The sequence below is a fragment of the Misgurnus anguillicaudatus genome, chromosome 18 (genome assembly GCF_027580225.2).
Source record: "Misgurnus anguillicaudatus chromosome 18, ASM2758022v2, whole genome shotgun sequence".
Taxonomy (NCBI): Eukaryota; Metazoa; Chordata; class Actinopteri; order Cypriniformes; family Cobitidae; genus Misgurnus; species Misgurnus anguillicaudatus.
In genome coordinates this window covers 9448926-9521014 of record NC_073354.2, presented here as the reverse complement: position 1 = coordinate 9521014, position 72089 = coordinate 9448926, and the positions used below count along the sequence as shown (strand labels likewise).

At 39.4% G+C, this 72089-nt stretch overlaps 2 protein-coding genes across 2 annotated transcripts; both read left to right on the top strand.

The window, feature by feature from the left end:
- Nucleotides 1–26720: 26720 nt before the first annotated feature.
- On the top strand, nt 26721–40247 carry LOC129429661 (G-protein coupled receptor family C group 6 member A-like). The gene is made up of 6 exons (XM_055186508.2): nt 26721–26955; nt 27067–27355; nt 34438–35193; nt 35365–35562; nt 35638–35764; nt 38929–40247. Exons 1-6 carry the CDS (start codon nt 26747–26749, stop codon nt 40074–40076), a joined length of 2727 nt encoding a protein of 908 aa, XP_055042483.2. The 5' UTR covers nt 26721–26746; the 3' UTR covers nt 40077–40247.
- A 19638-nt stretch (nt 40248–59885) lies between these two features.
- Nucleotides 59886–71798, top strand: LOC129428924 (G-protein coupled receptor family C group 6 member A-like). Its single transcript, XM_055185292.2, has 6 exons — nt 59886–61865; nt 61956–62247; nt 65051–65806; nt 66932–67129; nt 67205–67331; nt 70554–71798. The coding sequence occupies exons 1-6, from the start codon at nt 61663–61665 to the stop codon at nt 71657–71659; spliced, it is 2682 nt and encodes an 893-aa protein (XP_055041267.2). The 5' UTR covers nt 59886–61662; the 3' UTR covers nt 71660–71798.
- Nucleotides 71799–72089: the final 291 nt, after the last annotated feature.

Sequence of the window (72089 nt, the reverse complement as noted above, 5' to 3'; positions counted from 1 at the left end):
ACTGATAAGAACTTTGACTACTTAAATATTTGTTAATAAAATGTCATATTATTGATCTTGTTTTGTTGTAAATTATAATTTTGTGAAGTCACCGTTCTGGTGATTAGTGTTTCTTTACATGAACCCTTTTCGGAACATTATATTGTATTTCTCTTTACAGTGCTGAAAATGGATGTCTAAAATGCAGTTTGTGTGCGTTTCTGTTCAGAATCAAGTTTATTAAATGACTGACATATAGTCAGTAATGAATTTTGTGTTATAAGGCCATTTATAACACTCAAAACAAAGTCTATAGAACTATGTTAAAGAAAATAACAAACAGTAAATACGATTTATTTAATATTTTTAGGACAGCAATGCTTCAATTAAAAAAAAAAAACGAATAGACTTTACCTAAACAATTAAAATAAACTTCTAAAAAAATAATGAAGTAACATTCTTAAGTAACATAACATATAGTAACATATAGTTTACTTAATTATTTAACATATGTTTTTCATGCATTATTAAGTAGATTTTATTTGATTTTAGTAGGTAAGTTATACTTAAAAAGCAGTACATTTTACTTAAAAAAGTTTGTGCAAATTGTTACGAGGATTTAAGTAAATTTTACAAGTTGTTTTTTTTTCAGTGTAAAAGGTAACATATGGTATAGTGCAGCGAGATGGTGCTAGGGGGCCATGGTTTTATGACATTTTATACATTAATTTATCATAAATTTTGTGTAATTAAAATTCAGAAAACCAAGGCTATACTAACCAACACCCCAACTTGTATCATTAAATATGTTCCGTTTATTTTAAATTTTAAGTTTTAGATGTTTTATGTCATACATTTTCTTTGGGGGGCACAAAGGGGCCGCACACCGAAAAAGTTTGAGACCACTGGTGTAGGGTGTATTTCTTTTTGGAAAAGACTGAATGTCTCTTGTTATTTTTAGTGTATGATGAAAAGCAAATGTTTTACCAACTTAGGATCCCATAACATCTAATGAAGTTAACAGAGAAACATTGCTCAAAAGCTTTCTTAAAAAGAAAATCTTCAGGGGGCCTCCGAGACAATTCTATTTTGAGTTTTTAAAAACATTTTGATTGACGTAATTATGCGTAAGTGCTTCCTAGAGCAGAGGCCCCCAACCACTGGGTCGCAAGAATGTTCTGAAAAAAATTGTATAATAGCTACGTTATAGCTTATGGGATATTTTGTCCTTTAAGAGCCGACTTCAAATAACATCGATCATTTCCACTCTTGAACAAGGCCGCGGTCTCTCTCGCTCTCTCTCAGCGCATCGGCAATCACATTGCTGTCTTTAGAGTTTGAGTAAACAGTACTTCTAAAATACAGAGGTATTATTTATGAATCATTTGCAAATGTACCTCGCAAATCATGTATACGTGAAGACGTTCAACCTTGTAACATCGCAAATGACTGAAAAGTAATTTCAGAATTATCCAGATCAAACCATGATCAAAATAAACTCTTTAACTGCAGTAATAATATTTTAATGGGTACACTTTTAACGTAGCTTTAGGAACCTACACAGTCCTGTGTCAATCATCATTAAAATCATATCGTAAACGGGAGTATGTGCCTCCACGCCCAGCGGCAATTCTTCTGGCATCTCTCCTCATCATCTCCTCCTTTATTTAAACTTGGGACTCGAAGCCAAACTCGAGCTGCCTTCAAAAACAGCAAGCCAAGTTCGTTTACTGTTAATTATTATGACTAAATAGGCAGGGAATCTCGTGAAACAATGAAGGAAAACAATCCGTCAAAATATGATTTAACTTGATTTTGATGATTTAGTCGAGGAATTCTCTTTAAAGAAGAGCAGAAAGAAGCACTTTAAGTTGCTTAATACATGTTATTTTCTGTGCTGTTCTGATTGTAAAATTATTACTTGATAATATTGTTTAATTTGTTTAAATAATGTTAGCCTACACTGTAAAAAATGCCTGTGAAATCTACAGTACTTAACTGTGTTCACGCACAGCAAATAACTGTAATAAAGTTCACAGTGGATTACAGTGCATTCAGTGTGAAATCACAGTAGTGTTTTAAAACTGTAAAAATCACAGTAAAAAGGTATGTGCTGTAGAAAGTCACAGTGAATAAAATATCCTGCAAAGATTCACAGTAACCAGCAATGTACTGTAGAGACTCACAGTAACCAACATTGTACTGTAGAGACTCACAGTAACCAACATTGTACTGTAGAGACTCACAGGAGGGGTGAGCAGGGGCGAAAGTACAATTTTTCAGAAAAAAAATTTTTATTTTAAAAGATATATTTTAGACAGATATATTTTTGCTGTGATCGGTACTCAAGTGTGGACTATGAATTCCAGGTGAAATTTTGGCATTGTGGCCTTAGACTCTGTCAGCAGGGACGAAAGTAACACAGGTGGCTCAAAAGTAACAAAACAGAACAAGATAGATTTTTGTGTTACACTTGTTTTTAGTAAATAAACATGACTATGATCTTGTTTATATGTATTTTCGGTAAAATTTTGGTTTCATCAAATGTTTCTAAAGCAACCTGACAGTACAAACTTGAATTGTTGAAAAAAACAAAAAATTTTAACAGTTGAACACAATAAAATTAAATTAAAAAATATACATTTTCAATATAATGCAACAGTATTGGCAGTGGGAGAAGAGTAACAAGTGTTCATCCTGACAGGAACTCCTGACATTTAAACCCAATTGACTTTTATTTTGAAAAACTCTGAGAAATCAAACTTCATGATGTGTTACAGCACATTTTACATTCTGCAAACTCATAAATGTATTTAAGTCCAGTCAACAACAATTTTTGTTAGCAACATGGTGATGTCTAATCTTATTCAGGAGACACAAAATAAATTGAAGAAAATAATTTCTTCAATAATCTTTGTTGGGAAAACATTTTAAAGTATATTTGATTTTGTATTATTTTAAGTATTATGCTAGTAATGACAAATTAGATTAATTTTCTATTTCTTTAAAGGAGAAAGTTCACTATGATTATTGTTTTGTCTACAGTATGGTACACACAACATTCCATTTAATATGCTACCACACTGAAATAAATTGTAGGTTACACTTAATACTTATACAACTATAAATAACTTTTTAACTATGTCAACCAACTTTCACTAATTTGCAACTATATTTCAACTAACTGTCCTTAGAGTATTAGTAGACTGTTAGGGTTAGGGAAGAGGTTGGGTTAGTGGAATAAGTTGACATGCACCTGCAAAGATACTTATAGTCAGTTGAATGTCTGTTGAGGGATCATCACAATAAAGTGTGAATAGATATTAAGCAGACAGTCTACTAATACTGTAAAGATTGGTAGGATAAGTAGTTGCAAAGTTACTTATAATTTGTAAAATGTCTAAAGTGGACTATCGAAATAAAGTGTTACCAAATTGTATAGGCTGACTCGTCATGTTGCTTTGAGTATGATTGGTTAATATGACTGTCATTCAGTAAACTGGCCAATGACTGCTGTGTGAGCATTGGTTTAGTTTGAACAAAATGAGGGTGCATCCCAATTCAGGGTCTGGATCCTTTTAAGGCCGCGGACTTTGAAGGCAAGGCTCAATATTTAAAGGCAGCAGCCTCTAAATGCCACGAAGTGAACTGAAATGAGACGGTAGCCTACGGGGGCATCACTTGCTTTTCCCGCCCACTACGATTGTCACCGGGACACAAAAGCTGAGACCTATCAGACTTTTAAAAATAAATATGGTGGCAGATTTTTTTATTTTAGAAAATACTATAACACATTGATGCAGTTTAAACTATCCAACAGTTTGTAAAATTCACCAACCTTAGAAATATACAAAAGCAAAATGCAACACACAACATTGCAGCAATAATATTAATTTACATCACTAAAACATCATTTATAATAGTAAAACAGACACAAGGACCTTTAATTAGCAAAATATACACTTCATATTGAATTTTGGGATAGCCAAGGCTGTGAAGGATACATCTATGGATCCTCGGTAGGGCTGTAACGATTTATCATGCAAATGCGTGTTTTCTCAATTAATTAATTTGCATGAATTATGGTGAAATGCCGCCACATCCAAAGCCAGCGGGCGCTCTCGTGCAGAAACCTCCTTTGTGCCACAGAAGAAGTAGGCTAGCATAGCAAACGCTATTCCAGGAAATGTCTACAGGAATATTTATATTGCTGTTCTTCAAATTGTTTCAGGTATTTTCATGATAATAAAGAATATTTCAATGATTTTGTTTAACGAGCGTTGCTTTTTAAAATGCACGTTATAAACGACTCCGATTCATAATGATTTTAGATTGATAAGGACTTCTTACTGACCAAAACGCCATAGTACACACACAAGCTGTGCATGAAACACAGAATGGCGATGCAGCAATGCATAATCAGGCAGGTCTTTTTAATGGGACAAGCTATATATCGTTACAGCCCTAACTCGGTTTCAGGGGGGAAAAGGCCACAGTAAGAGGCTTTTATATGAAGGAGCCTTCGAATTGTGACAGCCTTTGATGTCATTTGCCTTCAGATACGGCCTTAGAAGGCCACATGCCCTGAATTGGGATGCACCCAGTATGTCTGTTTAAGTGCCACACACAAGTACAGTTTTAATAGTGTTGATTGTAGCTGTTTTTTTATCTGTCTTTTCTTGTACGAACCTAACATAAGTGTTTATGTTCTTAATTATGAGAAACAATCTTAAATATTTAATTTTAGAGAAAATACACATGGTAGGCTAATAGATACTTTAAACAGTATTACACTGAAATCATCTTACTGGCCATATGCTGGTGAGACATGAAAACACATAAGCCCTTTGAATGGAGAGCAGTCATGCCCATTAGAGTTTTACCAGTGGCTAAACCTGCATACAGAAAATAAAATTGCACAGTTTCATCAAAGTGAAGTGTGTATAAATAACGTAATAAATAACTTTGTTCACATATATGATACATATAATATAGGAAAAGGTCCATTGTTTGGATAACTAGTCCACTCAAAGCTGATATTGTTTCGTACTTAAAAGTCAATACAGGCATGTTTAATGTAAATTAAACAATAATGTGTTTAAGCATGTTGAATAGAATTAAAACATAAATTCTAACTTTTAGTAAATCTTGTAAATATGTTTTTTCATACTGTAGGATCCAGTAGATTACTAGCAATTTAAATGAAAATAACTTTTCAATCTCTTAACATTGTCTGTTGTGGTATGGTTTCACTGACCTTTTTGGGCATGTTTTAATGTTACTTATACACTGTAAAATTAGGATTCTGAATTAAGAATCATTTTTAGAATCAATGGTTGTGTTGTGCACTGTCTAGAACTATTCATTTTGGAGTGAAAATATTGTAGACATAAATTTGTTTTGCATTTCAGTTATTATACTTCACAGTAATATTGTGTTTAATAAGAATTGGAGGAAACTTACAGTTTACTTGCAGTGTACTTTTGATTGATAATTAATTATTTTGTTTTATTTACAGATTGTCCTGTATATCTACAAACTGAATTATATTTAGTTATTTTTAGATTGTAACAAAAGTTTAAGATGTTTTAAGATGCATTTCTTGGGAATTCATCCTTTTTCATCCAAATTAAAATGTTATTTTACAAATGTTAGCATGCATTTATTGAATGTATTTGACTGTAAAAAAAAATAAATTTAGTAAATATCTGTGAAACAGTAGCATTTTCCCTCAAATCAGAAAAGTATTGAATTGTTTTGTAATTTAGCATATTTAAATTAGATTATTAACGTTGTGACGTGATCACACAAGATACATGTTTTACCACTCATTATATTGTGACTTATGTATATTTCACTTTAAATTAGTTTTACATGTTTTCTTAGCCATTTTATCCTTTTCCTATTTTATGTGTGTATGTCTTTTATTTTGCCTCGTCTGGCTGTCATGTGAGGGGTCACATGACATGGAACTTTGTATAAAAGGAAGGAGCAGGAGCACATGGTTAGCTGACGCTATAGCTAAAACAAGCAGTTGCTGGTGTGTGGAGTTTGTGTATTTGGGCTTACCTTTCCAGTTATGTTTTATGGACTTTGGATATCATTTTCTTGGATTTTATATACACCGTGGAAACTTTGCACATTTGGACTTTTAACACGCTTGGACTTTTATATTGTTTTAGATTTGTTTTTTGTATTTCCTTCATTTAACAGTCTTGAGTTTTTAAATAATTGTAACTAAACCTTTAAGGCTGACCATTACAACTTTATTTTAACATTGATGAATGTTTACAGAAAATAACTTACCAATCAAATGCTGTAGGGAAAATATATAATCTCTGCTTAGTTACTTGTCAATGACTGCCAGTAAATTACTGTGGAAAAAAATCACAGTAGTACCTGGCAGCCATTGACAATAGTAACTTACTGTAGAAAAGAAATCACAGTAGTTAACTGTCAGCCATTGACAAGTAACTTACTGTGGAAAAGAAATCACAGTATTTAACTGGCAGCCATTGACAAGTAACTTACTGTACGGAAAAATCACAGTAGTTAACTGGCAGCCATTGACAAGTAACTTACAGTACGGCAAAATCACAGTATTTAACTGGCAGCAATTGACAAGTAACTTACTATAGAAAAAAACACAGTAGTTAACTGGCAGCAATTGACAAGTAACTTACTATAGAAAAAAACACAGTAGTTAACTGGCAGCAATTGACAAGTAACTTACTATAGAAAAAAACACAGTAGTTAACTGGCAGCAATTGACAAGTAACTTACTATAGAAAAAAACACAGTAGATAACTGGCAGCAATTGACAAGTAACTTACTGTGCTTTTTCTAAAGTAAGTTACTTGTCAATTGCTGCCAGTTAATTACTGTGAATTTCACAATATGTTTTTTACAGTGTATTTTTTAGAGCCCTGTATTTCAGCCCGACGGGCCCGACCTGTTTACGCCCTTCAGGTCGGGTTTCGGGCCAATTTTAACGTCACAGCAGATACGCGGGCCGGACCTCGAGCTTATTTAGGCTTCTCCATCTTTTTATATTTTTCAATTTAATTAAAGAACCTTTTGACAGACATTGATGATTGCAAAACAAACATAGGAAAACGTTTAACCTATCGCATGAGTCCGCTACGCACAGCCACACATTTACAATGCAGCTGTTGCGTATTTAACAGCAGGACCTTCAGCCCACCAGGAAAAATTATAAATGGAGTACTAGATTAAAACCTTGGATACTGTACATAATCTATGCAGACAACATCCAAGACATAATCTTTTAAAGACTTCTCCCTGTATTAATTTCGTGTAAGAAGGCTGTGTCTTTATTTCTTGTTTGTGTATGGATCGACTTTTTTCTTAGTTTAACTGTTGGATGGATACATAAATAGCCATCTTCTGTGAAGTACATTAAAAAATGTATATGCAAAAGCGAAGTTGTAATATAAGGCAACATGCATGTTTATTCTGTTTCATGTTTATTTTGTTTCGTTTTGTAGCCCTTTTTATTTTTTTATTTCTGCATCCGTTGCAACTGCGAGCAGCAGAACAACCTGCCTTCGCTTTTTAAAAATAGTATGTGTTGATAATAAACGTTTAAACTAACATTGTGATATGCTGAAAATATTTATTTTATATAGTTGTTATTATAGGCAAGTGAAGTGTTGATTTGAGAGGCTCAATTCATCAAACATGTCATCAACTTGCTGTTGGCCACTAACCACTAGTTATCATAAAAAAAAAAATATAACTATTTTGCAATTTAAAACAAAACTGAACTGCTTTAATTGCTGCAAGAGTACAGCTGTACACGCTGTGTAAGCAGTTATTTTTTTGCTATTTCTGCGGATTTCTTTTGCAAAATCTATGCAGAATTTTGCAGAATGATTTAAAATGTTTTAAAACAATCAGAAAGAATGTGCGCTGTGAATATTACAAAAAATAAATTATTTTATAACATATTATACATTTTATTAAAGGATTACCCTGAATTAAACTAGACCAACATGAACCAACAGATAATGGATAATGTGCTTTCACCATATAGTTTTATATAATATACATATTGTAATGACTTGTAAGAGACGGAAGCAAACGCAGGTGAAAAATATAACAATGTTTATTAAATGTAAACAAAGAGAGAGTATTCAGTGTCAATGCGGAAGTAATCCAGTCCGGTGTTGTTGAAGGCAATGGTGACGATGACTACGGTGGAAGTTGGTGTTTTGAGTGCGACGTTGGTGGAGTGGTGAGCAGTGGTGAAATCCAAGCTGACACGGAACATCCACACGAAGACGACAATACACATCCAAACTGAAACACGTAATCCAATGCACACGGAACAACCAAGCAACACGGAGACTGAGCAAACAATAGAATCTGGCAGGGAACAGAAAGTCAGGTGAGTATTTATGGAGATGATGTAATGATGAACAGCTGGAGCGAGACAATCAACACACAGGTGAAAGGGATTGCTCTAACGAGCACATGGCAGGGGTAAGTGAACAACACACACACACAAACATGACACGGAGGAAAACAATGGATCTTCCTACCGTGACAGTACCCCCTCCCCTAGGAACGCCCCTCGGCGTTCCCAGCCTGCTTTACCTGTTGATTGAATTCATCAATAAGGCGGTGATCCAGTATGTCCCGAGCAGGAACCCACCTTCTCTCCTCCGGACCGTAACCTTCCCAATCCACCAAGTACTGAAATCCGCGTCCCCTCCGTCTGGAGTCCAGAATACGGTTAACCGAATATGTGGTTTCCCCATTAACGATACGAGGCGGAGGGGGAACCGGGGCAGGCGGATTAAGACGGGAAAAAATCACCGGTTTAATTTTGGAAACGTGAAAGACGGGGTGAACCCTCCTGTACGCAGGAGGAAGGCTAAGACGCACTGTTACCGGATTAATGATTTTGGTAACAGAAAACGGGCCAATAAATTTGGGAGCAAGTTTATTCGAGACGGAACGCATCGGAATATTCTGGGTTGAAAGCCACACTCTTTGACCGACGACGTATCGGGGAGGCTTCGACCGGTGGCGATCGGCCTTGGCCTTGGTGCGTGACCTTGCCTGGAGCAGAGCTCTACGAGCTCTGGTCCAGGTGCGGTGGCACCTCTGGACTAGTGCGTTTGCGGAGGGAACCGACACCTCGGATTCAGTACTGACAAAATTAGGTGGTTGGTACCCTAAACTACACTTAAATGGCGACATGCCCGTAGATGACACCGGCAGAGAATTGTGTGCGTACATCACAATTGAGAGTTGCTGACACCAGGACGAAGGATTCTTGGAAACCAGACATCGCAACACCCTTTCGACGTCCTGATTGGCTCGCTCGGTTTGACCGTTGCTCTGGGGATGAAACCCGGACGAAAGACTAACAGTCGCCCCTAGCAATTTGCAGAACTCTCGCCAAAATTTGGACACAAACTGGGGACCCCTGTCAGAGACCACGTCTGTCGGGAGGCCATGTATTCGGAAGACGTGGTCAATGACAGCTACCGCTGTTTCCTTGGCTGATGGTAATTTGGGCAAGGGAATGAAATGGGTCGCCTTCGAGAACTGGTCCACTACGGTCAAAATCACCGTATTACCCTTAGAGGGTGGGAGGGCGGTAATAAAATCTAGCGAAATGTGGGACCAGGGTCTCGAAGGGACAGACAGCGGTAAAAGTAACCCATCTGGAGGACGATTGGAAGTCTTACCAACGGCACAAACCGAACAAGCCAAGACGAAGTCGTGGACGTCACGAGGCATACCAGGCCACCAAAATCGTTGCTTGACTAGAAACCTAGTTCTACTAACCCCTGGGTGACAAGCAACACTGGAACCATGACCCCACTGGAGGACGTCTGACCGTAACCCTTCCGGCACAAATAAACGGTTCGGTGGGCAGCGAGCCGGGGGCGTTACCCCTTCTAAGGCTGTCAAAACCTTCGATTCGACCTCCCATCTGAGCGCGGAGATAATGATTTTCTCCGGTAAAATGGGCTCGGGAGTAGCAGTACGATCGGAACGCTCAAAAAGATGGGATAAAGCATCGGGTTTGATGTTTTTGGAACCCGGCCGGTAAGAAAGTGTAAAATCGAAACGACCGAAAAACAATGCCCACCGAGCCTGCCTGGAGTTAAGTCTTTTGGCAGTTCTAATGTATTCGAGATTCTTATGGTCCGTCCATACAATGAAAGGTACACCCGACCCTTCAAGCCAGTGACGCCATTCTTCCAGTGCTAGCTTGACCGCCAACAACTCTCGATTGCCAATGTCATAGTTAACTTCCGCAGGCGATAAACAATGGGAATAATACGCGCAAGGATGAACCTTTCCGTCTGAGGATGCGCGCTGGGACAACACTGCTCCTACCCCCACCTCTGACGCGTCGAGCTCCACTATGAATTGACGTGAACGATCAGGGGTAACGAGAATGGGAGCTGAAACAAAGCAGCTTTTCAGTTTGGCAAACGCAGCCTCAGCTGCGTCTGACCACCTGAACGTCAAACCAGGGGAAGTCAAAGCGGTCAGAGGTGTGGCTAGTTGGCTGAAATTGCGAATGAAACGCCGGTAAAAATTGGCGAACCCCAGAAATCTCTGCAGGGCCTTGCGAGACTCTGGGGATGGCCAATCTACCACAGCCTTAACTTTCTCAGGATCCATGCGAACACCCTCAGTCGAAATGATGTGTCCTAAAAAAGAAACAGACTGTGCATGAAAAACGCATTTTTCCGCCTTGACAAAAAGCCCATTCTCTAACAACCGCAGAAGCACTCGTCGTACGTGTTGCAAATGTTCCTGGAGAGACGAAGAAAAAATCAATATGTCATCCAGGTAAACATATATGAACTGGTCTACCATGTCTCGCAACACGTTATTAACGAGTGCTTGGAAGACTGCCGGCGAGTTCGTGAGACCGAAAGGCATCACGCAGTACTCAAAATGGCCACGAGGGGTGTTAAACGCAGTCTTCCATTCATCCCCCTTCCTGATGCGAACCAAATGATATGCATTACGTAAGTCCAATTTAGTGAAAACGGACGCTCCCTGCAACCTCTCGAAAGCTGAAGACATCAACGGCAAAGGATAAGTATTCTTTACCGTGATGTTGTTCAACCCTCGGTAGTCAATACAAGGTCGCAAGGATCCGTCCTTCTTCCCCACAAAAAAGAACCCCGCCCCCGCTGGAGATGAGGAAGGGCGAATGAACCCCGTTGCCAGAGAATCAGAAATATATTTCTCCATGGCCTCCATCTCCGGAACGGACAGAGAGTATAACTTGCCCTTAGGCAGAAACGTACCTGGCAATAAGTCTATCGCACAGTCATAGGGACGATGAGGAGGAAGAGAATTAGCCCGCGACTTACTGAACACCTCCTTCAGGTCGTGGTACTCCGCGGGCACGGTAGACAAATCCACTGCTTTCCCCTGAAACACAGACTCAGAAACAGAAACACAAGCAGAGACAAGACAGGACTTATGACACTCCTCGCTCCAGCTGGTAACAGAACCCAGTTTCCAGTCAATTCTTGGGTTATGGGAATGAAGCCACGGGTGTCCAAGAACTATGGGGGAGAGAGCAGTGTCAGTAATAAAAAATGAAATAGTCTCTGTGTGGTTTCCGGAAGTGATGAGTGTGATAGGTGCTGTGGTGTACTTGATGGTGGGTAACTGATGTCCATTGAGGGCGAAGGGCGCAATCTGGTGGGTGAGTGAAGTGAAAGGTAACTTGAGCTTACGTGCTAGTGAGCTGTCGATGAAGTTGCCCTCCGCCCCCGAATCCAGAAGTGCGTGCCCTGAGTGCGACATAGTGGACCACCGTAGTCTCACCGGAAGGAGAGTGGATGTAGTAGAGGTCTTCTGTGCGGAGATCCTGCCCGATAGTAGCCTCTGTTTTACTATCGGGCTTGGTCTTTTACCGGGCACCTATGGCATTGGTGACCCGACTCGCAACAGTACATACAAAGACCCAGGGATCTCCGCCGCTTCCTCTCCTCCCGGGGTAACCGAGCTCGACCCACCTGCATGGGTTCCGGATCTGAGAGACCACCGGCGGAGACTTCAATGGGTGGATTCGTGGACTCCGCTTGACGTAGGGACGGACCTTGAGTCTTCCATCTGGCAGCGGTGGAAAGGCGTGCGTCAACCCGGATCGCCAAGTCCACCAACCCGTTGAGCGACTTCGGTAATTCCGCCGTGATGATCTCTCGATGGATCCGATCCGCCAACCCATGCAGGAAATGGTCCCACTGCGCTTCCTCGTTCCACCTGCACTCCGCCACCAGGGTACGGAACTCGATGGCGTAGTCCGAGACCGACCGCTCCCCCTGCTGGAGATCCGTGAGGAGACGGGCGGCCTCCCTCCCGGCGACGGAGCGGTCGAAAACCCTCTTCATCTCCTCTGCAAGCGAGGCGAACGAGGAACAACAGCTGTCCTTGTTTTCCCATACCGCCGTCCCCCAGAGGGCAGCCTTGCCTTTGAGAAGCGAGAGCGTAAACGCCACCTTCGTCTCCTCGAGGAAGAAAGACCGGGGCTGTTGGGCGAAGTGTAAAGAGCAATGAGAGAGAAAAGTACGGCAATAGTTGGGCTCACCGGCGTATTTCTCCGGGATAGGAAGTCTCGGTTCCTGGATGAAACTACCCTCTGGAGGTGAAGATGGTGCGGGCGGCATGGGTGGCGCAGTGGGAGGCGTGATGTCCGGAGATCGCTGAGAGAGCTCGGAAACCTTCGCCACCATTACCTGGACGGCCTTCCGCATATCTTCGATGGTTTGATCCTGATGATCCATACGAGCCAGAGATCGCTGGAGAAACTCCTCCAGCGCGGAGATTGGCTGACCACCTGCTGCTTCCATGTTGGCCAGATTCTTCTGTAATGACTTGTAAGAGACGGAAGCAAACGCAGGTGAAAAATATAACAATGTTTATTAAATGTAAACAAAGAGAGAGTATTCAGTGTCAATGCGGAAGTAATCCAGTCCGGTGTTGTTGAAGGCAATGGTGACGATGACTACGGTGGAAGTTGGTGTTTTGAGTGCGACGTTGGTGGAGTGGTGAGCAGTGGTGAAATCCAAGCTGACACGGAACATCCACACGAAGACGACGACGACAATACACATCCAAACTGAAACACGTAATCCAATGCACACGGAACAACCAAGCAACACGGAGACTGAGCAAACAATAGAATCTGGCAGGGAACAGAAAGTCAGGTGAGTATTTATGGAGATGATGTAATGATGAACAGCTGGAGCGAGACAATCAACACACAGGTGAAAGGGATTGCTCTAACGAGCACATGGCAGGGGTAAGTGAACAACACACACACACACAAACATGACACGGAGGAAAACAATGGATTTTCCTACCGTGACACATATATTACTGTCTACAGTGTAACAGTAAAAAGAAAAGGCTTCTCATAATGAATGTAGCGTATATAGCAAGATAATTTCATCAGTTTAACAACACAATGTATATATATTTATCTTGTAAACGGATTTGAAATAATAAATAATTGTCGCGTCACGTAGCAAGAGAGACGATAGAGATCTCATTAACTTCTCCGCAGTAAGTTTTATTTCAAATTCAAGTTTAACATATTAAATAGACTATTAAAAAGTTTGTGGTGCTCTCATAAAAACCTCACTGCGGACAGCACAGACTTCTACATACGCGATGCAGTAACTATATCTGCGGAAACAGATTCCTAATGGGGAAAATTAAAAAGTTCGGACTCGTGTCGGACTCGGGCTGAGAATTCTGGGCTCTATTGCGTCAACTTGATTTTAGTAATTTAATTGAGGAATTATATTTAAAGAAGAACAGACAGAAGCACTTTTAGTTGTGAGTTGCATTTAATAAATGTTATTTTCTGGGCTGTTTCTGATTGTAAAATTATTACTTGATAATATTGTTTAATTTATTTAAATAATTTCAGCCTACTTTTGCGTCAACTTGATTTTAATAATTTAATTGAGGAATTATATTTAAAGAACAGACAGAAGCACTTTTAGTTGTGAGTTGCATTTAATAAATGTTATTTTCTGGGCTGTTTCTGATTGTAAAATTATTACTTGATAATATTGTTTAATTTATTTAAATAATTTCAGCCTACTTTTGCGTCATTAATGATTTAATTGAAGAATTCTCTTTAAAGAAGAGCAGAAAGAAGCACTTTTGTTGTAAGTTTTATTAAATAGCCTAAGTGTTATTTTCTGGGCTATTTCTGATTGTAAAATTATTTGATAATATTGTTTAATTTATATAAAAAATTTTAGCCATTTAATGTTGCACATACGCTGTAAAAAACACTGGATTTACTAAAAAATATAGACAGTGCATCGTTTTTGCATCCCCTTTTTTTAGTAAGTTTTACTAAAAAAATTTACGCAATGAGGCACTTAGTAAATCCAGCCTTTATATTTTCAGTGTATATTGGGGGGGCCTCAAACCAGCGTTAGCCCAGGGCCTCACAAAGGCTTAACCCGGCACTGGTGCAGTGCCAGTCATGTGGGTGAGTAGGAGTGGCTTATACCTGACACAAGCTTCAATGGGTAACCGGTGAAGAGAGATGATATATATATATATATATATATATATATATATATATATATATATATATATATATATATATATATATAACATTATTATTCCAGATAAATAGTCGTGGGGAGAGAAATTATGTTTATAAATAAATGACCAAGATAATAGATAATTGCTGATTTTGCTCTTGCTCTGTTTCTCATGTATCCCACAACAGCTTTCGATATGGGAAAAACCTACAGAGAAAAATAAAAAGAGTTTAAGGACACATCAAAATCATTTCAGTTAACTAATATCAGAGAAATCAACCATGTGCAAACAGATTTAACATATTTTGTTTAACTTTTCAAATATATATTTCATCAATAAAGCAAATAGTCGGGTCACATTATTACTAAAGACATTACCTACAATTCATTCAGAACACTAAATTTAATGTAAACAAATTAAAATGTTTAAAATCATTACACAATAAAACAGCCACATTTAATTCCATATAATAGAACCAAAGACCACAATAAAACTTTAGAGATCAAAATAAACAGAACAAACCAAATAAACCTGAAGAATAAGCAAAGTTAGCATTCACAGTATATCAGAAACATTGTCCACACACAGAACAAGATCATGATCATACATATGGGATCTCCTCCTATAAACCTAACCCTAAAAGTGTGATAAAAACGATTAGTTTGTTTTGAAAGCCTTTTGGTTTATTTATGTCCTCATAACCCACATATTCAAACACAGACAAATAATTTATTTAGACGAAGATCAATAAATTTGATTGTATTTCTAGTGAAATCATCTGCAGTTTGTGAGGCAGTCAGACATTTCTTCTACTATTGGTTTTTTAGCAGGCAAGCCACTAGAGGACGCAATTCCACTAAATGCAAAGAATCATGAAGAACAGGTTAGTTAGTAGCAGCACTTTTCTTTCTTTCTTTGGTATCTGGTGAATTTTAAGAAAATAAGAAATTACTAATGTGTGTTTGTAGGCTACTTTAACCCCTTAATTGGCGAAAATCCATTTTGAGTGGGGGGGGGGGTGTGATGTACACCTTCAAATTAATATAACTGTAATGTTTTGTTTAGAAGCCTAATCTTGGTCGTGTTTTTAAAAGTGTTTTTCACAGAAGTGTCTGGAGGTGAAAATATTCAATAAAAAATATAGCAGTTGAAATTTATTTAATAAATAAAAACAATTCAATAACATATTAATTCTATAAATAAAATGATAAAAATTTAAATGTTTCACAAAAGTAATAATGTAAACAAAGTCCAAGTAGTTGTGATCCAAATTTCAAGTTAAAATCACAAAAAATGAGGTTTGTTTGACACTTTCAGTGGTTTTTACAACAACGGCCACTAGGAGTCAACGGTTTACAGGGTATTAATGTTACAAATATATAATAACAAAGAAGTCCCACCTGTGGACCTGTGGCATTTTAGAAAATGACTCTCACACAACTCCTTTACCAAAATGGTGATGATAAATAAAAACTACACTCTTAGAGCTTTCAAATTATATATTAATAGGATAGCATCTTGCAGTTGATGGAGATTTGTGGGATGCACATCAAGGACACGAAGCTCCCGTTCCACCACATCCCAAAGATGCTCTATTGGGTTGAGATCTGGTGACTGTGGGGGCCATTTTAGTACAGTGAACTCATTGTCATGTTCAAGAAACCAATTTGAAATTATTCAAGCTTATTGTGCATTATCCTGCTGGAAGTAGGCATCAGAGGATGGGTACATGGTGGTCATAAATGGATGGACATGGTCAGAAACAATGCTCGGGTAGGCCGTGGCATTTAAACAATGCCTAATTGGCACTGAGGGGCCTAAAGTGTGCCAAGAAAACATCCCACACACCATTACTCCACCACCACCAGCCTGCACAGTGGTAACAAGGCATGATGGATCCTTGTTCTCATTCAGTTTTACGCCAAATTCTGACTCTACCATCTGAATGTCTTAACAGAAATTGAGACTCATCAGACCAGGCAACATTTTTCCATTCTTCAACTGTCCAATTTTGGTGAGCTTGTGCAAATTGAAGCCTCTTTTTCCTATTTGTAGTGGAGATGAGTGGTACCCGGTGGGATCTTTTGCTGTTGTAGCCCATCCGCCTCAAGGTTGTGCGTGTTGTGGCTTCACAAATGCTTATGTCTGGCACCAACAACCAGACCTTCACACTCCCTGAGTCAGAGCGCACCCACTCCAGTGACACTCCAGTCCGAACACAAAGGTGGGTAATCAATGGGTGTCAAGTTTCTTGTGAAGACAAGAAAGTGGGTCTCTGCCTACGTAGCCAGCGATACCTTGCGTCTCCTTTAGTCTAAAAACAGAGATGATCGTGCCATCTCTCTAAATTCATTGTCATCATTATTTAACATTTTCAGAAGGAGGGAAATCCACATGCTAGTGTAGATCCAAATCACGTTTGGTACTCCAAACCTCCTTCCCATTGGGGATGAAAAATAATGTTACAAATAGATCGTGTGTTAAGTCCAAACCACTTCTGCACTAAGCCTACTGCTTTGTCATTCATTTCGCTTACTTTGTGTTGGATATGTACATTAGTGAATAGATGTTGTACTTTGGACAGTGCCACCTGTCTAACAGGCTTTAACTTCATAGTCAGTGGCAAGGGGCATGGAGCAACCAAGTCCTCCAACCTAGATGTAAACTCTGAAAAGATAATATTTACTTGCTCTTTCCACTCTCCTGCAATATTGCTTTTATGTCCAACACTTTAAAAACAAACGGCGCTAACTAGCTCCAAAATGGTTCACTGGCTCGTAATTGTAATGAAGCACAATGAGGCTGAGGATCCATATGCAGGCTTTTATTTACTCTCAGAGTCAGACAGAACAGGGTCAACACCAGCAAACACAACAACGTGGAATAGGCAAATCTCGTGGTCAAATAAACAGGCAAAATAATCAGGGCAGGCAGCAAACAATCGTAGAGTCCAGATAAACAGATCAAAAGTAACTAACCAGGAATAAACAGACAAGGTAAACGCTCAGAAATGATGCTGGGGCAAATCAAGACTTCGCGCTGGAGTAGTGCATGAGTGTTGCTTAAATAGGCAGTCTGAGATGAACAACAGGTGGCAGAGCAATCAGTCCCGGTATGAGGTTCAGGTGCAGGTGCAATCAGTCTAGGTATTGGGCTCATGGGAAATGCAGTCCGAATGAAACTAAAAGTCAGGGGATGGCTCCCTCTGGTGGCGATCGGGAGGCAGAGCAAGTGCCTCATTCACAACAGAGCCCCCCCCCCTGCGAGCGGCTCCCGAAGCGAGGATGCGTTTGACGCCGAGGTCTTCCACGAGGTCGAGGGGCCAGCTTGTCTGGATGGTTCTGATGGAACTCGGCGGTGAGTGAAGGGTCAAGGATGTCCCTCGCCCTTACCCAAGAGCGTTCCTCTGGGCCGTACCCCTCCCAATCAACCAAATACTCAAGGTTAGCTCCTCGGCGTCTGGAATCGAGAATTTCGTTGACCTGGTATGCTTCCTCGCCGCCGACCAGCAGGGGCAGTGGACCCGATGACGTGGCTACCTCCTCTCGCTCCCGTCTCGGACCACCAGCGGGTTTTAACAGGGAAACATGGAAGGTAGGGGAAATACGGTAAGTGGAAGGTAATGCCAAACGAAATGATACAGGGTTAATTTGTCTGATTATTTTGAAAGGACCCACATACCTGGGACTGAGTTTTCTGCAGGGGAGTCGAAGGCGGATGTCTCGGGTGGATAGCCAGACCCATTGCCCGGGTTGATATTCAGGGTGAGCTCTGCGATGTCGATCTGCCTGAATCTTTTGTCTCCTGATGGCCCTTTGCAGATGATGGTGTGCTTCCTCCCAGGTCGCCTCACTCCGTTGAAACCATTCGTTTACCGCAGGCAGGTCAGAGGGTTCACTGGACCATGGGAAGAGTGATGGCTGGAATCCCAGTATGCATTTGAATGGTGTTATACCAGTGGCGGGTTTGATGAGTGAATTTTGGGCATATTCTGCCTACATGAGATACCTTATCCAGTCTGCCTGATTCCGGTGACAGTATGAGAGCAGAAAGCGGGTGATTTCTTGGTTTAACCGTTCTGTTTGGCCATTGGCTTGTGGATGATAACCGGAGGTTAAACTGACGTTAATGTTGAGCTGTTTGAAAAAGGCAGACCAGACTCTGGAAGTGAATTGCGGACCCCTGTCGGAAACGATGTCCTCGGGCAGACCATAGAGCCGGAATACATAGTTGCACAGGGTTTTGGCAGTTTCAAATGCTGTGGGTAGTTTAGGTAGGGGAATGAGACGGCATGCCTTGGAGAATCGATCAATTACTGTGAGAATAACTGTGTTGTTGTTGGATTTAGGTAAATCTGTAACAAAGTCGATGGCTATATGAGACCACGGACGTTGAGGAATGGGAAGTGGTTGTAAGAGACCGGCTGGTACTTGGTGAGACGCCTTGGTGGTGTTGCAAACGGTGCAGTTCCTAACGAAGTTAATGATGTCAGGCGACATAGAGGGCCACCAAAACTTATTCTGGGTGATGTTAATAGTACTAGTGATGCCAGGATGACCCGCACTGGGTGATGCATGGATATGTTCTAGTAGGGCGGGGCGTAAAGGCTCGGGGACAAAAGTCTTTGGCTGAGGACAATCATTGGGAGGGGGAGAGAGCGCGTTAGCCTGTTCAATCTCAGTCATGATGTCCCACTGGATCGGTGCAAGGATTAATGTGTCTGGTAAGATGGTTTCATTGACTGAAGGTGAGTTAGGATCGTTGTAGAGGCGGGAGAGAGCGTCTGCTTTTGTGTTCTTTGATCCCGGTCAAAACGTTACTGTAAAGTGAAATCTGGTGAAGAACATGGCCCATCTTGCCTGCCGATTGTTCATTCGTTTAGCTGAACGGAGATATTCAAGGTTCTTATGGTCAGTTAGTACAGTGAATGGATGTTGTGCCCCCTCTAGCCAGTGTCGCCACTCCTCAAATGCTGCCTTCATAGCTAGCAGCTCACGATTCCCCACATCGTAGTTACGCTCGGCGGGAGTGAGTTTACGAGAGAAGTAAGCGCAGGGATACATCTTGTTAGCGTTACCTTGTCATTGAGACAGAATGGCCCCTATACCTGTACTGGAAGCGTCAACTTCAATGATGAATGGCAATGATGGATCTGGGTGATGAAGGATAGGTGCTGAAGTAAAGCATTCTTTGAGCCGTTGAAAGGCATTCAGGGCTGCTGGTGACCAAGAGAGACGAACAAGGGCTTTCTTTGTCATGGTTGTTAAAGGTGCCGCCACAATGCTGAAATTTCGGATAAAGCGTCGATAGAAGTTGGCAAACCCCAGAAAACGTTGCAGTTCCTTTATGGTTTTGGGCTGTGGCCAGTTAAGCACTGCTTGAACCTTAGAATCGTCCATGGCGACTCCCTCTGCTGAAATGATGTAACCCAGGAAAGATGTGGATGTGCGGTGAAACTCACATTTCTCGATCTTGGCGTAGAGTTGGTACTGAATCAGACGTTTGAGCACAGCTCGTACATGTTGAATATGCTCCTCGAGGGTTTCTGAGTAGATGAGGATATCGTCAATGTACACTATTACCCATCGATCCAGCATGTCGCGTAAGACGTCGTTGATGAAGGACTGGAAGACGGACGGACTGTTAGAAAGGCCGAAGGGCATGACCAAATATTCATAGTGACCAGATTGTGTAGAGAAGGCCGTCTTCCACTCGTCGCCCTCCTTAATGCGGATGAGGTTATAGGCACTTCGGAGGTCCAGCTTAGTGAAGTATTTGGCCTTTCTGAGTTGTTCTAATGCAGATGGTACGAGCGGTAAAGGGTAGCGGAACTTTACTGTTAATTCGTTGAGAGCTCGATAATCAATGCATGGTCTTAGACTTCCATCCTTCTTCTTGACAAAGAAAAATCCTGACGATGCTGGTGATACAGATTGACGAATAAACCCCTTTGCAAGTTCCTCCTCGATGTATTTCCTCATAGATTCAGATTCAGGTTGAGACAAAGGGAAAATACGACCTTTGGGTGGTGTAGAGTTAGGTAGGAGCTCAATGCTGCAATCGCTGGGTCTATGGGGTGGTAGAACGGATGCTTTCTCCTTACTAAAGGCCTCCGCTAAATCCTGGTAAACCTCAGGTAACCCGGGGACAACAGAAGGTTTAGGTTTGGAAACGGTGGAATTAATTTGAAGATGAAGGTGTTTTGGCAAGACAGCAATGGAAATTACAGGACTTATCCCACTGAATGATTTGGTTGTCCCTCCATGAGATAACAGGGTTGTGTAGTTGTAACCATGGCAGTCCCAGGATGAGTGAGTGATGAGGAGAGGTTATAATGTGAAACTGAATCGATTCTTCATGTTGTGATCCTACTTGCAACCTGATGTCTTCAGTAATGAAATGAATCGTTCCCTCTCCTAATGGTCGGCCGTCTATCGCCTCCACTGCCAAATGAGAAGCACATTCGATTAGTGGGATATCATTCATTCTGGCGAACTTCTCAGGCTTGAAATTTCCTGCAGCTCCCGAATCGATGAGTGCTAACATATGAAACGTATGCTCATGCACTGTAATGCTTACATAAATCTGAACACAGCTTTGAGATCGAAATGTGAAAATGTTAGAACTCACCATAGTATTTCTCTTGTTGGGCGGCCTGGTTGGGCAAGATGACAACAGATGGCCGGGTTTGCCACAATATAGACAGAGCTGGTGGGGGATACGCCGTTCTCTCTCTTCGGGCGTGAGATGAGTATAACCCAATTGCATGGGTTCGGAGACATCAACAGGTTGAATTTGAGTGTTAAAGCGACGTGCACGTATCAGATTGTCGATTTGAATAGACAGCTCGATGAAATCCGCCAGAGTTCTCCCCTCATCACGGCAGGCTAGCTCGGTTTGTAACTCACGGTTTAATCCTCGTCTATAGATCAGTTTGAGTGGCTTTTCCTCCCAACCAGCCTGGGCAGCAAGGGTACGAAAGGCCAGTGTATAATCCGCTGCAGTCCTGTTTCCTTGTGTGATGTTCAATAGACGCTCTTCAGCGCTCTCTCCTCCAGCAGTATGCTCAAAGACACTGCGAAATTGGGCGAGGAAATGGTTAAATGAAGGAAACGCAGTTCCGTCGTCCCTCCAAACCGCGGTGGCCCACTCTAAGGCCCTTCCGGTGAGTAGCGTGCACACAAATGCAATCCGGCTGTCATCACTAGGGTACAGAGAGGGTTGTTGAGTTACAAAGAGTGAGCATTGCATTAAAAAGCCCTTACACTTCTCAGGATCTCCGTTGAACTTGTCCGGAAAAGCTAGCCATGGGTTAGCAGCCAACACAGCAGCGGGGGTAGCCGGTGGTGGGGGTGCGGCTGGTGCAGCGTTAGCCGCAGAGGCTAATCCTCTCAAACCCTGGAGAGCGGTGACAAGTTCCTCCGTGAGAGTAGTGAGACGAGCCAGTTGTTGTTGGTGTCCAGCAAGCTGCTGAGCTTGAGCAGAAAGCTCCATGGAGAGTTGGGCGACGGCCGCTGGATCGCTCGGTGGCGAAGTCTTCTGTAATGAAGCACGATGAGGCTGAGGATCCATATGCAGGCTTTTATTTACTCTCAGAGTCAGACAGAACAGGATCAACACCAGCAAACACAACAACGTGGAATAGGCAAATCTCGTGGTCAAATAAACAGGCAAAATAATCAGGGCAGGCAGCAAACAATCGTAGAGTCCAGATAAACAGATCAAAAGTAACTAACCAGGAATAAACAGACAAGGTAAACGCTCAGAAATGATGCCGGGGCAAATCAAGACTTCGCGCTGGAGTAGTGCATGAGTGTTGCTTAAATAGGCAGTCTGAGATGAACAACAGGTGGCAGAGCAATCAGTCCCGGTATGAGGTTCAGGTGCAGGTGCAATCAGTCTAGGTATTGGGCTCATGGGAAATGCAGTCCGAATGAAACTAAAAGTCAGGGGATGGCTCCCTCTGGTGGCGATCGGGAGGCAGAGCAAGTGCCTCATTCACAACAGTAATCATAGAGGAACCATTTTAAGTGCTATGTAGTACCTGTGTAGCACCTGTTTAGAACCATAATGTGCTATATAGAACCATATCTGAAGCTATAGTGGTGCTATATCACCCCTAGATGGTCCTTCATATGTGTTTTATAAGTAGCCTAGCACTTAAAACAGTTCCCCTATAATTACGAGCTTTTAGTGCTATTTAGCACCCTTTTTTTAAGAGTGAAGATAAGTATATGTCTCATTAAGATAATATACATGTATAGGTTTTGTTGCTACTGTAAACACTGGCCATTTATCAGTCTTTGAATGGTACCACCTAGGGCTGCACAATTAATCGTATATTTATCATGTTAACGAAAAGTGTGCCCCACGTTTAATAAAAATTGCTGTGGTGTTATTTTGTGAAGACCAAGCACAAAACAGACGGTCTAAAATCAATGTGTTGAGTCAATGGCAGAGTCAGAGTGTACGGAATGGATGACGTACAACATCTGACGCAAAGTCTTAAATGACAGCATCTAAATTGCAAGCGTGGTCTGTGTTATGGTAGAAGTACATTGGCATCACACAATTTACAGTCATTCACATTGAACAAACATAATGGCAGGGCAAGAAGAAGAAAGTGCAGAAGTACATACGTAAAGGGGTCATACTCCATTGTTTGGGATATTTCGTTTTCGGGGAAAGCGAGTCTTGTGCAAACTCTGTTCCTTTTCCGTCCAAACGTCTCAAGGTAACACAAAAAACCTCATTAACCACCTTACAAGCCACAAAAAAGTGCAATATCAAGAAATTCAAAAGCTGAAGACACAAGCCGCAACCACCAAAAATCCCAGACCATCCATGACACAGACAACATTAACAGGTACACTGATAAACACAATACCATATTCGTCTTGCTCGCAAAGACACAAGAAAATAAAGGAGGCGATTGCATATTATAGCCAAGGATATGTGTTCAATAAGCACCATGAGCAGCATGTGGTTTTAAAAGAATTATTGCCACATAAAGACATATAATAGGCAAGCGAAAAATTTTTAATTTAAAAAATGTTTTGTTTTTATTCCAGTTTTATTCTACCGGTAATTTGATTTTGTTATTAGCATTTGACATGTAAGAGACACAGTTTTATTTTTACAAAAGTTATAAAAAACATGGTCAGAAACCAAGGAAGAACTCTAACCAGTATGCATTTCATAAACAACTTATATATGGTAGGAAGGAGTTATATATCTCTCCATGTTGATGGAACATCAGGGATATTGTCTTTTTTTTAATACAATGAATTAGTGCTCCCTTCCAAACAGACATTAAAATAGTTGTTAAGGTCTGACATGCAGAACCGTTACTAGACTTCTGGGGGCCCTAAGCAACATTGTGAGGGGGCCCTGTCAGCGCGTCTATTGTTGTGTTGTTCGATCCAATCAGTGTAGCTGTTTCTTTTTAAGTCCTTTATTCAGCAGTACTCTCAACTACTTGCACACTCATGCAACGTTCACTGTCTCTGCTTAAATTTAGCTTTAAACAAAATGTTACCTAAAACACGTTGAATTATCTTATAGCTGTATATTTTTTGCCACATGTACATTACTAGCCTGACTACGTCAGACTTTGTACTTCCGCTAAATTTCATTACGCTTCTGTACTCAGTCTGAGATAACTCCCATTCAAACCGTTTTCCTCCAGTCTCAAAACGGCCGTCCAATCAATGAACAGAGGGCTGTCTGAGAGCCGGACGTAGACGCTAAGCACCGAATGTACGGTTGTAGTTTGTAATGGACATGGAGGCACAGACAACTATTTGCTTTGTTGTGGAGAACCGGCACTTCCCAACTTAAGCCCGAACAAGAAGAGTGTTTGTTAAACATTTTGAATGGAGATTATGTTGTTGCCCTACTCCTGAGAGGTTTTGGGAAAAGTTTAATTTATCAACTATTACCGATCGTCAGCGAGAAACTGTGCGCAGCACAGCTTGACGTGCACAACGATCGAGAAATCATGGAAGGGAATTTCATTGTTCACAGTTAATGGTGGAGGACGCGTGGGCAAACATTCTTTGGTGACGTTCCTGATTAACCAGAAAATAAGGTAGGAAGATTTAATTTACATATGGTTATGGCTGTCTGGTGGAAGAGTTTGAGGGGACTGAAGGCGTTCCTCCACTTAGACTGAGTGGAAAGACACCGTAAGGATAGTGTTCAACTAGCTCTGGCCCGATTTACTTTACATAATCTGCAGAAGTCGTTCATAGCCATGTTAACTCTGGTATTTCGCTCGATGGGTTTGTTTTCACATCACTGTGTGTTTTACAGCAGAAATTCGATGCGGCTGAGCCGGCACATAACGCACATCATATCCAAACGTTATGTGATTGGCTTACGTTTAGACCAATGAGTTTAAACTTTAGACAAGCCCCTCCCACGAAAAGGAAAACGATTGTCAATTATGCCCAGCCAGACTCTGTATATGAAGCGAAGCAAAATAGCAGAGGATGGTATTACCAGGCTAGTACATTACTGTGACACTCATCAGAATACTTTCTAAATTACTATAATATTGACACGTGTTTTCTAAAAAGCCCTTAATCTGTTACATTAGTACTACATTAGAAAACAAGGCCTACTGCCAATTCTTTACGAGATGTAGAACATCAGGGAAACTATAAAAAAATGTAACATGTATGAAAGATTTTGATTATTGATGCGAACAAGCATTTCTAACAAAATACACTGGACTAAAACTGAATCTTGGGATTTGGACTCAGTGTAATAAATCCATTGCATGATTAGTCAAGACTAAATAGGAATTTTAAACATTAATGTGTTTTTAGTCTTTCCTGCTCCAGATGGATAACTTTTAATCATATCCATATATCAAGATGCATGTCGATAGGCACATCAACCGCATGCGAACTGAAATTAAAGTATCATGAAATCAGATTGCTTGCTATCTGGGTGGTAGTAAAAGATTCTTATTACGCAATACGCATATAGTTTAGAAATTTGTTATCATATTAAGTTTATACAGCTGTAATATCAGTAGGGCACGGAGGGGAGTCTGGATATTCACTGTTGTTTAGGATAACTTGAATCGCTTTAGATCTTCTGTTCTGCCACAAGTATGGAAGTTTATTCCTGCTCACCTTTCTGTTCCGCTGGCTATGAGTCACTCCTGTCTGCAAGGTAGGCAAAATGATTTCCTGCAGATAACACAGCTGATTGCGATCCAGTCAGCTATTGATGCAGATGTCAAATCCTCAGGTTGTAGCACAGAGAAATTCTTAAGAACTTTCGCCACATATTTCAATAGTTGTAGTCCAAAAGGCTTACCATCCGCTTTAAAAACTCTGTTCTTAAAGATTATCCCATTTAGCCACCATTCTGGGTAACCAATGGAAGGCCCTCCGTAATGCATTTTATACAGTACAAACTGTATATTCTATTCCCCTAACCTACCCCATTCCCTAACCCCAACCACAGAAACACTTCTCCTACTTCTCATTTTCAAGAAACATCATTTTGTTTGATTTATAAGCTTGTTTCCTCAAAATGTCCCCAGAAGGTCACAAAAATACTGGTATTCCTATCTTTGTGGGGAAAATTGGTCACCACAACGTGATAATTACCAGGTACACACACACACACACACACACAGAGAGAGAGAGAGAGAGAGAGAGAGAGAGAGAGAGAGAGAGAGAGAGAGAGAGAGAGAGAGAATTCCATAGATACAATTAATTTTTACTGTACAAACTGTTTATCGTGTGTTACAATATCATGTGATATAATCCTTAAACTCTTATATTATTACGTTATAACCACAAACAAGTAAGTATAATGTACTGTGGCTATTGTTATATTTATGAGACAATACAACATAGGCTGATTACAAGGTTTTTATTAAGCATGGTGGTTTTATTAAGCAATAAAACCACCCTTGATTTACATAGAAAGTGTTACCCATATCACATTAGTTGTATCCACCAATTTAGACATTACCAATGCAATTGTTGTCAAATCTAAAAGCAAAAGCGAAACTGCATTCCTTTAAATGCTAAAGAAATGCAACCGCGCATGTCGTTTCAGAATGCTTCTGGTAAACCCTTATGAGAGAACTTGTTTCAGTCAAAACAAAAACCGGTTTTATAAGAAAAGAACTGCTCAAAGCAGTTTACACATTTTCACGATGAAGTCCCGTACCTCTTGTCTTTATGTCTTTGTACTGGGGCTAATCGTTAGCTTTGATTTGGATTTTTTAGTACATTGTGACATTCCTGATTCTCTGAGTGGAGCGTACCTGCATGGAGACATTAATTGTGCAATTTTGTCATCGATTCACTCAAAAGTCATTGATCTTCAGAAGCGAACACGTCCAGAGCCGTTCATCTGTAGTGAGTAAGTACAAGACGCAAACCCTTTAGCAAAATTCCCAAACACTCTGTTATGTATACATTTGAAAAATGTATATTTTTTATGCTAACAAAATGCACTTTCTTTAATTGCCAGTTTTAATCCGATCACGTTTGTACGATCGTTGGCTGCCATCCACACGATTGAAGAAATCAATAATTCTTCCTTTCTTCCGGGAATCAAGTTTGGATATGTAGTCTGTGACCCGTGTTCATCTCCCCCCAAAGCACTGCACTGTCTGGAACATCTATTGGCTATAAACGGATCTCTGCCGGTTCTCTCCGACTACTCAGATTTCAGGCCGTCAGTAAAAGCGCTTTTGGGAGAAAACTCTGAATTATCTATCGCTGTTGCCAAACTCCTCAGCCTCTACTTGTTTCCTCAGGTAATATACAGCTCTAACTTTCTTTAATTTCAGTAAAAGTTTTGTCATTATTTACCTTAATGTCATTTCAAATACAATCTTCATTAAAGAATCCTAATTTAGCACTTAGATACAATACCAGTTCATAGTGAACATGTCTGTCAAGCTTAGACATTATCTTAATTAACTAATCATCTTTTCTCTTTCACATAAGAATATTATCAGTGAATAACATTTTAATTTTTGGTCTGTTCTTCACATAAAGCTATGGTAAGCCTTATAGTATGGCACATGGGTGATAAAACTTTTTTAATTATAACTGTGATGCGATCTGGAAAAACACATCACATGGTGAATTTTTACAAAATTTAAATTTACAAAGGTTTTGATACCATATGAAAGCTGAAAGCCCTTTCCTAATGTGTTTTTGTTTCATTCATAGCTTGTTTAAAACAAAAGTTATGGTAAGTCAAGGTTGGTTGGTGGCTGTTATTTTTAGGAAAACCGGTTTAAAGAGAAAATTAAAACAAAACAATCAAGTATTACAAGTTAAAGTCATTTTACTGTGGTAAAACATATTATCTACACCTCACCAATTCACCTTTTGTATTTTAAGGTTAACTTTTAGTAAATAGGCAGAGTCTTTGAACTAGTACTGTATGTTTAGATGGCATGACTATTTTACTTTCTAGTTTACATTTAAAATAGCAATCACAGCACAAGTTGCACCAATATCAGCATCACAACAGCATGATTAGGGCAGTGGTTCTCAAACTTTTAAGGCATGTGGCCCTAAACCTGTCCTGATAACAAAACCTGTACGACTCAACTTGCATGTGCTCTTGTAATGTTTCTATGGCTACCAGTCAGCTTCTGCAGTGACGCAATGACTTGACCTTTGCCAATTGGCTCTTTCATTTAGAAGGCGGGACTTCTTCCGTCATACTGCGCGTTTTGCATTGTAGGCTACTTTGCACTTTCTCCAATTTTTATAATAATATTATAAATTGATTGTCTTGCTGTAATTGTATATTTAAAGTTTTCACGCAGACTCTGTTCATAGAGCACAGTAAAGCATTCACTATTATAATCGAAAAGGCCAAACAGTCTAAATTATTATGCAAGTTTACCAGAGAAACAAAAAATACAAAACTGCGTTATTCATCACAGTGACTGTAAGTGGACCTTTAAAGCTGTAATAATGAGTAGATTAAGCATTTCAATCGGCAAGAGAGAGGAATAACATGGATGGAACTTTATTGGCAATGAGGATTGTGCATCACAATCAGGTACAAGGAGGGAGAAGCCTATATGGGTAAGACAAAAAGTAAATTTTTGCTACTTGTTTATTGACTTATTAATAGCATTATCTGAAGAATATTTGCCGATCTGGTCCAGTCGGGTCTGTGTCTGCCTGTACGGGTTCGGGTCCAGCTTTTAAATAATAGACAGGTCCACGTCGGTTCCGGGTCCAACTTTCAAAATAATAGTTCAGGTCGGTTCAGTGTAGCACATTAACAGGATTCTTCAAAATTCTACAAATTTTTGGACCCGTGTAAACCTCTATCTCATAGTACTTAGGAACTTTAACATCTATCTGGAGTAGCCCTACGCAGCGGACCTCCTCATTCAACCTAACTTGCAGCTCCATCACTGCCACTCACAGCTGAGGAAACCAGCTTGATCTCATCTATACCCGCAACTGCATTATGGACAACATTGTGGCCATTCCTCTCTAACTATATGACCACTTCTTCATCACTTTCAGCATACACCTTCCTACATCACACACACCCACGCTGCCTCCAGTTCATTTCAGTTGTAATATCTTCCTTCTCACCTAGTAACCTCTCGGCTGAAGTGGCATCTTCATTTCCATCTCACTTGGTCTTAAGATGCTGATGCTGCCACTGACACCTTATGCTCTACTGCAGTGTTCTTCACTCCCAACCCTGGAGAGCCGATGCCTTGCAGAGTTTAGCTCCAACCTCAATCAAACATACCTACCTGTGATTTTCTAGTGATCATGAAGACAATAGCCGTTTCTCAATGTCAAGGAAGGATCCTCGGAAGCTAGAATTTCGAGGATGCTACGTCATCGACGTCCGTCGAAGGACTGTTCCAATGTCGAGGATCCTCGAAATTTCAGCCAAGGACTGAGTCCTTCGTTCAAGAAATATCCCATATACAGAAAAGGATGCATATTTGTATCCTTCGCGCTCTTCACGCGCTGAAATCACCCACAATCCTATGCGCGCAGCACTGAAAGCACACCTTTCAATCACGCAATGACGTAATGACGTGCACTTGTTAGCCTGTTCCATTTAACGTGTTCTCCGAATGCTTAAAATGAGCCTCGCCTAGCCTCTGAAGGAAGTGACTTGTAAGGACTAGTCCTGTCAAGGAAGTATCCTTGACATTGAGAAACGGCTATTGATTAGCTTTCAGGTGTGTTTGATTAAGGTTGGAGCTAAACTCTGCAGGGCACCGTCTCTCCAGGGTTGGGAGTGAAGAACACTGCTCTACTCTAATATCATGTTTAGATAGTCTTTGTCCCCTGTCATCCAGACCAGCCCGTGCTACTTCCTTTTGCCGCTGGCTGTCTGATATTCTCTGCCAGCAATGGACTAAGATTTTAAAGATGTTATTCACTGTCTAACAACTGGGCCTACCTCTGTCACTACCATTCACTTCTCTCCTCGCTCTCTGCTGCTGTCACTACAGCTAAAACATCCTTCTTTACCACCAAGGTAACTAACACAAACAACACAAGGCAGCTGTTCAAAACTTTTAACTCTCTCTTGTCCACCTCCACCCACCTCCTCGTTGAGAGATCCAGCCATACCTTACAGAGCATGCTGCGCAACTTCTGATCCAGGTCCTTGTAATCTCCAGATTGGGCTACTGCAATGCTCTTAATGCTGGCCTTCCTGTACAGTCTATCAAACCACTCAAATTGGTTTAGAACACAGCAGCTCTGCTCATCTTTCAGTAGCCCTAAAGGACCCATGTAATGCCACTTTTTATCTCTCTCCACTGGCTGCCAATTGAAGTCCGTGTCATGTATAGGCACTTCTATTCACTTACAAAACTTTTACTGGGACTGCACCGGCATACTCTCACACCTTCATTCATATACTTCATCCAGCACCTACGTTCAGCAAATAAGGCGGCCTTGTGTTACCTTCACAAAGGGGCACTAAATCACATTTTCCTTTACTTCTCCCTCCTGGTGGAATGATCCTTCTATAGGAGTCCAGTCAGCCACATCTCTTGCAACATTAAAAAACAATTAAAAACTCATCTCTTCCAAAAATGATTGGCATAGATATTGACCTCATTTCTGTTTCTTCTATTTTTTGTTTAAAGAAAACCACTAACCCTCTATTTATCTCTCAACAGGTATTGTTTTGGAATAATGAAAACTTGTATCTTGGTATAAGCACCTTTTGTACTCTTGCCTATAACATATCGCTTTATTGTTTCCTAATCATTTTAGTTGCACAAGTTTGTACCTAAAAAGTGCTTATGTACCTCAAAGGTACATATTGATCCAAAATCTGTACATACACAAATTGTACAAATTAGTGGTTAATAGTGATTGGAACACGTCGCAGAATTCCAATCCCTTTTCCACAACATTGCTATGTAATGACTTGCAATGCCTGCATACACATGGGTGGACTTAGTAATTTGGGGGCCCTAAGCGATTCCACATATCGGGTTCAAATTTTGAACTTGAAAAATAAAATAATGATAATGATTGTAGCCAAATGGTCTTGATACATACTATACGGTTATCAAATAGTTTCGCATCAAATTCACTTAATCCTGCCCTTAAGCAATTCAAAAATACTGGTTTATTGGCAGAATCCATTAAGTCTGATAAAAATGCTAAGTTAACAAGAAATCATGCCAAACACGTGTTTTGTATCTGAGCTCTATATTTTTTCTATTCTTTTTTTTACATTTGTAACATTTAGCAGGTACCGTAGGTAGGCAAACAGGCAGAGGCAGTGGATCCAATTGCAGTTTTATTAATTAAAGGGACATTCCACTTTTCTTGAAAACATGCTAACTTTCCAGCTCCCTTAGAGTTAAACACTTGATTCTTATTGTATTGAAAATCCATTCAGCTGATCCGGGTCTGGCGCTAGCCCTTTTAGCATAGTTTAGCACAAACCATTGAATCTGATGAGACCATTAGCTTCTCGCTAAAAAAATAACAAAAGTTTCGATATTTTTCCCATTTAAAACTTGACCCTTCTGTAGTTACATTGTGTACTTAGACCGACGGAAAATTTAAAGTTGTGATTTTCTAGGCAGATATGGCTAGGAACTATACTCTCATTCTGGTGTAATAATCAAAGACTTTGCTGATGAAACATGGCTGCAACAGGCGTAGTGATATTACGCACTGCCTGAAAAATAGTCCCCTGCTATTGAAAGTAACCAAGGGAAAATAATACAAAATTAATCGCAAAAAAAAGAAAGTAACCAAGGGGACTATTTTCGGGCAGTGCATAATATCACTACGCCTGCTGCAGCCATGTTACATCAACAGGGTAATCCGGGCGGTGTTGCTGGAGAAATATCCAAATTAAAACTTTATAAATGAAAATAAATAGCTTCCGGTAACGGCTTTATCTTAGTCGCGTCCGCATTTAAGATGAGCGCGTGCGCAGTTTATGGAGGATTCTGATTCTGTGCTGCTGCTCTGTGTCCCCACCCTCCGAATTTGTCATACGTCACTAAGAAATGTGCGTACACTACGCTGATACTCTCTCCTGAATACAGAGGAGTCTAAGATGGCGGACTTACCGGAGGCTGGTTATTTTGGTTTGTAAAGTTTGAAATGTGAATATTTCTATGGAGACACCGTGCGGATTACCCTCAGAAGGCCTCCGTTTATCATTGTGGAGTCGTTTGAATTTGTTTTATGAAAGATGGATGCAAATTTTTTGGACTCCAAGGACCCGGTAACTTTACATTTGATTAACTGACAGATCTAAAACAATTTCTAAAATAACTGAAAATGTGTTCGTCTGAAAAATGATGGACATATGCATCTTGGACAGCTTGGGGGTGAGTAAATCATGGCTTTAATATAATTTTTGCCGAACTATCCCTTTAAGAGAAAATTCTGCAATTATCCACCAGGTGGCGCTCTTCCGCAACTTATACAGCCCGGAAGCAACGCCTGACGTGAAAGAATAAGAACTCTGTGTATGTTTTGATTATCACTTTCAAAAAGTAAAATCAAAAGTCCTTCACAAAAATGGAATTATCTCAGCTTTTTGCTCAAAATGTAATGCCTACCCATATTTAAGAGGTGATAAAAAGAGGACTTTCTTTTTTTTGTGGCATTCTCACAGATTGCTTACTTAACGGTTTTGTCCTATTTTCTTACCATTGTCGCTTTGGTTTAGGGTTAGATTTACATAAAATGACATCCTTACCCAAACCCAACTCTAAACCCAATGCCAGGCGACAATTGTTTAAAGTTTAGAAAATATAAAAGAATAAATCAGAAAAAAAATGTGTAAACCAATACTTAAAGTGACATACTAACGCAAACACCAAATCTAACCATAAACCGAAGTGACAAGTCTGTGGTAGGGCCACGGAAAATTGCGGAGATCTGTGAGAATGCCATGGAAAAATGAGCAAAAAATTCTGTGACTATCCCGCGGAACTTTGTGAGATCATGTTGCGCACACCGTTTCCAGGAAACATGTCGTTCCACCTAGAAACCATAGCAAAACATTGCGCACCGGTTTGAACCTTTTCTTGCATCTGAAATATGTAAAGGTGTGAAAATATCCCCAAACAAAATCTCCAATAGGATTACTCGCCATAGCAACAAATGTCTGTATGTACCATGGTAATATCCCTTCAGTAATATACATCCGAATTGGTATCATTGCGGAAGTATCCTAACTTGATGGAATTAGATGGATACCCTTGGTGGTACTAGTAGATACTTGAAAATCAGTGTTGTATACAGGAGTTTCATTTAAACTCCCTTGGGGAATTCCAAACAGCATTTTTTGCTTCAGGAAGAGGCCGCTGCATAAACAGTTGCTCCAGATAAAGATAAGATTTAATTGTTTGTTCATGGTTGTTTTCATTGCTCTATTCACGAAGTGTATTTTACCAGCCACATACTAGGCAATAAGAACACAATTGAACTCAGCTAGCTTCTGTGGTACTCATTGAAGCAGCACTGACTGTGAAAGTTTGTGGGGGAAAAAGAAGCAACTTTTGGGAGTTTAGCAAAAAAGAAAAATTGTTTTTTAAGGACCGCTGGGGTAGCTGTGTACCATTGTTTGTCTCCTCACATTCTGCTTGCAAATTCTTCCTCTTGCACAATCTTTCTTTCTCTCTTACTCTAAATTCTGTTTGCTCTGCTCTTATCTGGGAGAGTCGTCGAACTGCTTGCACAAGTGCAGTTCAATAGGAAAGTTTCTTTATGCTTTTTATGATGGGGGGGGGGTGGCGCATTCCGGCATATGTAATAATAACATCAAAAGGTTTTCGACAGGGCATACAATATATGATAGAAAAGTAATACGTTTTCGAATTTGGTTACTTTCAGGAAAAGTGAAATGCATATTATTAAAATAAAACCTTTATTTTGTTTTTTACCTTGCATGCATGTAAACCTGTTGTTTGGGACTCCCAAAAGCAAATATGAATCTTTTAAATATCTTAATATATGCACTATAAAGGGTACATGACACACTCTAAAATTGCTGGGTTCTTTTTGACCCATAATGGGTAAATATTGGACAGAACACACCGCTGTGCTAAAATTGATCCAGTGCAGGGTTGAATTAAACCAACTGCTGGGTTACTATACCATTATGGGTCAAAAATAACCCAGCCATTTTTAAAGTGTACATGTGTGGCAAGATCTTTGTTAAGATTCTTTAGAAAAATCTTAATTTGTCTTCCACAGAATTACAACAGCATATGTGTTTTGATTTTTTGAAGTCTCTCTTTTATGCTGTTAAGTAATCATAGTAACCCAGATAACAGTGTAAATCTATCAGTATTGGAAATTATATAGGGATGCATTCAGGCTCTCTTTCTGTTAACAGATCAGCTGTACCTCTTCTTCACCAGTCCTCAGTGACAAAGTACGTTATCCATCTTTCATGCGTGTCATTCCCAATGATGTCCACCAGGCTGAAGCGCTGGTCAGCCTAATGACCCATTTCTCATGGGATTGGGTCGGTGTGGTTTATGGAGACGATGACTACGGTAGAGCAGCTCACCAGAGTTTACTGGAAGAAGCCAAAGGAAAAGTATGTTTCGCCTTCGAGAAAGAAGTAACGCACTACTTGGACCACGTAGATGTTGATAAGCAGGTCAAAGATGCTGTTGACACTATACGAGCTTCATCTGCCCAGGTTGTGCTTCTTATTCTAAAGCCACAGCTGGTGGAAAAGATCTTTAAATGGATGATTCAAACCAACACAAACAGAATCTGGATCGCGAGTGATGTCTGGTCCATGTTCGGTCCATTAACCAAGATGCCAGACATAAATAAAGTGGGTGAAATTTTCGGTTTTTCCTTTACTATGGGGAATATTCCAGGGTTTGAAGATTACTTGAAAAATCTCAGGCCAACACCAGGGGCAAGAAATGACTTCATTGAAGAGTACAAAGAGTTGCGACTGAACTGCTCCATCTCACCTCTGAACTGCAGCGTAGATGAATTGCTGGGTGTGGTGGACCTGAGAGAGGTTTACAGTCAGAGAGTGGCGATATACGCGATAGCTCATGGTCTCAAAAAACTTCTTAAATGTAACGAGAGCGCCTGCAGTGGCGAAATCAACTTTCCACCTTGGCAGGTAAGATTTCCCAGATGGGAAGAATGTGCAAGAACATGTAACATGTTAAAATGTAATGACGCATAGAATATACATAAGATTTTCAATATTTCAACATCAAGATGTCAGGTAAAATATGGATGCATATAAATAGTTTAGTAAAAAGTTTTAATTAATTTATTTTTTCCCCAGCTGGTGGAAAGTATTCGCAGTGTAAATTTCACACTTGATGGCACTATACAATACTTTGATGAGAACGGGGACTTTACGGATGGTTATGACTTAATACGGTGGAAGAAAACTGATGCTGGACGAATTATTGAAGTTGTTGGAAAATTTCTCTTAAATAAAGGACAAGTGGAGCTACTGAATGAATTCCAGGAGTTAACTGTGAGTTTTGTTCTCCACAATCAATGTTTTCATCTATATAGTATATCATTAAAGATCATATCTTGTTTCCTGCAGTCTTCAGTTCAGGTCCAGTTTAAATGCCTAGAGTCCTGCCGGCCAGGCAGCAGTAAGAGCGTGACAAACAATTCCTGCTGCATCAGCTGCATTGTTTGTACTGAAGGAACTTACACTAATAAATACGGTAAATTTATACACATTCCTTTGACTCATTTATCTCTCTGCTTCTGTTTCATCTGGCCAATGAATGCACACATAAAGAAAGAAAGATGTAAAATACTGATTGAAGAAGAAATTGTGTGAAGTCATGTTAGAGACAAGAAACTAACCTAACTGATAGACAGATGTAAAAGTGTTTGCTTGTGGTATAGGTCAAATAAAATATGTAAGAAATAATTGACGATGGGTCTTTGAATTATTTGAAAATAATGCACACCCAACGTGGTAATGTGGCACAATGTGAAGCTGAGTTACACCCATAGACTGTAAAAAAGATGGACGTAGTGTCCGTAACGTCACCCTTAGGTTTCTGAAGATCGTTTTTGAAGCTTAAAGTAGGCGGTGTCTGTCGTCGCCATCTTGGTCGCGCGTCACGAGCATCACTCGCTGATATCCGAACATGGGTAAAGAGACGGGACGTGGATGAAGCTATGGTGACTGGTTGCTGAAACCACGCCCGCCTAGGTCAACTCCAGTGACAGCAGTGGCTGTTCAACAGTCACTTAAGTGGCCACTTCCTTAATTATGCAGAACTTTAAGGCTTAATATAATTTAAACAGATGAGTTATAAAAAAAATCACCCTCCCATAGTTGTCATGAAGGGCAAAATTAGAAGGGCAAAATTAGCTATACAGACAAAAAACACTTTTTGTACCAGGCTGTAAACATATTTTCTGCTCTAAAGTTGGGCATTTTAACATGAAGGTCTATGGGAATTGACTCCCCTTTGGAGCCTCTAGCAGCCAGTCGATGAATTGTTGTCACGAGCAGGAGACAGAAAAACCCAATTGTGGAAAGTGTCGGGGTAAACAGAAAACACTTTAATAAATGCACGGAAAAATAAAGCCCACGTGGGGGCAAAATCACACTGAACAAGACACTTTACTAATGGACAAACTACACTAGACAAAAGACTTCACACTAACTGGAATTGACTAATTTATACACTAGATAGACAAGACTTGAGCTGACATGAACAGTACAAAATGAATCAGCACAGGACCATGGACACAAAGGGATTTAAATAGCAAAAACTAAACAAGATAACAAGGGAGGAACAGGTGATGGGAATAAACTAATGATTAAACAATTAACAGGGAGAACAAGGGGGCGGGGTCAGGAGACGAGACACCGAAGGCACATGACTCAAAACACAAGATCATGTGCCTTCACATAAAGCCCGGGATACACTGCACGATAATTGGCTGTCCCAGACGAAAGATTGCCATCGTGAAACTATCGTCGCGATTTCTGTTATCGTGGGTTTCCATCGGTGGTCCTATGTCGTACAGTGAGAGAGGTTCAAAGACGGCCGTTTTCCCGGTCTTGCGTCCAAAGATAGCCTACGATAGTTTTCTGGCAGTGTCAGAAATTCGGCATGATCACCGCACAGTGTGTTTGCTGCTACGACCTGCGCGCCGGTATTTGTTTACCACGAGCGCATCCTGGTGACGTTGCGCAACGTGTGACACAGCCGCCGAAGCTTCCGTGTCATCATCGTACAGTCTACATGCCTGTCGTACCCGATTTTAAATGATACATGTCGCACAGTGTGATAAGGTAATGATCTTATAAGAGAACAAAAATCGTGCAGTGTATTCCAGGCTTTAGACATGGGACTGTCAGAACCCAGCCATAATGACAAGACACAATATTAAACAGGATACAATGGCTGGACCCTGACAATTGTAGTTTAAATCACTTCCATATTAGCCTTATCAGAGAGATCAGAAGGTTGCTCCCCGGTTACACCTTGGGTGTGCATTATTTAAAATAATTCAAAGTACCAGAGTCAATTTTTCCTCTTATCCACTGTTACCACAGACATTGGTCTGGTGGTTATTATAAGACATTTGACAGGTCAGGTGTGCATTTTACAGTAAAATAATTAATACCAGTAGAACTTTTCTCAACCAATCAAAATAAAGCATTCAAATAATTAAAAAAGCTCACACATTGATACTGATATTGTCATTACATTAATACAGTGGTGTGAAAAAGTGTTGGCCCCCTTCCTGATTTTTTTTATTGTTTGTCACAATTGTTTTAGAACATGAAACTAATTTAAATATTAATCAAAGATAACACAAGTAAACACAACATGCAGTTAAAGGAACACGCCCAGATTTTGGGAATTTAGCTTATTCACCGTATCCCCCAGAGTTAGATAAGTCCATACATACCTTTCTCATCTCCGTCCATGCTGGGAACTAGGAACTATATTCTCAGAAGGTGGAGTACTGCTACTTGGGAGGAGGGATTTGCTCGCAACACCAGAGAAGCCCCTGATGAGGAGCAGAGAGTTCAGTCAGAGTTGTGAAAATCACTCCGCCCAAGTAGCAGTGTTTTGTCTTCTGAGAATATAGTTCCCAGTATGTATACTGTTAAAAGATCGCTGTGTCTCATATCACCTTGATATTCCCTGCTGAAAAAACAGCATACCAGCAAGACCAGCATATGTTGTGTTTTGGTGCTGGTTTGCTAGTGAACACCAGCTAAACCAGCACCAAACCAGCATCAGCACCAGCATTAGCACCAGCTTAACCAGCACCAAACCAGCATTGGCACTAGCTAAACCAGCATTAGCACTAGCATCCCATGCTGGTCATACCAGCAAGACACAGCATATGTTGTTTTTTGGTGCTGGTTTGCTAGTGACCACCAGCTAAACCAGCATAGACCAGCATAATTTCCATGCTGTTTTTTTCAGCAGGGTTTGTACACGGTGTGACTTTACAAATCACAACACATAAATAGGAAAATGTTTGCGTTATTTTGTCACTTATTGGGAGCACGCACGGAAATGAGAAAGGTATGTATGGACTTATCTAACTCTGGAGGATACAGTGAATAAGCTAAATTCCCAAAATCTGAGCGTGTTTCTTTAAATGAAGGTTTTTATTATGAAGGGAAAGCAAAATCCAAACCTACGTGGCCCTGGGTGAAAAAGTGATTGCTTTGTTTTCCCTTAATAATAAACTTGCATGTTTTGTTTACTTGTGTTATCTTTAATTAATATTTACATTTTTTAAAGATCTGAAATCAGAAAGGGAGCCAACACTTTTCACACCACTGTATATTGTTCAATCCAAATAGAAATCTGATGTTTGTATGTGACTTCTTTTACAGATGAAAGCAGTTGTCATAATTGTCCAGATGATCAGCACTCACTAGAGAATGCAACTGAATGCAAGCCATTCGATGAGAAATATCTCTTCTGGTCTGAAGCGTATCCCATCGTTCTGTTAGTGGCAACATCAATAGGCATCATTCTGGTGTTTACTTCATTTATCATTTATCTCACACACAGAGACACACCAGTTATCAGAATGGCCAACGTCAAACTGTCTTGTTTCATGTTGCTGGGCCTGATGGTTAGCTTCATTAGTGTAATCATGTTTATTGGCAAGCCAAACAAACCTCTGTGTCAGGCGCAGCAGGCCGTGTACGGCCTCGGTTTCACTTTGTGCGTTTCAAGCATTCTGGTTAAAGCCTATCGTACCTTCCTGGCATTCATGCCCTTGAAACCGAAGACAAAACATCATCTTAAAAAACTCTACAAGCCTTTCATAGATTTGTTTATGCTTACCACCGGTCAGGGTGTCATCCTGTTGTTCTGGCTGATTTTCGACTCTCCTGATGTAAAGTGGGAGTGGCCTGGAAGTGGAATGGTGAAGTATGTCATCTGTAATGAGGGTTCTATTGCAGGCTTTGCAATCATGCATGGTTATATTGCTCTGTTGGCCTTCATTTGCCTCCTATTTGCTTTCATGGTCAGAAGAGTTCCACAGGATTTTAATGACACTGGGGTCATCATCTTTAGCATGTTGATTCACCTGTTTGTCTGGCTTTGCTTTATTCCCATTTACATTAATAAGAACCAGACGGAACAGAAACACATTGTTCAGGCTTCGGCTGTTCTGGCCTCCAGCTACGGCATAATCCTCTGCCATTTTGTCCCGAAGTGCTTCATAGTCCTGTGGGATTTGTCCGGGAACTCAAATTCTTCCAGGATGGGGAGGTCGAGTAGGCAAAATGGACGTCACACAAAAACAGCAGATACTGTGTTACGTGAACAAGGCCCGATCGCTCCGACCTCAGGTATAATCACCCATGATGTGGGAGGGGATTTAGCAGAATCTGTGCAGACAGTTAGCACAGCTTCAAGTGATGCTTCCACCAGCACTGTACATTCTGTGGGATTATCAGAGGAGGATAGAAACGGCACTATAAACTCAATACAGAACAGACAAAGACAAATAGACACAAACACATAAATCTTCTGAAATGGATTGTTTTGCTTTTTGTACCAATTGATTGATTAACCTTTTATCTTTAAAAGGTTGTAAATGTTCTTTATTATATAAAGTTAATTTTGATTTATTGTAAACCATGTGTGTGTAATAATGTGCATGACCTTTGTAATATTAGGCCGAGGCTTTTTGTCAAAAGAGTAATATCTTAGTAACCATTAGGATTTTAGCTGAAAGTTTGATTACACCATGTGTGTTTCCTCTAGCAGTGCTTTTGTGAGTTATTTTAAAAGCCTTTTTTAATGTGTGAATTATATTCTTATAAATGATATGAAGTCATATACATTATTTGTAACCAAACACACTACAGTATGTGTCAACCTTATGTAACCTCCCTTACGAAAATTAACCATGGTTTTATTGTGGTAAAAGTGTAGTAACCATGTTTTTTTGGTGAATTGATTACTATGAGCAAAACCATGGTTTTACTACACTAACCATGGTATAACTATGGTTATTTTGTGTTACCATGGTTTTACTACAGTAACCATGTTTTTTTGGTTTTAACTGTAGTAAAACCATGGTTATTTTTCGTAAGGGCTACAGGTACCCCATAAAGGTGGTAAATGACCAGGCAAATGGCCTTGGTGAAGTTTTAACTCAAAAACATTTTTATTCAAACAAATAGAAACATAAGGATGTAACACAAATCTCCAATGCAGATACCCACAAAAGAATCAAAAAGAAATAAACCAAATAAAAACACAAAGCGACCCACGGATGGCCACAGGTTAACTGGCTATTCTTGTGAAGAAAAGGTGTTACACAAATTTGCTCACACTGCAATCCACTCGCAGCAAATCACACTGCAGACCTAAAGAAAAAGACATAAAAGTGACCCAACCACCACACCATCATCCACCAGTGAAGGCAACCCCACAGCCACCGATGGGTCAAAATGAAATCTACAAAGGGAAACAAAAACAATATTAGCAACAGTGGGTACTGAAAATGAAGTACATAATAGTGTTGTGTTTGGCTGCCTGCTTTAATTTTAGTTTTAGTCTAGTCTTTGTGTCAAGCTGTCATTTGAGTTTTTATTAGTTTTAGTCAGGTTCATACTCTTTTAGTCTAGTCAAGTTTTAGTCGACTAAAAGTCTGGGCATTTTAGTCTTATTTTAGTCAGACTTGTCCATGACTATTTTTGTCTAGTTTTAGTCCACGAAAACTGATGACATTTTAGTCTAGTTTTAGTCAGTGAAATTGTATTTTAGTCTCTTTTTAGTAATGCAATTCTATTTAACCCATATAGTATAATGACCTCGTAGTAGTATAGACATTTTTATTTCTTTTAGCCAAACCCATTTCAAACAAAAGTTATATTAGTGTTACCTTATAGACTTAAGAATACATCCATTCCAGACATGGAAGATGCTCTGATTTGAATTTACAAGATATTTGTTTTACTATCCTCTGTGTGAGTGACTTGACTGTTCGTAAGAGTCTACATAAAAGTCTACATAATCAAAACAGAAGTAGTCTAAGCAAACACACACACACACACACACACGTTAGTGTATGTGGTTCACGGGGACATCTCCATAGACGCAATGCAAAACTGTTATATTCTATTCCCCTAACCTACCCCAATCCCTAACCCCAATGTCACAAAAACCTGTTGCCAGTCTTTAATCTATGAAAAACTACCATTTAGTATGTTTTTTTAGCTTTTCCGTTTATGGGGACACTCTCTGTGTCCCCGTAAACCACCTTTATAGCATTATACACTATTCATGTCCTCGTATACCACGGTTTGTAACGGAACCCATACTGTCATCATTTACACAACATCGAGTGAACGACAGAAAGGGAACGCAAATTATGTTACAACTGTATTATCGGTTACAACTGTAACCACGGTTCCCTGACGGAGGGAACTGAGACGTTGTGCCACAACACTGCTACACCCCGCTGACGCAAGCCGAGCATCGCTCTCATATACAGATCACAATTGATTGCCTATCAAGAGCAAAACCCCTACTGTCGTCATCGACACAACGTCTTTTTCCTTTCATCAGGGAATCATGAATACAGTCATAACCAAGACATTACCTCAGGATGGGAAGTAGGCCAGGGATGCCTTACAGATGAGAAAAATTTCCAAGGATCCCTTTGTACCTATAACGGTTATAAAGCACTCGCTTTTTTGGCTATTTTTACCAAAAATAAAATAAAGGTGCTTCACATAACCATAAATTAACTGCATGTTTAACTTGCTGCATGTTTCCTTAACCTTTAACCAAATAAACACAAAACGATTACAGAACTTAACATTAATGGAAACCGATTCTGCACTGTAAAAAATACTTTGCTGCCTTAAACTTTTTTGATGAATCAACTCAGATTTACAAGTCAATTCAACTTACTATTATTTATCTTGACTAGAGATGAGTTGTTATAACTACAGGTAAGTTGTTATAACTTATAAAATATAATTGAGAGGTCAAATTAATTTTATAAGTTGTGACAACTCATCTCTGTTGACATGACTTGTAAATCTGAGCTAGGGATGCTCATATCAGTTAATTTTCCCGACCGACAACCGTAGCTTCAAAACCGAACATCAACCGCTAACTTATAAGATTTTAATATGAAATTGTCATTGAGTAAAAATACAGTTGACGGTTGTCTGTGAACTAGTAAAAACAAAAGATTTAATTTGAACGTGCAAACAGCAGCGACAGATCAACAACAGAACCAGGATTCATACATTATCAGATATTCATGCAACATTACCTTATTAAAAAGCACGAGATCAGTCCAGAGGATTAATATCCAAAAAGGGCAGATTGTCTCCGTTTCATCTACCACAGTGGTCATTTCTAAAGCAGGATGCTTTTCAGAAAGTTTTGCTTTTGCGTCGTCTTTCTCCGTTTGTGCAAAAAGAGAGATGTTTATGGACAGGGTCAGAGGCCATCAGCGAACGTCTGTCCGGATGTGCGCAAGACGGACTGTGTCATCTTGCGCGGACACGCGCTCGTCTCAGTTCAGCTTCCAAACACGCATACAAATGATTTCTCATACAAATGATTACTTTATCAGACCGTCAGGGCAGCAATAATTTGTGTCATTTACAGGACATTCACAAATTAAAGATAGAAAAAGTAGCGAAATGTCTGTCGGCTCATGACGACACGCACCATGTATTAACAAATATTTTTTTCTTTTAACTGATAATGTTAATCGGTCATAAATTCTTACCTTCGGTTAACGGTTAAACGGTCAATGTGAACATCCCTAATCTGAGTTGATTTAACAAAAAAGATAAAGGCAGCAAATTATTTTTTACAGTGTTCCACTATGGCTGATGAATTAAATGAATGAATTAGATGAATTAACAAAAGAATTCCAGCTTGTTAATCCTCTCAATCTTTCATTGAGAGTTATGTCAACAGATTCCTTTTATATTAAAGAGGTGTCGAATATAAAAGTTGCAGAAATAATTAATAAACTTTCAAATTCTAAGTCTGATGACATTTTTTGGATGAACAGTTGTTTTCTTAAACAGTATAACAATGTCCTTGTTAAACCATTGACCTATCTTGTTAATCTTTCTATTAGTACTAGTACTTTTCCCAGTGCATGGAAACAAGGCATGATTATTCCTGTGTTTGAAAGTGGTAGCCGAGACTCAATGAATAACTACCACCCTATATCGATTTTACCAGTTTTATCTAAAATAATTGAAAAAGTTGTAGTAGAGCAACTGAGTGACCATTTAGAAGCCAGACAGCTACTCCATCCTCACCAGTTTGGGTTCAGATCAGGTTATTCAACAGAAACAGCAAACTGCTGCTTTATAGAAAACGTAAAAAAGTCCCTGGATAAGGGTAATGTGGTGGGAGCTGTATTTATTGATCTTAAAAAGGCATTTGACACAGTCAATCATAGTCTGCTATCTTAATGTTCAATTTTAATTTCTCAAATGAGGCAGTGTTGTGTTTAATGTTATAATTATAGAAAATAAATAAATGAAAGAAAAAACAATTAAAACCATAATTAAATGCCCATCAATGATTTAAAAATAAATAGATAAGAAATAAAAAAATTTAATAAACTATACCCATATAAAAAAGGGTAATTTACTTTAATAGTGAATTGTCCCAGCACTTACAAAGAGAGGTTATACAGCCTAATGGCCACAGGTATAAAGGATCTGCTAAAACGCTCAGTAGAACACTTAGCAGTGATCAGTCTCTGACTAAATGTACTTCTCTGGTCGGCCAGCACCCTATGTAGTGGGTGAAAGGGATTGTTCAGAATTGAATTTAGTTTTGACAATATTACAGAGTCCAGCTCCATACCAAGTACAAAGTCAGCCCCTAGAATTAATTTGTCCAGTTTATTTCTGTCCGCCACCTTCATACTAATTCCCCAACAGACCACTGCAAAAAATTATGCTAGCCACCACAGACTCATAAAACATCCACAGCATGGTATAGCAGACTATACAATTTCAGATTAATCAGCTAGTTCCTCTTTCAATCCTACTAGAAATTCATGTGTTTTAGTCACTTCATGGTCCTGCATTAAAATACTAGATATACTGTAATTTATCTAAGTATGCGTACTGTTATTTTAGTGTTATTATGAAGACTGCTGTCAGGGGTTTGATGAATACATTTATTAATGCAGTTGTTGAGATAAGAAATGGCTGATGAAGTTGAAAGGCAGTTTCAACTAGAAAATGCACTTCCGGAGGAACCGCAAAAGTGTGCTTGCTCTGGTGCGGTCATTAACGTGATTTGTGAATAGCACCTTTGGGAGTACTTCGACTCGCCTGAAAAGTCCGCTCCCCTTCTCACTCTCATAATGGGAGAGGGAGGGTGTTACTGCGCCGAGTCGAAGTACTCCCAAAAGTGCTATTACGCTATAAAATATAGTTCCTGTTTTAAGTCCGCTTAAAAAAGCGCTATGTTTTATTTTGTACCACCAAACTTGCTCGTATAACTACTCGTCTTAAATAGGAAAAACGTTGATGTGTTTAGTCACTTCTAACTTTATCTCTGAGTGGTACAATTGAATGAATGGGGCTAAGCTAAATGCTATCGAAGCATCGCAGCACGCTCCAGCGCTTACGTGCACGCACACAGATGATAGAGGGATGTATCAACAGTTCTTAGTTAAGGTAATAACATATTTTAATATTGAAAATGAGTAGACTATTCCTTTAAGATTGTAGAAACATGGTGGCACAAAATGGCAACTTCCATGTAAGGGGACCCTCTGTGTATGTAGATAAAAACATCTCATTCTAAAGTAATGAAAACATAACGGTTCATTATATAAGGTCTTTATACACCCCTGATAATATAGTTTGTATATTATTTTGCATGTAGATAAAAACGTCTCATTCTAAAGTAATAAAAACATAATGGTTAATTATGAAAGGTGTTTATACACCCCTGATAATATAGTTTTGTATATTATTTTGCATTTCTGTCAAGAGATCCTTCTAAAAATTACACACTGCACCTTTAAAGTAGGCCAGAGTTCACGTCACCAAAAGCAGCAGATAAAAGCTGCATTTTATTGATCATAAGCTCATTTTTAAAATAAGCGATAGGAAAGAGCGACAGCAGCACTGATAGCCTAATATCATTGCATTTCTTTACTATTTATGAATATGATTGTGTGTTGAGCGTCTACGACAGGGCTATTCAATTAGTTTGTCATGAGGGCCAGAGATATATCAGTGATGATGACTACATATACATTTAAACATACTCATGTTGTATTTTGAAACTGCATAACAACAAAATCAGTGCATTGTACAATATACTTTTTCTACAAACATGTATTTTCAAACTGCATACAACAAAACTTGTGCATTGTAATATGACCAAGTAGGCTTTATCTACATCCAGACATGTTCGTATTTTGTATTTTAAATAGGGCTGCACGATAAATCGCATGCGATACCACGCGCATCACGTCAGTAATGCCGGTGTTGTGTCGAAGTCTGTTCCCCCTATGTTCCCCCTATTTTTCCCTTCAGTGCAGTGTTTTTATGGTGTTTTTATCACGTTATAGGTTTTATTATTTATATATTTAAAGTTTTAATGGCTATTGAGATGTATATGTGTGCATTTCTGTAATGTATCTGTATTGTTCTTAATGGTAAGTCAATTATTTTTACAGTATGAATCATATTATATGTATTATATTTATTTAATTATGTATGCAAACATTACATTTTTAAAACAACCAGTAAAGGAAAAAAAAGAAAAAGACAGGCTATATTTTAAAAGAAATACCCTAATAGAAAACTGTCAAATGTATGAAATATTTAATAAATTGTATTATAAAATACATGATATTATGCCCTTTTAGTATAACCAATTAAAATCTTTAATCTTTCTAAATGTTACGTGATGAAAACGCTATAAAAGAACTACACTAAAGGGAAACATAGGGGGAACTGAGTTCGACACAACACCGGTTCCTTGATTAGTATTAAATCGCCATCAGCTGTTTTCATATAGCGCGACATTAACTGCACAGAGCCGTAGTTCCCTGACAATTTGGCCCATATCGTAGGCGATACGTCCGCGATAATTAATGCGAAATTGCCCCGATTGTCAGGGAACTACGGCTCTGTGCAGTTAAAGCTGCTCCATCTGAAAAAAGCTGATGGCGATTTAATACTAATCAAGGAACCGGCATTACTGACGTGATGCGCGTGACAAACACATGCGATTTATCGTTCAGCCCTAATTTTAAAACTGCATAACAACATAAGTGCATTGTAAGATACCCGAGTAAGCTTTATTCTACATTTAAAGGGGTAAATAAGAGCCATATCACACTCATTGAGAATTTAACTTATTTACTCACTTAAGTACACATAACCAAAAGTTTATAATATGGAACATAACATTGTTTTATGCACTTTTTTGTCAATGCTAATTATTTCACGACCTCTATTTAAACTACAACCGCCATCTTAATAACTGGCAAACATAAGGCTAGCTTCTAATAAGAGAAATTATACTTTTAGATTTCGTCAGGGCAGTAAAATCAGGTGTATGTTTGTCAGCGCGATACGCATACAGTGGTGCAGGTGCTGGGCTGTGAGCGATGGGCGATTGACTTACTCGTTTAAATTGCATTCTTGTTTGAGAACGATGACTCGCATAATATTTGAGCCTTTGTCTGCTTTGAACTTCGGAGAAACGCCAGGATCTTTTATCCAGTTCACAAAAATCGTTTCCTTTATTAAGACATCTAATGTCATTGTGATCATTGAGCCGACATATCAGACAACAACTGTCGGAAGAAGAGTTGTTGTAAGCTGGAAATACAATAAATAAAGTTAAAACAGCCGTAGAGTCCGTGTTCTCTTAACGCACCACTGTCAGTCTTCGCATCTTGACGCGGGCAGACCAAAGCGCGAATACACGTGAAGGGGTGACTCGCGCTCTGCATCTCATGCAACATATGCACGCGCATCAAGATTGCGACCCTGTCCTCTTGCTTTCCATGTGAAATCAATGCTTCGCTGAGTGATTGACAGCATAATGATTGACAGCATAATGCAATCGATCGTGTTCCCGTTAGTCAAGCATACGATTTAGATATATAACTTTCTTATCTGAAGATTATGTAAATATACGCAGTCTTCTAGCTGTGGCAAGCTGTGTTTTAATGTGTCATACATTTCTCAAAGGCATGACTGTTTAAATACACTTGGCATAACATGCATGATTTAAGGTAAAGTGACACTTTTTCGCGTCAATTCACAATCATTTAAACCATGCAGCTGTTATAGAGCCGATGAAAAACGATCACTGCTAACGTTACGCGAGGACGCGAAACTGACGTCTTTACAAACTAATACGTTTACAATGTATTACATTGATGAAAAAGGGAATTAAACTTGTCGTGCCATATATCACTGAAATAAAAGAAAGGGATTAAAATATGTCTGAATCATATAATTCCTACCTGTATGTAAAAATGCACGTTCTCCAGAGAGCTCGCGTTGATTCAAGCATTCAGAATATAAAATCCATTTGCAGTTTTGCGTCCGAAACCGCATACTGTATAGTGAATAAGATGAAGTTTACGATTCTAAAAATATGTATCCAGGAATCTGTCCATATACGATACGAAGCTTGAGTGGCAGCCGAGGTTACCGAGTCCTCCCATGGGCTCGCAGCAGAGTCTGAGGGTGCCGCCTCTTCTCCGGGCTTCTCTGCTTTCTCTTCCTCAGCTCTTCGCTGTATTATGGCTCTTAAAGGAACACTCGATTCTCTCAACAGCTCTTCTCTATTCCATTTTGCCATTTTAACATTAAAACTACATCCCGCCATTGTTATTCAAACTTTTCCACGGAGCAATAGCCTGTTAGCTTAGCTTCTAAAGATGGCTGCCGCTATCTTTACATTCTGTCTAAAAAACACGTTTGAACGTAAAGGCTGCCCTCTACTGGTAAAGGCTAATGACATTTTTTATTTTTTACACAGGTTTTAATTGGACATTTTAAAGTGAAAATAACATAATATAGACATGTTACTGCAATGTTTTTTTTATCTTGGGCATCTTCACATTGGAGTAAAGAGTTCATATAAAATTTTTGGTTAATAAATGTTACAGACATATTGAGATTTGAAGTACTTCCTGTTTTGGCGGTGTTGACGCACATTTAGTTTGGGCTGTGGCGCGTAAACGCTTCCGAAAATCAAAAATCCTTCTAGTAACTTTTGTGAGGCTCGGTCCAAGGATCGCGTACGTGGAATTTCATGAAGTTTGGACAAAATTTGTGACCTGTGAAACTTTTTTAAGGTTTTGTGTTCTTTCCAATATGGCGGCCGAACGACATGGATCTGTGACTTCATCCTCTCAAGCAACTTACACCGGTACTGCCCGAACATTTTAAAGTTTGAACGGTGTCTCTGCGTCAAACGGTCTGGTCGCTCGAGCTGACACAAAAAATCTACCCGGGACTAATAATAAGAACTAGAAAATGCATTTCGGGACGAACTGCAAAAGTGTGCTTGCTCTGGTGCCGCCGATTTAGTTTGTGCATCCTCACATTGGAGTCCCAAGTTCATGTACAAAGTTTGGTTTCAATACGTGAAAGCGTTCCTGAGATAAACTACTTCCTGTTTTGGCGGCGTCGACGCACATTTAGTTTTTGCGGTTAACTTATTTACTCACTTAAGTACACATAACCAAAAGTTTATAATATGGAATATAACATTGTTTTATGCAGTTTTTTGTCAATGCTAATTATTTCACGACCTCTATTTAAACTATAACCGCCATTTTAATAGCTGGCAAACATTAGGCTAGCTTCTAATAAGAGAAATTATACTTTTAGATTTCGTCAGGGCAGTAAAATCAGGTGTATGTTTGTCAGCGCGATACGCATGCAGTGATGCAGGTGCTGGGCTGTGAGCGATGGGCGATTAACTTACTATCTGTCTGATTATTTAGGCTTCAACGTGGCAAACTCAGCCTAGATTCATGAAGATTTTAACAGAGGTGGAAAGAGTAGCCAAAAACTTTACTGAAGTTAAAGTAAAAGTAACTAAATAAATAATTACTCAAGTAGAAGTAAAAAGTATGCAATGAAAATAATACTCAAGTAGCGAGTTACTAGTTACTCATGAAAAAATAAATCTAGATATATGCACACACACGCGCACACACACACACACACGCACACACACAGTGCCCTCCATAAGTATCAGAACAATAAAGACAAGATTTTTCTGTTTGATGTGGAGACCAGAAATTGGTAAGATAAATATCAGTATGCCAGAAGTTTAGAATGTCACATTTTATTAACCTTTGTTTATGTTTCAACACATACATGCTTTAACAACAAAGAACAACAGCATTAAATGCTGACTTATGTGTATTGTACACAAATGCACATAAGTGAATCAAACTGATCCTACATATTTTATGCTTTTCATGTGTAAACAATCAGGACACAGCTCAGTGCCCATTAAAAAAAATAATGTGACAGATTCTGTACTTTTGTCTCATGTTCATCTTTTAATGTTTAGACATTTCTTGACTCCACAACAAACAGAAGAATACTTATGAAGGCCACTTCTACAGTATGTGTAAAACTACAACATACACCAACAGTACAGAAAAAGAATACAAGCACAGAATAGACAAGCATTTCAAATTAACAAATTAAATTTAGTCTCAATGTTGATGTAGCTTGTAGCTGAAATATCAGACAAGTAAACTGACAACAGTTTTGTATATGTATAAAGTTGGAATCTCCTAAGATGGTCTGAGGACTTTGACAGTTTACACTAAAACAAAACTCATGTTTTCTTACGTTGTCATGTCACGTGTGTTTTGTGAGAATCACTTACATCATACAGTACATTAAACAGCGAATCAGACGTCAATCATCGATGGATTTTCTTCAATCTGTGCTACAGTGTTTCTGGAGGTTGCACGCGTTTAACTGTGTCTGACGACGAACAGGTCGGCGGTCGCGCGTATGTAATGGCGGGTACATGTGTGAAGTTTTGCTTTTAGTTAAAAGATTGGTAAATTCATTTCCACGTCACCCAACACTGGTTATATTCTGCGTGTTTCTACATAGGTTACGAGTAAAACAGCTTCGGACGATTCCGTGTTTGAAGCGATCTGAACAATTCATTCAAACTGATTCGCGAACCACTTTAAAACATTTGGCCCATTCGCTTTGTAAAGAGTCGACTCAAAAGACTCATTTATTTGCAACACTTTGTAATGAAAACGACTCAAATGAGTCATTAATCCGCGAATGCGCCAGAAACACAAGATAGCAATTTAAAAATAAAATACAAATTTCGTAATTCATTAAAATACAGATGCCAAACGATCACTTCTACGCGAGGACGCGAAACTGACGTCTTTACAAACTAATACGTTTACAATGTATTACATTGATGAAACAGGGAATTAAACTTATATCACTGCCATATATCGTGCCATATATCACTGAAATAAAAGAAAGGGATTAAAATATGTCTGAATCATATAATTCCTACCTGTATGTGAAAATGCACGTTCTCCAGAGAGCTTGCGTTGATTCAAGCACTCAGAATATAAAATCCATTTGCAGTTTTGCGTCCGAAACCGCATACTGTATAGTGAATAAGATGAAGTTTACGATTCTAAAAATATGTATCCAGGAATCTGTCCATATACGATACGAAGATTGGGTGGCAGCCGAGGTTACTGAGTCCTCCACGGGCTCGCAGCAGAGTCTGAGGCTGTCCCTCTTCTCCGGGCTTCTCTGCTTTCTCTTCCTCAGCTCTTCGCTGTATTGTGGCTCTTAAAGGAACACACGATTCTCACCCGACAGCTCTTTTAAATTCCATTTTGCCATTTTAACATTAAAACTACATCCCGCCATTGTTATTCAAACTTTTCCACGGAGCAATAGCCTGTTAGCTTAGCTTCTAAAGATGGCTGCCGCTATCTTTACATTCTGTCTAAAAAACACGTTTGAACGTAAACGCTGCCCTCTACTGGTAAAGGCTAATGACATTTTTTATTTTTACACAGGTTTTAATTGGACATTTTAAAGTGAAAATAACATAATATAGACATGTTACTGCAATGTTTTTTTATCTTGGGCATCTTCACATTGGAGTAAAGAGTTCATATAAAAATTTTGGTTAGTAAATGTTACAGACATATTGAGATTTGAACTACTTCCTGTTTTGGCGGCGTTGACGCACATTTAGTTTGGGCTGTGGCGCGCAAACGCTTCCGAAAATCAAAAATCCTTCTAGTAACTTTTGTGAGGCTCGGTCCAAGGATCGCGTACGTGGAATTTCATAAAGTTTGGACAAAATTTGTGACCTGTGAAACTTTTTTAAGGTTTTGTGTTCTCTCCAATATGGCGGCCGAACGACATGGATCTGTGACTTCATCTTCTCAAGCAACTTACACCGGTACTGCCCGAACATTTTAAAGTTTGAACGGTGTCTCTGCGTCAAACGGTCTAGTCTCTAGAGCTGACACAAAAAATCTACCCGGGAATAATAAGAAGAATAATAAAACTTAAGAAGATCAATAAGTGTGCTTTTGCAAGCACACTTAATAATAAAACTTAAGAAGAACAATAAGTGTGCTTTTGCAAGCACACTTAATTAAGTACATACATAGACTAGCATTAAGGCATGAGAAAAATCTCACTGAGAGGTTCAGATTCTCAGGTGATGTAAGAAATGTCAGTCTAGCACTGAAATCACTTCTACAAGATTGTAAGTAACATGAACAGATTACTCCATAAAGTGTTACATTAGGGCAGTCACAGTAGAACAGGAATTCTTTTGTGTTACAGCTTTCCCCTATTGTCATTGGATGCAGTGGATGTCACCCACCCCTGTGCCAGAATATGAGACTTTTTTCATGTTACAATTAGTACAGAAGATACAGTATGTCAGCAGACACTACCTTATGTGTAGATTTATTTCTGCAATCAAGTCACTAGCATGCAAAATGTTCTTAATTATGATTTTCTGAAAGTGATGGATGGTCCAAATTATTATGCAGATGCTTTTTTTGTTTGTTTTTTAAAATAAAGTCAATACATTTTATTTTAATCTCAGTAGTTATATGACAGTGTGCATGTTATTCTATGTAAATACATAGTTTGATATTTTAATACTTTAAAAAAATATGCAAATGATGCTTTTCCAAATTATAATGCAAAATGCACTTTATCAAAATTCAGTGTGTTAAAATGATCCAAAAAACAGATATCTGTAAAAAAAACATTGCGAATCAAATAATGTATTTAAGACAGGTTACATAATAGAGCATATTTTTGACATGACTTTAACTCTCCCATTCATTAAACTTGTAAGTCTATAGATTCTGTCTTTACTTAACTTGAAGATGCTAGTATTGCATCCCAGAGTTGATGTTTGAATTTGAATTATAGTGCTGCCCACCTCACAGATCTTTCATATAATGATGCTCCATAAAGAGGTCAGAGGATAGTTTTTATATAACTTAATTTTTTTCTTATTTCATGCCCATATTTAGATAGTCAGTCTTGCTTTTTTGCAGCATGCTATAGTGTATTATCCTACATGAAAGTAAATTAATTTCAGAAGACATGATTTATTTTTTCCCATCTTTTAGGTACTCTACATATCTTCCAGATGTCCTTTTGGCACCCTAAAGGGACCTACCATCTTACTTACCAATATTCCAGTCCAAACCAGCCTTGTTTGAACATGGTGGCTATTCACCAACAATCCAGAATATACTATTCAGTGTATTTGGCATGTCGATGAATAAAACTGTTTAAAAACTTCATGAAGCTCACAGCAAATGTAGTATTTTTGGAAGCTTTAGTTTGGGGGTGGGATTGAAATCCATTTTTATGCACTGAAGGATCCCATATTGAGGGTTTCTTGGTATTACAGAGACACCAGCATTTTTGCTTCTTAGCAGGTGGCATTTTTCTAATATTTTCCCAAAAAAATTCTTCATATGATCAAATCCTTTACAAAAATCTCATAATAATTTAATGATTTCTGTTTAGTTCTATCAAATTTAAATTGTTATAGGAAAAAATAGCTTTTTTAAGATAATGCACACTTTTTTGCATCAAATACTGTATATGCACATAGTAGTAGTTAAGTGTTTGCAGTTTCATGATTAATTTTTATGAGTTTTATCAATTTTTGCATCAGTGATCCTGTGATCGATCCTGTGGTCTGTTTAAGAATGCCGTGAACGTGCACTTATCCTAGCTAGCTACACCTAGCTTGACATAGCTGCATGTTCACATCCTGGCTTAGCAATCGTGCAACAGACTAAGCCAGGATGGGGTGATTAAACTAGGTCAAGCTGGGCCTTGTCTGTTATCCTGGCTTTCTTAATTCTACTTTTGTGCAATACCCCCCTGGCTGATGTCTTCCTTGTTATGTGAAGTCACTCCTTCAGAAATACGTATTGAGTTCTGATTGTGTAGTTTGTTTAGTGTGCTGTGATTCGATAGCAGCTTAGCTTAGCAGAGTCGTTTGAGCCAAAGCTGGTAACTGACTTATTCATGTGGGCTGAGTTTAGTCAACAAACTGTTTTACTGACGTCATTAAAGCAGGAAATAGAGGGCTGTAGTCCAAACGGGCCGTTCGTTGTAGGCTTTTAAAGAGTAATTCTATTGAAGAAAATATATCGCCTGGCAGTGAACTTTGAGCTTTATCATTTTACAGGTATTATTTATGCTATTATAGCAACATTACACACTAACTAGGGTTTAAAAATGGTATCAGGTAGAACGTGACCTTTAAGAAATATAATTTAATGACTTTTGAGAATTTTAGCAATTTTTGTTTTCTTACATTAATTCACAAATGCATTAATCACTTAGCACCTGAGCCTCTAAGTTCATTTGTAGAGTGACAAAGCAGCATTCAAGTCACTAGGGGTTTTACAAACCATTACTGTAAAATACCATATTGCAGGACCAGTTTTGGTCAGACAACATTCTATGTGAAGAGCTCCAAAATCATTACCATCTGACATTAAGACTGTATTGGATTTTAAAGTGTTTACTTCCAGGTTAAAAAACTGGTTAAAAATAAACCAAAGGTGTACTCATTTTTAATTAATGTATATAGGCAAGAGTGGTTTGATATATGTATGTGTAGTATGTACATTTTATGGATAAATTTCATGGGTAAATTTTATTGTGTATAATCAGGGATAGGAGACGCCAATATATCACGTTATATCATTTTAAATTGTAATAGTAAAGTATGTGCATTTTATTGTATTTAGAGCCCAACCAGGGACAGGAGTTGAAAATTAGCATTTGCTATAAACTTTTTATGCAGCATTTTAGTGACAAGCTTGCTTTGAGACTATGTTTGTTTGCATTGTCCCTGTCAAATAAATAAAAAATTAAATGAAAATGAACACCCTTTGAAAGTGAAAGTGACAAGATTGAACCCATCTATATATATTTTAATGTATTAATGTAAGTGCATCATTTTATGTTTAAAAATACAGCACAATTTTATAATTAATAGAAAATTACTTTACAGACCCTCTATCTATGGATCACAGACCCTTGTGACCTGCGCTATGGTCTGTTACTATGTTTTTAAGCCAGATGGTTTACAACAGTGTCACTAACCTGTTTTTTTAGATTCACCATCCTGCATACTGTGGTTTCAACATTGCTGTACCACACCCGCGTGTAATTGTATAGGTAGCATTTAAAAACTTGTTTTGTAGGTTTAGGTGTGTTTGACTGGGATTGGAGCTAAACACACACAGGCACACACACAGAGAGACACACACTGGCGTAGGGGACACCCCCGCAGTGTGTGGGGGCACGTCATTTGATGGGCCCCAATGTACATTAAATTGATATTTATATAAATTTTAACTGAACACAAAAAAATATTTCTATTATGAGTTTTTAAGGCGTTATGCATTTGTTCTTTATTTACTCACAAGCGCGCAAGGGTACATTAAGATGCATTTTGATGCAATGATCAACGTCTGCACATTCCCAAGGATTATTTTAGGGTTTCCATTTTCTGTGCAACAGTCAACGCATGTACAGGACAACAAAAACACAGATTCCATGGCAAAGCGCTTTGGGTTTTGTGCCCTGGTCCTGCTGTAGAGCTTCAGTACACAGACAACTTGACACCACCAGACTTTGGCATGCAATTGCTGTCGTTCAGAGATGCATTAAAGCATGCTATACAGAAGATTGAGCGTTCTATTGTAGATCTTGCACAGTTGTTGTTAATTAAACACAACTCTACCTTGCCCGGTGTTCCTGTTTTACAACAGCTCTCAAGTTGTTTCTTACTTTACCTGATGGTTGCAACCACTGAAAAATGATTCTCCTAGTTAAAAAGTAACTCTGAAGCACAATGTCACAGCGTCATGGGCTTTGTTTTTTGCAGCATATGATTATGAAATCCAGTACAGAGACAGTGTACAACACTGCAATGTGGATGGGTTATCACGCTTACCCCTGCCAAACGCATCTTAAGTTAGGTTGGACACAGTGAAGTTACTTCAAGTAAACCAGCTGGATACTCTACCAGTATTGTGTGCAGACATGTGTAAAGAGACAAGGGCTGATCCAATTCAAGGCTCCAGACTAACATTTAAGAGGGGTGGCACGGGCGCCACCAAGTTGTACAGCTGGTGGTGCTGGGCTTCAATGTGGTGGGACCAGTCACTGGGAGGTGTAAAAAGTAAAACAAAAAAGAAACACTAAAACTAAGTCCAAACATGTTTGATGTATTCATAAATTAATTACAGATCCAGATAATTTTCTTTTTTATATACATATTTTTTTTTACTTTACCATACTCTTAACATATATTTGCCTTTCTGTAAACCTTTAAACTTACAATCAACTTGTTCTTACTTTGTTGTAAAAGCTTTAGGCTACTTTATCACAGACTTGAGTAAAGAAATCACATTCTTGTGCTGTAATCACTACAAAATGCACTCTGAATATATCATTTGGCCAGGACTTGTAATTTGGCCTTCTTGGTCTCTTTCCCTTTGACAGCCACTCCTCAACACTTTTCCTGGCATCCTGGCATCAATACAGATGGTATTAAGGTGTGTTTTCATCGATCAGATCACAAGTGGACTAGTAGAGGGACACATTCTGTTCACACCTGGTATTTAAATCATTTTCCACTGGCACCCTCAAAACCACAAAAAGAGTGTTTTCTCCAGAGGAACTCGGGTGCTACAGGCTGCCAGAAAACCACCCATCCTCCCCTTCCTCTGTTGGAAGCGGGTTTGCCTGGGAGCCTAGGAACCCCACATCAGAGTCCCACCAACCCAGCTGCCCATCTGCAGAGACAGGTGAGTGTCATACAACACAATACCTATACTCGTGTAGCCATGGCCCACACACCGGCAAATCACCTCTGCTCCGCTCGGCTGCCCCACTGTAGGTACATCAATAGTGCCGTTATTTCCCCTCGCGTGGTTCCTGAGAGCCTAGCAACAGCTTTCCAGTCCATTGCGTTGGCTTTTATGCTCTATCCGACTCGGTTATGCGATTCAGTTTGCCCAGCATCCCCCAAAATTTTCGGGCATCCATTTCGGTGAAAAATGCGGACGCACATGTACTGTGTGCGGAGATCTCAGTCCTACTGGCAAAGGACGCGATAGAGCCGGTCCCTTTAACCAAGATGAGAAGATCTTGGATTTGCGCTCGCTGAACCGTGCACTTCACAAAATTCCATTCAAGATGCTGACGCAGAAAAGCATTGTTTTATGCATCCGTCCCCAAGATTGGTTTGCAGCCATAGACCTGAAGGACACATACTTTTCTTGCTCGATTCAGACCGTTTCCACTTCTGGTATTAAGATGTGTTTTCATCGACCGGATCACAAGTGGACGGGAGAGGCACATCGCGTGTACGCCTGGTGTTTGGATCCGTCTCTTTTGTCCACTTTTGGCCGCTGCTGTCCTGAGTGCTGTGGGCGGTTGGTCTGTTGGGACGGTGGGCGAGTCTCTCTGCTGTCGCTTGAACGTGAGTGGGAGTAAAAACTAGTTTATATGGACGGGAACTAATACTATGTCAGAGTCCACTGCTTTTGTTGTAAGTAAACATGCTGCACAGTGTTTCGTACATGTATATGTTAGAGCTTTCTCTGAATTTTCAGCGCAATTGATGAAATAGGATTGCGCAACTTTCACACGCTAGCAAAATGAAACTGCAGAGATCAGCCGCTTTAGTTTTATCAATGAAAGGCTAAAAATAGTGTTGTTCACCATGTGTTCGCGCCAGAAGTCAGAAAAGACGTAAAACATTGTGCTCAGTACAGCGTGTGGCTGTTCGAACACATTCAACCACATGTGGATTTACACTACAAAAGCAATCCGATCGAAAGGGGTTTCGACTACCTCTGAATGTGGTTGAAAGTGGACGAGCTCAAAACGTTTACACCTGGCATTAACGTCGTCCACTTGTGATCCGATCGACGAAAACGCCTGTTAATGCCAAGTGTTAACAGCCTTTTACCATTTGTGAAGTCTCTCTCTACCAGTGTCTTTACGTACGTCACATGGAGGGCTCTCGTGCCCCTGAGAGAACACGTTGTTTGCATTCTGGTTTATCTTGACAATTGGCATATAATAGCCCAATCTCGTAAGATGCTTTGTGAACACAGAGACCTATAGTGCTCAGACACCTCACTTATTTGGGTCTTCGGGTCAACTGGGAGAAGAAAAAACTCTGCCCCATGCAGAGAATCTCTTTTCTCAGTATGGTACTGGAATCAGTCAAACTGAAGGGACATCTAACAGAAGTGTGTGTACAGTCACTTCTGAATTGGATAAATACCTTCAATGGCAAGACAGCAGTTGCACAAAAACTATTTCAGAGGTTCCTGGGGCATATGCCAGCTGCGGCGGCCGTGACACCGCTCGGACTGCTTCATATAAGACCGTTTCAGTGCTGGCTTCATGACCGTTTCCCGAGGGCATGGCACAGCGGCCTGCACCATACAGGGTTTGGGCGGCACCCCAACTGTACTGGCACATCAACTCCCTCGAGCTGTGGACTGTTTATCTTGCACTCAATCATCTCAAAGACGAGCTTCAAGGACAGGATGTCTTAGTCCGCACAGACAACACAGTGATTGTTGCGTATAACTGCAAAGGTGGATTGCACTCTCGTCACCTGTCGCATCTCGCCCGTCACCTCCTCCTGTGGAGTCGGAAGCATCTGAGAGGCTGTTTACACTTGGCATTAACATGCGTTTTCGTTGATCGGATCACAAGTGGACGATGTTAATGCCAGGTGTAAACGGTGTTCAAAACGTTTTGAGTTCGTCCACTGTTGACCACTTTCAACCACATCCAGAGGTAGTCGAAACCACTTACGATCGGATCGCTTTGGAGTTGCGGAACGCATATGTGGTTGAATGCGTTCGAACAGCCACACGCGACTCCCTTCTCTCCGCCCATTTATCTAATCTGAGGTATTAAACACAAGTTTTACGTCTTTTTTGACTTCTGGCGTGAACATTCGGTGAACCGCGCTATTTTTAGCCTTTCATTGATAAAACTAAGCGGCTGATATCCGTAGTTTCGTTTTGAAAGCGTGTGAAAGTTGCGCAATCCTTTCTCATCAATTGCGCTGAAAATTCAGAGAAAGCTCTAACATATACATGTACAAAACACTGTGCAGCATGTTTACTTGCTAAACAAGCAGTGGACATAATATTAGTTTGCGTCCATATAAACTCATAATTACTCCCGCTCGCGTTTGAATGACAGCGGAGAGACCCACCATCTCAACAGACCACCCCCTCACAGTATTCAGGACAGAAGCGGTCGAAAGTGGACAAAAGAGACGGATTTAAATACCAGGTGTAAACATAATGTGTCTCTCTCGTCCACTTGTGATCTGATCAATGAATCTGTCACAGGTCGGAGCGGACCCGAGATAGCTAAAGGGTCACGCCCCTTCCTAGTTTCCACCTCGAGAAGGTCCCAAAGCCACCCCAACACACGAGTAGGAAGTTATAATTAAAACAAATCTTTATTAAATTACTTAAAATCGGGGGGAAAGGGGCAGTGTAAAACACTAATTCGTTGCGCCTCCAGGCGGGGGCCCACGGGGGCGGGGGTCAAGGTCCTTGGACTTTCCTCACTTGTGCCCGTGGCGCGCTCCTCTTCTTCTGGAGGCAATCACAAGAAAAGGTAGTTACTGTACTGTCTACAAGTCCCACCCAGTGCCAGGGGTATTCCAACGGCCGATATTGACAAGATGTCTAATCCTCTTCTCTCCCTCTCCTTAGGCTCTTGGTTGAGGCGGGCAATATGCACGTGGGGGCACTTCTTCCGTCTGGGTTTGTGCTGTAGACAAAAGGTAAGTGGTCACACAACACTGGGGCTCTTCTTCTTTCTTGGTTCATGCTGTAAGCAAAGGTACGTGTTTACCTAATACTGGGATTTTCCCTCCTTCTAGGTTCGTGCTGTAAGCAAAGGTAAGGGTTACACAATACTGGGATTTTTCTTCCTTCTAGGTTCGTGCTGTAGGCAAAGGTAAGTGGTAACACAATACTGGGGCTTTTCTTCCTTCTAGGGTCGTGCTGTACGCAAAGGTAAGTGGTTACACAGATATACCCATTTGCCTCCCAAGAGATGACCCACACTCGGTTCAGATGCACTGGAATTTTCGGTCGATGATTTGTGCCTACAGTTTGGGCCTGTTGACTCTAGACTGTAACTCGGCTATATGCCCAAGATTCCCACCACTCCATGGTGAGCTTGTAAGCGCTGCCCCCAGAGGAGGCATATGTATGTAACCCTCATTCCCTGATAGAAGGCAACGGAGACGTAACGTCCCATCGCCACGGCTTTGCTGTACTGCTGCTGATTCGCCGGCACTAGATGCTTGGCTATCTCAGCGAAAAAAGCTCATTCCTCCAATGGCTTCATGGAAAATATTGATAGACAGAACGTGTAGCCAATTATAACATGAATCCAACAATCTTTGTGTGACGTTTGATTTCCTGGTGTGGAAACGGCATTTTATACTCTAACATAAGGACAAAAAATAATAAGAACAAACGTGTATGCATGTAAACAAAGACTTTTATTTTGGGGCTGATGGCACTTAGAAAAGGCACTTGTCTTGTATACACATATTTATCATTAGGTTTTTTAGTAATAAAAAAGATGTTATGCAAACATTTTTTTATTTCAATGTTCTTTAGCCTGTACTTGAAACCTGGAAAATGAAGCTCAAAGTGTCTTCTTTCTAATGATACCATAGTTATGCATATACTCTACATCAGGGATGGGCAACTTCGGTCTTGGAGGGCCGGTGTCCTGCAGAGTTTAGCTCCAACCATAATTAAACACACATGAAGCGGCCAATTAAGGTCTTACTAAAGTCTGCAGGACACCGGTGCTCCAGGACCGAAGTTGCCCATCCCTGCTCTAAATGGTTTAGTAAAAACAACCCCTTTGTTGAAAGTAGGTCTTTTCTTGGTTTGGGCCAGAGTGGGGGGGCTTTTCAAGAGTTTAAAAGTTTCTTAAACCAGATTGGTCCCACAAAGCGCGTTCCCAATTTGTCAGTCATGCCGTGGCATCTCCGTTCTCATCCTTGATGGTTACATACGTAACTGAGACGTTCATCGTGTATTATAAACCTTTAAACGTTAAAACCACAAATTGGTAAGTATTATAATGTACTGTAACTGTTATATTTATGAGACAATACAACGTAAGCTGTTATAAGGTTTTTATTAAAGCATAATCTCTGCACTATAATGCAATAAAACCACACTTTACTTTCATAGAAAGTTTTACTCATAATATCTTATTACTGTAATTGTATCCACCAAAGCAGACATTACCAATGCAGTTGTTGTACTGTGATATGTAACAACAAAAGCGAAACTGCTTTTCTTTCAAATATTAAAGAAATGCAACCAAGCAGGTCGATTTATGAATGCTTCTGGTAAATCCTAATGAAAGATTGACTCATGTCACTAAAAACAACAACAACCCATTTATAAGAAAACTGCTTAAAGCAGTCTACACATTTTCAAGATGAAGTCCTGTACCTCCTGTCTCTATGTCTGTGCACTGGGGCTGATCGTGGGCTTGGATTTGTTGGTCCATTGTGACATTCCTAATTCTCTGAGTGGAGCATACCTGCGTGGAGATGTTAATTGTGCAATTTTGTCATCAATTCACTCAAAAGTCATTGATCTACACAAGCGAACACGTCCAGAGCCATTCATCTGCACTGAGTAAGTACAAGACACAATCCCCAAACACTGTGTTATTTGTTCAATTGAAAAAAAAGTATGCTAACAAAATGCACTTTCTTTAATTGCCAGTTTTAATCCAATCACGTTTGTACGATCGTTGGCTGCCATCCACACAATTGAAGAAATCAATAATTCTTCATTTCTTCCGGGAATCAAGTTTGGATATGTAGTCTGTGACCCGTGTTCATCTCCCCCCAAAGCACTGCACTGTCTGGAACATCTGTTGGCTATAAACGGATCTCTGCCGGTTCTCTCCGACTACTCAGATTTCCGTCCGTCAGTGAAAGCACTTTTGGGAGAAGGATACTCTGAATTATCTATCGCTATTGCCAAACTCCTCGGCCTCTACTTGTTTCCTCAGGTACTAAACAGGTCTAACGTTACCTTAATTTCAGTGAAAGTTTTGTCATTATTTACTTACCTTTATGTCATATCAAATATATTATTTATTAAAGAATCCTAATTCAGCTCGTACATACAATAACAGTACACAGTGAACACGTCTGTCAAGCTTAGATCGTATCTTTATTAACTAATCATCTTTTCCCTTCAGATAAGAATATTATCAATAAATAACATCTTGAATTTTAGTCTGTTCTTCACATAAATATTTTAATGCTGGTAATAAGCCTTAAAGTATGGCACACAGGAATTATACCTTATGAAAGCTACAAAACACTTTTCCAGATCTGTTTTACATTAAGTCATTTAGCAGACGCTTTTGTCCAAAGCGACTTACAAATGAGGTAACAATAGAAGCAATTATAGCAACAAAAGATCAGCAATACACAAGTTCACTAGACCTAGTATCATCAAGTCTAACACAGTATACATAGCCACACCAAATTTAATGTGTTACTTTCACTTTCTGTAAATCGCCGTGTTAATTTTCAACATGCGATGCCATCGAACCCAGCATTTTTGTGCTCCTAGGAAGGGGACGTTGCATAAATGCTTCAGATAAAGAGAAGATAATGTTGTTTTCATTGCTCCTTCACCAAGTGTATTTTTAACGACAATACACTAGGCTATGAGACACAATTGCGCAACTCCTTCTACACAGCAGTGTTGTTTTTGGCAGCCCTTTTAGTCTTAGTCTTTTGGACAAAAATGCTTTTTAGTTTTAGTCACATTTTAGTCACTTGTTAACTTGATAGTTTTAGCCAAGTTTTAATCGACAAAACATAAAAGGTTTTAGTCAAGTTTTAGTCAATGGTGTGGTGTATTTAATACTATTAAAATGTGCATTAAGGTTGTCCCTGACGGCTTGCCGTTGTTTTTGTCGTTGTGCCTTCTGCGCATGTCATTACAAAAACAGTTGAGCCTGATATAGCCTCATGTTGAGTGTGTGTGTTACGCTGAGACCTCGCTTATAAAGTTGAGAAACGCGTGCCTTGCCTTGTTATTTAAATACACCACAAAAGTATTGGAAATGGGCTTAGGTTTGACAAGTAGATACATGTAAAACCTTAAGTTACCATGACATGTGTCACAAGCCAATTGTCGAGTAAAAGTGAATGTATATGATATGTTAACAGCGTGACTTGTTATTTACCTTTAAAAAAATATTAGCGTGATGAGCCTTCAGGTGCCCGCTTGAGGTTGGTGGTATTCTTCCCAACTAGTTTGTAGCCACATTTACCGTCGTCTCCCTATATGCATTCCGTTTTTCTTTCTGATGGATTATACTAAAAGTAGGTCAATAAATAATCTTGTCATTTCCGTTTATTGGGGTCATGGCTACAGCTGCAGGTGTGTTGTTGTTGTTGTGTGAAATCTGGTGCGCATGCGCGGCATGATGGCAGCCAGGTGGTGGGCGTAGCCAAAACAAGAATAGGAAGCGGCAGCATTGCTGATACTTTTTAGCTGAAAACAGACAGATTTCACGCACAATAGGCAGAAATGACATGCATTGTGAACGTCAGACTTATAATCATTTTCGTTCTGTCTCGTCTCGTCAATGAAAACTCAAAAGCGCCTTGTCATGTTTTCGTCATCTTAGAGTCATTTTAGCTAGTCATTGTCGTGTTATCATCATAAAAAGGTGCATCAACAAAATCATTTTGTTATCGTCATTGTTGACGAAAACAACACTGCTATAGAATTTACACAGAAGTTAATATTTGGGGGGAATAAAGCATGGGTATGATCACTTCCGATTAGAATTTGCCCCCTGTCCCTGTTTGCTGTTCGTGTCTGTGCTGTTCTTCTTTTCAGGCTACACTCACTGTCACATTGTCAAAATTTCTCTGGGCCGTAGTAAACTCACCTACAGCTTCTATGGGACTCATAGGAGCAGCACTGACTGTGGAAGTTTGTGGGAAAAAAGAAGATTTTTGGGGGGGAGTTTAACCAACTTCCTTTTTTCAGCACCGAAGGGGTAGCTGCGTTTCATTGTCTCCTCACCTTCTGCTTGCAAATTCTTACTCTTGCACGCTCTCACTCTAAACTTGGTCTGCTCCACTCTCATCTGACGAGTCGTCAAACTGCTTGCGCATGTTTCATTAAGCTATTTGGGATGGGTGGCCCGCATTCCAGCATATGCATTAATAACATCAAAATCTTAATGGTTATAGACAGGGCATACAATATATGATAGAAAACTAAGTTATATATGATTTATACAGCTTTCTTGGTATTTTTTAGGAGCCCCCTAATTCCCCAGGGCCCTAAGCAGATGCTTACCTCACTTATTGGCTAAGTCTGCCTCTGCGCCTAAATTCTACATAGTCTCTACTGCAAATACATGAAATGTAGTCATCTTTCTCGCTCTGTGCTGTGAAAGCGAAATTCGGCTAACTTTTACAAAAAATGAAATGCATATTATAAAAAATATTTTGACCTTGCATGCATGTAAATCTATTGTTGGGGACTCCCAAAAACAAATATGGACCATTCGAATAGCATAATATGTGCACATTAAAAGGTACCATGACAGCTTTTATACCTTTCATTTTAGGGTGGAAGGCAAGAACTTTGTTAAGAATCTTTAGATTCTTCATTTGTCTTCCACAGAATTACAATAGTGTATTTGTTAAGAATTTATGAAGTCAGAGAATCACCTTGTTATGCTGTTATGTAATAGTTTAAGGCAGATAAGAACGTAAATCTATCATTATTGAAAATGATTGAGGGATGCATGTAGGTTCTCTTTTTGTTAACAGATCAGCTGTACCTCTTCTTCACCAGTCCTCAGTGACAAACTGCGTTATCCGTCTTTCATGCGTGTCATTCCGAGTGATGTCCACCAAACTAAAGCGCTGGTCAAGCTAATGACCCATTTTTCGTGGGACTGGGTCGGTGTGGTTTATGGAGACGATGACTACGGTAGAGCAGCTCACCAGAGTGTACTGGAAGAGGCCAAGGGAAAATTATGTTTCGCCTTCGAGAAAGAAGTAACGCATTACTTGGACCACGTGGATGTTGATAAGCAGGTCAAAGATGCTGTTGACACTATACGAGCTTCATCCGCACAGGTCGTGCTTCTTATTCTAAAGCCACAGCTGGTGGAAAAGATTTTTAAATGGATGATTCAAACCAACACAAACAGAATCTGGATCGCAAGTGATGTCTGGTCCATGTTCGGTCCATTAACAAAGATGCCAGACATAAATAAAGTGGGTGATATTTTCGGCTTTTCCTTTACTATGGGGAATATACCAGGGTTTGAAGATTACTTGAAAAACCTCAGGCCAACACCAGGGGCAAGAAATGACTTCATTGAAGAGTACAAAGAGTTGCGACGGAACTGCTCCATCTCACCTCTGAACTGCAGTGTAGATGAATTGCTGGGTGTGGTGGACCTGAGAGAGGTTTACAGTCAGAGAGTGGCGATATATGCAGTAGCTCATGGCCTCAAAAAAATTCTTAAATGTAACGAGACCGCCTGCAGTGGCGAAATCAACTTTCCACCTTGGCAGGTAAGATTTCTTAAATGGAAGATTATGTCTAACATGTAACGTGTTAAAATGTGATGATCTGTTGTGTTTCCGTAAGCAGGTAGTTGACACTATTTCAGAAATGATTATTAGTGCTCGAAATACATAAATATGGTGCCACCTTCTGGTGAAAACATTGTTAAACCAACAAGATCTCAGTCCAAAGATTATACACTTTTTTAACAAAATAATATTATTTAACTTAATTAATCCATTAATTAAAAATGTATTCTGTGTTTTTAGTTCTATGTAGGGCAAACATTAACACTCCAGGGCTCAGCGCAAATAATGTTTTATACCCGCCCGGTCAGGCCAGTGGTTTAGGTTTTCACTTGCCCTGCCTAAATTTTCACTGGCCCCAATAAAAAAATGTCAGTGTCACATATTTAAAAATAATAATTCAAAAGTCAAATCTAATTGTGTACATATACAACAGACATGCTTTAACGAAAAACTTTTCTGCTTTACCTGCAAACTTACAGCAAACTGTGCAAAATATTGCATTGTTTTGTTTGTTGTGTTTTACCCAAGTAAATGTCTGCTTCCAAGATGTTAAATATAATATACATTGATGAAAATATATATTTTTTGGAACTGAAGGTGAAGCACTGACCCAATCAGGCAAGCGACAATACTTTTTATTGGCCCGAACATCTCTCACGTTTGCCCCGGGCCACCGGGCAGTCCTTTATGTTGAGCCCTGCACTCCAACTCCCCATTTAGTTTTATGCACATGTTTGTCATTAAATCTGTCTATTAACAGAAAGTAGGCGAAATGGAATTTGCATAATAAAACTCACCCAAGTTCACCCAACCATATTAGACATGTCATTTGTTGTCAGCTCCCATTGGATACTCAAAACTTTTCAAAACAGTTACGACGTAATGAAACCTCGTTTGCTAAAATCAGGTGACTTGGACAGTTTGAAACATGGCCCAAACCACTGAATCAAGACAAAAGATAAATGTTTTGAAGCTTCGTGAAGTAGTGCTTTGAAATCACCCATCACTAGTTGACACATGTCCATAAGATTTTCAAGATTTTAACATTAAGATTTCAGGTAAAATATGGTTGCATATAAATAAAGCTTTATTTTTTTTCTGCAGCTGGTGGAAAGTATTCGCAGTGTGAATTTCAAACTTGATGGCACTACACATTACTTTGATGAGAATGGGGACTTTACGGATGGTTATGACCTCATACGGTGGAAGAAAACTGATGTTGGTCGAAATATTGAAGTTGTTGGAAAATTTCTCTTAGAAAAAGGACAAGTGGAGCTACTGAATGAATTCCAGGAGTTAACCGTGAGTTCTGTTCTCCACAATCAATGTTTTCATTTAAAGAGTTCATCATTAAAGATCATCTCTTGTGTCCTGCAGTCTTCAGTCCAGGTCCAGTTTAAATGCTTAGAGTCCTGCGGGCCGGGCAGCAGTAAGAGCGTGACAAATAATTCCTGCTGCATCAGCTGCATTGTTTGTACTGAAGGAACTTACACTAATAAATACGGTAAATCTGTACACATTCCTTTTACTCAGTTATCTTTCTGCTTCTGTTTCATCTGGCTAATGAATGCACAAATAAAGAAAGTAAGAGGTAAAATACTGATTGAAGAAGAAATTGTGTGGAGTCATGTTAGGGACAAGAAAGTAACCTAACTGACAGACAGATGGAGAAGTGTTTGCTTGGGGTAAAGGTCGAATAAAATATGTAAGGAATAATTGATGATGGGACATTGAATTATTTGAAAATAATGCACACCCAATGTGGTAATGCGGCATGGTTTGAAGCTGAGCTACATCTTGGGTGTGCATTAATTTTAAATAATTCAAAGGACCGGAGTCAATTTTTCCTCTTATACCAGGGTTACCACAGATATCGGTGTGGTGGTTATTATAAGACATTTGACAGGTCAGGTGTGCATTTTATAGAAAAATAATCAATACCACTAGAACATTTCTTAACCAATCAGAATAAAGCCTTCAACAGCGTGTGGTATAACACTCATTAAAAAAAGTTCACACATTTTAATACTGATATTGACATTACAGTTTTTTACAGACGCTAGGACACATTTCTCAATACTTAGGTCACTTTTGCAAAACTCTTCACACAATGAGCACAACAGAAGTCTATGTGGGCTAAACTGAGGATCAATTATCATTGCTTTGGCACAAAATGCATTCAATAACTACATCTCTCAAATTTCATGAAATCTTTTCTCACTCAGACACAACAACTGCCCAAACTCTTTGTACGTACAGGCCAATTTGCACATGCTTAAATACTGTTTTCAAAACTGTTAAACTTATTTTCAAAACAATAACATAATACAAAACTGAATAAGACAGCAATTTGCTACATTTCAACAGTAATATTTTAATGAAATATATTTTAAATCTTAAAAATACATGCTATAAAACAACTGGACAATTGGACCAGCCACAGCTGTCCACAGCCGAGTAGATTAGCATTACTATTGTTTCTTGATCAGTGGCTTGTGTGTATATAAAAAATTCTTGCATTTTGGAATTATGCAGTGGAAAAAATAAACTACATAAAATATTTACGAATTCTGCATCATGACTGATTCATTCCAGTAACATATATTGCAGTGAATTATAAACAGAGATGCATCCTTGTTTTACACAAGAAAACGTATAATGCTACATGTTGTTAGTGTTTTTTAGGTCATTGTTTTGTGAGTGACAAAGTGTGCTTGTCGGCTGTCAACCTTTGCTAGTGTTCTGGAAGAATGAGTTGATTTGAGACCTGAATAAAGTGTTTTGGTAGTTGTAGTGCATTTTGAATGTGAAATTAACTGCTTTGCCAAGCTGAAAGTTGGTTTGGAGAACTGCGTGAAGAGTTTTGCAAAAGTGACCTAAGTATTGAGAATTTTTAAAGTTGTTTAATGATCTGAAATCAGAAAGGGGGCCAACACTTTTCACACTTCTGTACATTGTTCAATCCTACAGTTTTTTACAGACGCTAGGACACATTTCTCAATACTTCGGTCACTTTTGCAAAACTCTTCACACAGTTCTACTAACAAACTTTCAGCTTGGCAAAGCAGTTCATTTCACATTCAAAATGCACTACAAATACCAAAACACTTTATTCAGGTCTCAAATCATCTCATTCTTCCAGAACACTAAATGATATAACATTATCATTTGCTTATGTCATGTCAGTCAAAATTAACTATACTTGTGAATGCTGAATAGTCATTCCATATAAAACGAATAGTCCTCATTTCATTGCTTGAGCCATTACATACAAAAATGTTGAACTAGTTGTCAAAATAATTTTTTTAATCTTTTTTTTCCTGAAAATGTCTCCTAAATAGAAAAATTTCTGAATTTATGTGGCCAGACAGAGAGAAAAATCTGGATGTGCAAGAATGATTACAGTACTATGTATGTTGTATGTTCAGTTGCAATATGCAATTTTGTTTACAGTTGTGTACAGCTCTACCCAAAGGGAGTTTCTGTTTGTTGTAAATAAGGGTGTATTTTTTTTCTTTTGCACAATGCTGTGAACAAAATTAGAATTGCAAAGAGCATATGCAGTGGAAATGTGAAACATACATACATATTCAGTGTCTTGTAATCAGTTACCTCACTAAATACAGTAATGTGTAACCTTACTGTATTTTTCAAATAGCTGTGCAAATAGTATTTAGTGCTGTCTTGAGCATTTTCAGGTAGTGTCACCAATAATTAACTTTTTTGCATGGGAAAACATTTATAGAGTAAACTGTCATAATGAAAACATGACTAAGCCATTTGACTATATTGTTCATAAACAATGGTGTCAAGACTTTTCATTTTGATGACACTGACACTTTTATTGACATGAATACTTTCTTATGAGGAATGACCTATCCATTTTGAGCAAGTGACACGCTTTTGCAGGTTATCAACTAGGTTTTGCTGTTTGTACTAATTGTTTTGAGAACTGCATTAACTGTTGTGCAAATGTAAATAGTGATGTGAGAAATGCACCAAACCGACTGAGAAAAACTGTATTATTATTTTTTTTGCACTGAGTAATTCCAAAATACAATCATTTGTAAACACACCATCCACTGATACAGATACAATAGTAATGCTAATCTACTCTGTCTTCTCCAATTGGCCAGTTGTTTTTATAGCATTTATTTTTAAGATTTAAAATATATTTCATTAAAATATTACTGTAAAAATGTACCAAATTGCTGTCTTATTCAGTTGCGTATTATGCATTTTGTGCTAAAGCAATGATAATTGCTCCTCAGTTTACCCCACATAGACTTCTGCCCTGCTGAAATAAACGTCATATCAGCAATACGATCATATGGTGTGTTTTGGAGCTGATTTGCTAGTGAACACCAGCTAAACCAGAATCTGCACCAACATTAGCACCAGCTAAACCAACACCAAGCCAGCATTAGCACCAGCTATACCAGCACCGAACCAGCATTAGCACCAGCATCCCATGCTGGTCATACCAGCAAGACCAGCATATGTTGTGTTTTGGTATTGGTATGCTAGTGAACACCAGCTAAACCAGCATCAAACCAGCATAATTCCCATGCTGGTCCATGCTGGTTTTATGCAGTTTTTTCAGCAGGGTGTTGTGCTCCTTGTGTGAAGAGTTTTGCAAAAGTGACCTAAGTATTGAGAAATGTGTCCTAGCGTCTGTAAAAAACTGTAATACAAATCTGATGTTTGTATGTGACTTCTTTTACAGATGAAAGCAGCTGTCATAAATGTCCAGAGGAACAGCACTCACTAGAGAATGCAACTGAATGCAAGCCATTTGATGAGATGTATCTCTTCTGGTCTGAAGCGTATCCCATCATTCTGTTAGTGGCAACAGCAATAGGCATCATTCTGGTGTTCACTTCATTTATCATTTATCTCACACACAGAGACAAACCAGTATTCCAAATGGCCGATCTCAAACTGTCTTGTTTTATGCTGCTGGGCCTGATGGTTAGCTTCATTGATGTAATCATGTTTATTGGCAAGCCAAACAAACCTCTGTGTCAGGCGCAGCAGGCCGTTTACGGCCTTGGTTTCACTTTGTGTGTTTCAAGCATCCTGGTGAAAGCCTATTACACCTTCGTGACATATATGCCTATGAATCTGAGCACACAACATCATCTTAAAACACTCCACAAGCCACTTATAAATGTATTCATGCTTACCGTGGGTCAGGGAGTCATCCTGTTGTTCTGGCTGATTTTCGACTCTCCTGATGTAAAGAGGGAGTGGCCTGAAACAGGAATGGTAAAGTATGTCATCTGTAACGAGGGATCTATTGCAGGTTTCGCAGTCATGCATGGTTATATTGCTCTGTTGGCCCTAATTTGTTTCCTTCTTGCCTTCATGGTCAGAAAAGTCCCACAGGATTTTAATGACACGGGACCCATCATCTTTAGCATGTTGATTCACCTGTTTGCCTGGCTTTGCTTTATTCCCATTTACATTAATAAGAACCAAACAGAACAGAAACACATTGTTCAGGCTTCAGCCGTTCTGGCCTCCAGCTATGGCATAATCCTCTGCTATTTTGTCCCTAAGTGCTACGCAGTCCTGTGGGATTTCTACTCAAATTCTTCCAATAAGACGTCGAGTAGGTATGCTGGACACCACACAGATCGGGCAGACACTGAATTACGTGATCAAGGCCCGATCACTCCGACCTCAGGTATAATCACTAGTGGTGTGGAAGACGATTCAGCAGAATCTGTGCAGACAGTTAGCACACCTTCTAGTGATGATACCACCAGCGCTGTACATTCTGTGGGATTATCAGAGGAGGATAGAGACGGCACTATAAACTCAACATAGAACAGACAAAGACCCACAAACACATAAATCATCTGAAATGGATTGTTTTGCTTTTTGTACCAATTGATCGATTAACCTTTTATCTATAAAATGCTGTGAATGTTTTTATTATATAAAGTTAATTTTGACTTATTGTAAACCATGTGTGTGTAATAATGTGCATGACCATTGTAATATTAGGCCGAGGCTTTTTGTCAAAAGAGTCTTATCTTAGTAACCATTAGGTTTTCAGTCGAAAGTTTGATTATGACGTGTGTTTTCTCTAGCAGTGCTTTTGTGAGTTGTTTTAGAAGCCTTTTTTTAAAAATGTGTGAATTATATTTTTATAAATGATATACATTATTTGTAACCGAACACACTACAGTACATGTCAACCATATACTTGTCATATGTCCTTATAACGTCCTTAACCACTTTGAGTATAAGACTT

Coding starts and splice junctions, on each gene's coding strand:
- LOC129429661 (XM_055186508.2), top strand. CDS start 26,747: ATGAAGTCCCGTACCTCTTGTCTTTATGTCTTTGTACTGGGGCTAATC. Junction 27,356..34,437: donor GCCTCTACTTGTTTCCTCAG/GTAATATACAGC, acceptor TTCTGTTAACAG/ATCAGCTGTACCTCTTCTTC. Junction 35,765..38,928: donor AACTTACACTAATAAATACG/GTAAATTTATAC, acceptor CTTCTTTTACAG/ATGAAAGCAGTTGTCATAAT.
- LOC129428924 (XM_055185292.2), top strand. CDS start 61,663: ATGAAGTCCTGTACCTCCTGTCTCTATGTCTGTGCACTGGGGCTGATC. Junction 61,866..61,955: donor GAGCCATTCATCTGCACTGA/GTAAGTACAAGA, acceptor TTTAATTGCCAG/TTTTAATCCAATCACGTTTG. Junction 65,807..66,931: donor TCAACTTTCCACCTTGGCAG/GTAAGATTTCTT, acceptor TTTTTTCTGCAG/CTGGTGGAAAGTATTCGCAG.